At 44.1% G+C, this 71,904-nt stretch overlaps 1 protein-coding gene across 1 annotated transcript; it reads left to right on the top strand.

Moving 5' to 3' along the window:
* The first annotated feature begins 18,843 nt into the window (after positions 1 to 18,843).
* LOC138819963 (anaphase-promoting complex subunit 4-like) lies at positions 18,844 to 66,297 on the top strand. Its single transcript, XM_070011552.1, is given in 27 exon segments — positions 18,844 to 18,969; positions 19,300 to 19,616; positions 37,561 to 37,634; positions 37,749 to 37,776; positions 37,875 to 37,919; positions 38,786 to 38,870; positions 39,512 to 39,643; positions 41,176 to 41,259; positions 43,031 to 43,117; positions 43,876 to 43,940; positions 45,049 to 45,150; positions 47,337 to 47,470; positions 49,000 to 49,024; positions 49,408 to 49,463; positions 51,227 to 51,273; positions 52,977 to 53,060; positions 53,319 to 53,375; positions 55,300 to 55,393; positions 59,298 to 59,395; positions 60,221 to 60,282; positions 60,368 to 60,406; positions 60,488 to 60,592; positions 63,002 to 63,074; positions 63,516 to 63,691; positions 65,141 to 65,264; positions 66,071 to 66,137; positions 66,140 to 66,297. Coding segments are annotated over 27 exon segments (2,544 nt in total).
* Positions 66,298 to 71,904: the final 5,607 nt, after the last annotated feature.

The raw sequence follows: 71,904 nt of genomic DNA, 5'->3' as shown, positions 1-71,904 counted from the left end.
TACCACTTGAGTCACAGCAAACACGCCTAGTTTTTTTTTGGCGTAGTTTACTGAAGATCAGAATCTCTCAGACTTTCCTGCCCGGGGATGGCTTTGAACCTCGATCATTGGATCTCAGCCTCCTGAGTAGCTGGGATGGCAGGCGTGAGCCACTGCGCCCCGCCTGCTTCATCTTGTTTTGGATGCAGAATCCAGGCACTGTTGGCTGGTGGTGCATCTAAGCGAACCCTGGCTAGGTTTCTCCCTCCCTGCATTTTCTCCTTCACCTCTGTGCCAGTCCCTGGGATCTGGAATTATCCTGCCACAGAACCTCTTCATCTGTTCCTCAGTCATCTGCCTCCCCAGCCTGCCTTCAGTGCCCATTCCCTGGCTCTGCTCCACTGGAGTTTGTGGTGATATCATCTTCCTCCTCCTCCAGCTTTGGGCCCCACCACACCCCAAGCACTGAACTCCTGGATGCTGAGCTCTGCCACGAACCCTTCCTTCATCCTCCAGCCTCTGCCGACTTCATTTGATTCTTGCCACACCGTTGGTAATTCTCTATCTGAAATCGCTTCCAGTCTCGCAGATCTTTGCAAAGATCCTTCTGGAATAACATGTGGTTAAATGGCCACTTCATTTTGGTTTCATTTCTCCACTTGGCTTAACAACAACAACAACAAAGGCCAGTCCTAGGGGCTCACGCCTGTCATCCCAACCACTCAGGAGGCTGAGATCTGAGGATTGCGGTTCAAAGCCAGCCTGGGCAGCAAAGTCATGAGACTCTCATCTCCAATGGACAACCAGAAAACTGGAAATGGAGCTGTGGCTCAAGTGGTAGAGCACCCAGGTCCTGAGTTCAAGCCCCAAGATAGGTATACTGTACACACACACACACACACACACACACACACACACACACACAGATGAGATTTCAGCCCTCATGGAGTGGCAGTGTCTGCTCCTGCCAGTTAACACCATCGTTTTCCCTTTTGTCTCGGATGATGGTGTTTTGCACATGGCACCATTAGACCAGGGGTGAGCTGGAATTGTCCTCTCACCGGCCAGCCCCGGCACCTTGCAGTGGATGTTCTATGGACTCCTTCCTGTGTGTTCTGGTGCCTTCTTGAACAACTCCTTGAAAGACCTCCCACGGTATTTGTCAGCTCCGGTCAACCACCTCTGCAGGCCAGGTCAGCCAGTGGACCAAACCTTTCTCCTCCAAGGAGAGAGAAGTAAAACGTCAGAACACTACATATTGCTCACAGGGTGGGAATATTAAAAAAAAAATTAGGTTATCATAGACTGTCCTTGGAAAATTCTGTAGCCCCAATTCTGACCTGAGCCAAACCATCGGGAAAAAACACTTCTCTACACGATCTTCCTCCCTGGACATGGCCCGTATCATACATACCGTATCATACACAATATATAGTATATATTACATATACTGTGTACTATTTAATATAAGTTATTTAAGTATAACACATGTATAATGTATAGTATGTATATATTATATAATATATAAACAGTATATTTAAATAACATTTAGACTATAACATATTTAAATATATATATATATTTAAATTATATATTATTTAAATATGTATATATTTAAATATCTTATATTTACTATATTAAATATAATCATATATATGCATATATACATATATGTGTATATATATATAGACCTATATCTATATAGATATCTATATTTATGTCTATATCTAATATCTACAGATCTAGATCTATCTATCTATCCATCTATCTATCTTTCTATCTATCTATCTATCTATCTATCTATCTATCTATCTATCTATCTATCTATCTATCTTCTGTTTATCTATCTATCTATCTACAAGTCTTTGCTCACTTGGGCTTGAATCTTTGTATCCTCTGGAAGGTTCTGGAGCTTTCCAGATGTCTGAGGAGAGGCTGATGTGGGATTGGCCCCATGTGTGGATGGAGTTGGGGTGTGGAGAAGTGCAGTGGCCCCTGGTCCCACAGCAGCACACACCGGGGTCTTCTGCCTGGGAATAGCCCCTGGGTGGATGGGGATGCATGTGCATGTGCACACACACAAACACACACACACACACACACACACACACACACACACACACACACACACGGCTCCTCAGAGAGCGTTCTCCAGTTCCTGGTAGACTTTAGGAAGGCGTCCATTGGTCTCCACGTGTAGAATGTTGTTTGACTTAAAAGCGTGTGTTCTCCTTTGCATCTCTCCCGCTGTCCTCCAACCAACCAGGTGTAAGGCAGGGCACTCAGAGCAGTCAGCTGCCTGCACACGGGCCCTGGTTAAAGCCCAGCAAACTCACCATCAGGAGAATGGAGGCAAGGCAGCCTCGCCATGGCTGTGAAGCTTGTTTGTATAGTGCATGTCAAAAATGACCTGGAGGATGAGGTCTTAAATGCAAAAGCTTTATGGGTGCTTGGGGGCAAAATAACAATAAGAATAACAATAACAATAGCACAAATATAATAATACTAATAACAACAACAATAATAATTATAATAAATGAAATAACACTCCCCCAAATGAGACCGTGAGATGTTCAAATGCTACTTATATCTTTTGCTTTATGCACTCTCCAAATGTAATTTGAGAAAATATGCCATTATTCTCTTTTTTTAAATCTTTGGTTGGTTGTGGGTCTTGAACTCAAGACCCCGGATGCTGTCCCTGAGCTTTTCTGCTCAGGGATGGAGCTCTACCACTTGAGCCACAACTCTGCTTTTGGCTTTTTGAGTGGTTCATTGGAGGGATAAGAATCTCACAGACTTTTCCTGCCTGGTCTGGCTTCTAGCCATGATCCTCAGCTCTCAGCCTCCTGAGTCGCTGGGATGACAGGCGGGAGCCACCAGCGCCTGGCTGTATACCATAATTATTTAGAAGCTACTAGAATAAAAAATGCAAGGAAAGGAATTGACTATTCTAGAAATCTCAGGTTGAGGAAAAGTGCACGCTAGGGAAGTGCTGTACACACAGCTCCTTGGGCGTTTGAAACAGGCCTTTCTGGATACCTCCGGCTGTCCTTGAACTTGATATTCCCCCGGCATGCTGGGACTACAGAGGTGTACCATGACACTTGGCAAACAACATCTGTATTTAACAACCTAGTCGTCAGCCTGAGCTCTAACTAGGGCTGTTTTCTCTAGTGAAGCCGCTCTTAACTCCCTCCTTCCCTTCCTCTACTACCACCACCATCACGTGTGAGAGCCATGTTCTTCAGTAAGACAAGAATTGTGTCCTCCTAAAAAGAGTCCTTTGTTGGGGCTGCTACCATCATCACCGCAAATGGTACATATACGTCACAAAGTTCCTAGAGAGAGAGATTGGGTCACGCAGCCCATGAATGGACACAGAATTTAAGTGTCCGGCTGCCAGCCTTCAAAAAAGCCAAGTGAGGGCATTCGAGGCTCTGGGTTCAAATCCTGATACTCACTCTCGTACACACACACACACACACACACACACACACACACTAACACACACACAACTTAGAGAAGAACATAGGTTGAAGATGACCTCATATGTGACAATGATTCATTTTCTTTGCAGATTTCCATGCGCATCTATAGACTAGCAGTAGCAAAAGCAAACAAAACAACAAAACAGAACTATGGTGGCCCTCTCAAATTGAAAAAATGAAAAACAAAGCCAAATTAAGCCCATGGTTCTGTCAGCTTCAGGCCTCCCACCAGGCAGAGAAAGTCGTTAAATAACACGAGGAGAATGCTCTAGAACCAATATACACACTGTGCCGAACAATCCGGTACTTGAGACATTGAAATGATAATTGTCCATTTGGTGACAATCATACAGATTAAGGTTAATTTCTGTGATTCTCAGCCACTCAGGAGGCTGAGATGTGAGGATCGTGATTGGAAGCCAGCCTTGTCAGGAAAATTGATAAGGCTCTCATCTCCAGTGAACCACCAAAAAGCTGGAAGTAGAGCTGTGGCCCAAACGATAGAGCACCAGCCTTGAGCACAAATTGCTCAGGGACAGTGCCCAGGCCTTGTGATTAAGTCCTAGGCTTGACACACACGTGTATTTTTGTTGGTCATGGTACTTGGACTCAGGGCCTGGGCGCTGTCCCTGAGCTCTTCAGCTCAAGACTAGCGCTCTACCAGTTGAGCCACAGTGCCACTTCTGGTTTTCTTGTGGGTTATTGAAGATAAGAGTCTCAAGGACTTTCGTGCCCTGGCTGGCTTTGAACTGCGATCCTCCCTCCTCCCCCCACCCAATTATACCCCCCTCCCCCCCCACACCGACATTGTAAAGTTGGTTTTGACATGACATTTTGTACTTCTCATTGTTGCAACAGGTCCACCTGAATCCTTAAACGACTTGTTTGTCCCCATCTCCTCCACATGTTATACTGACATCAAATATAGTGAAAGTGGGGGTTACACTGTGGGGGAGGAACATACAAAGCAACAAAGAAATAATCTTATAAATGCGTTAGAAACACATGCATGAAAGAAACGAAAACATTAAAATACATATTTAAGGGTTCATTTTCCTAACATCACATTATCTGACCTTTTCTGCTTGACTCATACCTATACTAGATATTGCAAATAAGGGAAACCATAGGACCTATGCTTCTTTGGGCCTGGCTTACTTCCTTCCCTCCTCCCTGTCTTCCTTCCTTCTTCCCTCCTTTCCTTCCTTCTTCCCTCCTCCCTATCTTCTTTTCTTCCTCCCTCCCTCCTCCGTCTTCCTTCCCTCCTTCTATCTTCCTTTTCCTTCCCTCCCCCTTCCTTCTCTCCCTCCCTCCATCTTTCCTTCCTTCTTCCCTCCTCCCTGTATTCCTTTCTTCCCTCCCTTCTTCCTTCCTTCCGCCTTCCCTTTTTTCTTCACTCCTCCCTGTATTCCTTCCTTCCCCCTTCTTCCTTCCTTCCTCCCTCCCTTCTTCCTTCCCTTCCTTCTTTCCTCCTGTCTTCCCTCCTGTCTTTTCTTTCCTCCCCCCGTCTTCCTTCTTCCTTCCTCCCTATCTTCCTTTCCTCCTCCCTGTCTGCCTGCTTGCCTTCCTTCCTTCCTTCCTTCCTTCCCTCCCTCCATTGTTGTGTCCCCTGGGATGAGGAGCTAAGGTACAGAGAACTGGCACACAGACTGGGCTGAGCTGTGTAAGCCTTGGGGTTGGTTTGTGGGAGATTCTTAGGAAAGTCTGGGGGTTGGGGTGGGGCTGGGACTGCTGATGACAGGGCATGGCTGGGGGGCAGACCAGAGGGCTGGTGATGAGAGTTTTGAGGTTCACCTTTGGTGCTGACAACAGGTGGGGTAGTGCGTGGTACAGTATCTGCCCCAGAAGCATTTTCCTTGTGCCAGAGGTTGGTTATCATGTGTGTGTGTGTGTGTGTGTGTGTGTGTGTGTGTGTGTGTGTGTGTGTGTGTGCATATGGTGTTTTCTTTTTCCAGTGCTGGAGTTTGAACCTGGGGCTTCATGCTTATTAGGCAAGTGCAGTACCACTGAGCTATAGCCCAGGTACTGTTATATGTATATGATGTTGTTGACCTTTTATTTTTGATGCCAGTCCTGGGACTTGAACTCAGGGCCTGGGTGCTGTCCCTCAGCTCTTCAGCTCAAGGTTGGCACTCTACCCCTTGAGCCACAGCCCCACTTCTGCTTTTCTCATGGTTTATTGGAGATAAGAGTCTCACAGACTTTCCTGCCCAGGCTGGCTTTGAACTATGATCCTCAGATCTCAGCCTTCTGAATCTCTGGGATGTCAGGCAGATGCCTGGCTACTTCCTTGCTTTTTAAGTTCCCGATTAAGAAGACAGATGTCAGCATCTGCTTCCCACCTAGGCAGAGCCGAAGACTGATCATTAGGGAAATTTAAACTTCATTAATTACCCCATGTTCATAAGAGGCTCGGAGAGAACAGGAGTGCTGCTTAAGTAAATATGTTCTCCTCCCCAGGTGACGGCTCCCCTGCCATTCAGACACAGGCATCAGGGTTGGCTTTTTTGCCATTTAATTTTAATTTTAGTGGGTTGGGCCATTAAAAAACATTTGGGTTACCGAGCATTTGATCAGCTTCTTCCAGCAGGTTCTCTCGCAGAAACTGCTCTGTGCAATTTTGAAGCTACAAGCGATGTCTAAATCTAAAGTGGTTTATTTTATGTTACGTGTTTATTTTTACTTTAAAAAATTGTTATTATAAAGGTGATGTACAGAGGGATTACAGTTCTATAAGTCAGATAAAAAGTACATTTCTTTTTGGACAATGTTTATCTTGTGTGTGTGTGTGTGTGTGTGTGTGTGTGTGTGTGTGTGTGTGTGTGTGTGTGTGTGCTGGTCATGGGGCTTGAACTCAGGGCCTGGGTGCTGTTCCTGAGCCTTTGGATTTAAGGCTAATGCTCTACCACTTGAGCCACAGAGCCACTTGTGGCATTTTTGGTGGTTCACTGGAGGTAAGAATCTCATGGACTTTCCTGCCCAGGCTGGCTTTGAACTGAGATCCTCATATCTCAGCTTCCTGAGTAGCTAGAATGACAGGCGTGAGCCACTGGCGCCTGGCTCTAAGTTTGCTTATTTATTTTTTATTAGCACAGAGCATTCCATCTGTGAATAGCTGCAGCCGCCATCTTCTGGTTCCTTTACCCGGGAGTCCATGAATGCTTAAAGATTTTTCTTGTCAATTGTAGCCCAGGTTTAAGGGGACAGAGAAATGTCAGTTGATAAGTGAATGTTTCATGCTGAATTGTCCCATGTCAAGATTTCTTGACCTCCCATTACCCCACCCCTCACCTCCCAATCTCCGAGACGCTGAATAAAAATTGTGGTTATGTGTGTTGCTGTTTGATTGTCTCTTGCTTTAAAATTTAAATATTTTCCTTAAAATTTAAATACTTTGTTCATTCTGAGTCTCAAAAAGTGATTTCAAGCCAAGCACCAGTGGCTCACGCCTGTCATCCCAGCTACTCAGGAGGCTGAGATCTGAGGATTGTGGTTCAAAGCCAGCTCGGGCAGGAAAGTCCATGAGACTCTTATCTCCAATGAACCACCAGAAAATCGGAAGTGGAGCTGTGGCTCATGTGGTAGAGTGTCAGTCTTGAGTGAAAGGCTCAGGGACAGTGCCCAGGCCCTGAGGTCCAGCCCCAGGACTAATAAAAAATAAAAAAATAAATCTCACAGTTTTATTTCCTCTCCTTTTTCCTCCCCTCTCCTTGATAACTCAGGCTTCTCATTTGTGAGTAAGCTGAAATACAAATTCCTAAAGACTCCCTTAAAAAAACTGTCTTCCTCAAAACCTCTCCTTTGCAAGTTGTTATAACTGATTGTGACCGTCTGTTTGCACGGCTCTCACTATTTTTCCTTTTCACAAATCTGACCACCTTAGAAGCTGAGATCATTCTTGAGTTATTTTGGTCCATCAGTTGCCTGGTGAAATTTAAAAAAAAAACCCACATACAACCCAGTAAACACTCAATAAAGACTGTATAAATAAGTAAGTCTTCCCCTTGGAGATCTTTCATGGACCTTTCTCTCTTCCTCATTTGGTACCTTAATTATGTCAATTACTGTAAGTGTTCCGTTCCTGATTGCTGCAAGAATTCAACCCATTTACCCTCGAAGAATGGTTCTTATGAGAAGCAAGCAAGCCGGACATCAATGTCAGGAAAAGGACATCATATCACCACATATCTGATGCATCTGGGTCCAGGATTTCTTCGTTCTGTCACAGCAGGGGTCATGTTTTCCCTGAGGGGGTCACTGCCATGACTCTCAGGGGCTTTAAACATTGCTTGTGGTCCAGTCCCACACACACAGAAGAGTCATGAGGTCAGACTTCACTGATAAACCTTACATGACTTCCCCAAACCAAAGACAGCCAGCCTTCCATATTCACCTGGGCCACATCTATGGGTCCAACCAATGGTAGACAGAAAATCTCTGCATCACCGGCCACCAGTGACTCATGCCTGTAATCCCAGCTATGCAAGGAGGCTCATGGTTCCAGGCCAGCTTTTGCAAAAAGTTAGTGAGACTGCCTGCCCCACCCCCCACCTCAATAGAAAGAGCATGGTGGCACATGTCTATAATCTCAGCTATATGGGAGGTGTAGGTAGGAGGATCAAGGTTTGAGGCAGGCCCAGGCAAAAGCATGATGCCCTTTCTGGAAAAAAAATAGAACCTAAGGAAAAAAGTATTTGAGCTTATGTTTCAAATGGTAGTGCTTCTGCCTTGGAAGAATGAGGCTCTAGATTCAAATCTTGGTGCGAGCCCCAGAAAAATCTTTTGGTGTTCTATTTCTCTCCAATCCTCTTTCCCACATCAGCCTCTAACTGGCTCCCTGTACCCCAAGTCGTCCCATCCCACATTGCATTGCAGACCGCAAGTGAGCTGTGCATTTCCACTGTTGAACTACGGTTTCCTCAAGCACGATTGTCATCAGAAAGCTAGCACTGGAAATAGGGCTGATTCTCATTTTTTGGACTTTTTTTTTTGTCCTTGCACCCCCCCCCCACCATGGTTTTAATTCACTCGGTTCGCAGCCGGGAAGCTTAGCCCAGCAGTACGGAGCTGGTGCCACTGCCTTGCTCATATGTCATATGAGCATCAGTGGCTCATGCCTGTCTTCCCAGCTACTCAAGAGGCTGAGATCTAAGGATCACTGCCCAGGAGAACTCAGTGGACAGTTCCCATGCAGGAAAGAAACATAAAGATGAGGGTGAGCAGAACCTCCATTTTGCTGAGTTTAGAAGCTTTGTCCCTCAAGGAAGAGGAAGAGAACAGTTGAATGAATGAACCTGCCAATTACCAATGAATGAATGAATGACCAGCAACTACTAACCAACTAACCAATCACCAATGAATGAATGAATGAGCCATCAAGTACTAACTAACCAACTAAACAATCACCAGTGAGTGAATGAATGAACTATCAACTACTAACCAGCCAACCAACCAAACAATCACTAATGAATGAGCCATCAACTACTAAGCAACCAACTGACTAGATAAACATCCAACCAGCTAACCAATAACCAATGAAAGAATAAACATCCAACTAACCAACCATCAACAAATAAATGAGCATCAACTACTAACCAACCAACTGACCAGCCAAAACTAACCCAAAAAACATCCAACCAACTAACCAATAACCAATGAAAGAATAAACATCCAACTACCAACCAACCAACAACAAATGAATGAGCCATGAACTACTAACCAACCAGCCAACTAGCTAAAACTAACCAAAAACATCTAACCATCAAGCTACTTACCCACTGCCAACAAATGAGTGAATAAACCAATTACTAACCAGCTAACCAACTCACCAAACATCCAATCACCAACAAACCAATCACCAATGAATGCGTGAATGAATGAACCAACTGCCAACCAACCAATGAATTAACCAGCCAAAAAGCCAACCATCAACCAACCAAGCAGGCAGGCAAACACTGAATAAGCCAGCCAGTCCACGGCTGCCCACTCCAGTCCACGCAGCTCTCTGTGGTCCGGGATCTGCAAGGGCCACCTGGAAGCCTGGAGCATGGAAGCCAGGCTGCCCAGATGGTGTGGGAGGTAGGGGAGGCAGTGGGGAGGAAGGAGTAGGGAGCAGACAGTTGGGACAGGAGCAAAGAAGTAGCAGAGAAGCTTACTGAACCACACCCAGGCATGCTCCTGTGGCTGCTCCTGGTGTCTTGTCTGTGTCATGTGTGATCCAGGTAGAGCCCTGTGGTTCTGACTCTGCCTGCCCGTGGCTGGGTGAGATCTCCATCCAGGCCTTGGGCTGTGAAGTGGGGTAACATGACAACAGATGAAGCAGGTCCTCCGGGTTCTCAGTCCTGGGTCTCCACTTGAGGTTTCATGAGGCACCAACCATGCACGCAGAATGCTAAGGCCCAGCCACCGGTGGCTTTCTCTTATCCAGCTACCTCTACGGGTGGCATTCTCTGGCTATAGCTAACCAGAACAGAGTGAAGCAACAGGAAATATATATCATATGAGCGTCAGTGGCTCATGTCTGTCTTCCCAGCTACTCAAGAGGGTGAGATCTGAGGATCACAGTTTGAGGCTAGCCCAGGTTGGGAAAGTCCATGAGACTCTTAGCTCCACTGGACTGCAAAATGCTGGATGCAGGGTTGTGGTTCAAGTGGTAGAGCGCCAGCCTTGAGCATAAAACAAAAAGCCAAGGGACAGTGTCCCAGGCCCTGAGTTTTATTTCTTCCAAGGTGGCTGTGAACCTGGCACATTTCCACTGTTTCAAAACCATTTCCTCTTTGCACTGACCACACAGAGGAGGCAGCTCGTCCAATTGCTTGTGCCATGGGCGAAATAAAAGACCCTGGCTTGCTTTGGCTTTTAAGCACATTTTCTTTTGCACATGCTTTCTTGTCCCTCCCAAATGGAGCCATCCAATTACTCTCCTCTTTGGTCTTTTAATTTCACATTTTTTTTCCTTTTTCTTTTTTGTATACTTGGAGACTGCACTGAATTCGCAAGCAAAGCACCCAAAGAGCATTTAGATGAAAAGAAATGTATTTTACCTTGTAGCCACATCACCTGGACTAGCCCTTGTGTTAAACCAAGTGAAGAAAACAAGGTTCTTATCACTATTATTATTATTACTTGCTCATTGTGGGGCTTGAACTCAGGGCCTGGACACTGTCCCTAAGCTTTTTTTTTTCCCCTCAAGGCTAGCACCCTAGCATATTAAGTCACAGTCTTTTGGGCAGCTAACTGGAGATGAGAATCTCACAGACTTTCCTTGCCAGGTCTGGCTTTGGACTGTGATCCTCAGATCTCAGCTTCCTGAGTAGCTGGGATGACAGGCATGAGCTACCAAGCACCAGCCACCTTCAACTTTTCTTGAGACTCCTCCCCTCCAACACCACAGTCCCCTCTTCTGCAGTTTCCTCGCTTAAACCTGGGGTGCTGGCCATTCCTTGTAGGCCTTTCATCCCCTGCCTCACCATTCCACCAGAACATGCGAGTGGGTACAACCTCCCTCCCCAAATCTGGGAGACATGAGTCTCAGCTTCGCCTGCTCTGAGAATAATGATGAGGCCTTTGCTGAATTCTGAAGGTCATGGCCGGGTGGGAAGGTGGAGTTGCAGTCTCTTTCCTGTGCCATCTGTTCCCCGTGGATCTCGATGCTTCTAGGTACAGCATGTCTGAAATCCCCCATCATCTTTTCCAAGTGGGTGCTGGGCCTTGCTGGTGCGTTGGGGTCTGGGTTGGCCACAGTCGTGGTTGACACTGAGCGCTTGTGGTGCCTTGTGTGACTGGGTGATTTGTGTGTGTGTGTGTGTGTGTGTGTGTGTGATTTTTTGGAGAAGGCATGGCATGGGGTGTTAGAACAAGTGGGGGAGGGGAAGAGAGAATGCTGGACATCTTTTCTGAGCAGAGACACAACGAGGAGGGGAGTGGTTTCCTAGGAGATGGAGCTCTTCTTTATTTAAAGTTTTCCCAAAGAAAGATTTCTGTGCTGGCTTCTGTTCAGTTACTAGATGAGGGGGAGACAGCCTGGGAGGCCCCACTCAGCTCTGCTCTCCGTCAGGAGCCATTGTGGGTCAGCTGAGTCCCCCCCCCACCCCACCCCTTGTCCTCCCTGCTTCCCTTTCCTACAGCGATCCTACCGAAGGCAGTGGGGCTTGGCTTCCCAGGACTGAGAATCAGTACCTTGTTGGAGAGGGAGGAGGACTCTGTTTGCCTGAGTGCTTGTGATAAGTGTCTCGGCCAGTGGAAGGTGATAGGAGTCAAAACATGGGTGAAAGCACACGACGGCTACCACCCTGCCCCAGGCCCCTGATTTCAGCATCTTCCTCAGCTCAAGGGGCGACCAGTCTTCCTCAAGGTTGAGCGAGGTTGATGCGGACAGCACTGGGATATTGCACAGTGCTGGCTTGGGCTCCTGGTGTGGATCTGGGGAGATCTGAGGGCCTGATGCTGAGATCTGAGGATCAGGGTTCAAAGCCTGCCTGAGCAGGAAAGTCCGTGAGACTTTACTGCCAATGAGCCACCAGAAAACCAGAAGTGGCACTGTGGCTCAAGTGGTAGAGTGCCAGCCTTGAGCTGAAGAGCTCAGGGACAGTGCCTAGGCCCTGAGTTCAAGATCTATGACTGGCACACACACACACACACACACACTCACAGAGTGGAATGGCTCAAGTCTCTAGAGCTCTAAGTTCACACAGGAGTGTAGGGTCGGAACACGTCTTGTCACTTGGTCCCACAAGCATGTCAATACTGTAAGACAGCTATTCTCTCTGTTTTTTTGGTGGTCATGGGTCTTGAACTCAGGGCCTGGGCACTATCTCTGAGCTCTTTTGCTCAAAGCAGGCCCTCTACCAACTTAAGCCACAGTGCAACTTCTGGTTTTTTGGTAGTTTATTGGAGTCAAGACTCTTATGGACTTTCCTGCCCTGGCTGGCTTTGAACTGTGATCCTCAGATTTCAGCCTCCTGAGTAGCTGGGATGACAGGCGCCTGGCTTGTAGAATTCTTGCAAGGGCAGTGAAGAGCCGGGCAGCTGGCAGGGTCTGATCAGCACAGCCAATGACACCCGCAGCGATCACCCATCTTTGCTCCCATCCTCAACCAATCAGTCGCTGTAGGCCTATTTAATTAAATCTACCAGTTGATCTGATCACAGGAAGGTTTCCTTTCTTATGGACATAGACACTTTAACCACTGGGAAGATATGCCCTACATTTAACATGATGAATTGCCATTTTGATTCATATTAAGTCTCTGGTGAATCTGTGTAGTGTAGGTCAGCTCTCCTGGATTCCTCCCACTCCACAGGGATCCAAAAACTCAATTAGTTGTCTTCATTAGTTACTATCTCTTCTTCTCATTAACTAATGGCATGGGTCTCTTTCTGGGCCACCCAACATGTTATTTAACATTATTCTGTCTCAGATTCATACAAGGCTTCAAAAGGTAGACAGGAGCTGTGGACAGGAACCGTGGACAGGAGCTGTGGACAGAATACATAGCTCAGCTACTCTCAGGGTTGATTCCAAATCGTTCTATGTTGATACAAGTGTCAAAAAGGCAGATGGGCAGGGGCAGAGGGAAGATACCTGCAGTTTCGGTTATCCGTTTTCTATTGTTGCTTTAAGAAATCATCACAGCCTATTGCTGGTGGCTCCCGCCTGTCATCCTAGCTACTCTGGAGGCTCAGATCTGTGGATCAAGGTTTGAGGCCAGCCTGAGCCAGGGAAGATCATGAGACTCTTATCTGCAAGGAACCACCAAATTAAATAAATAAATAAGGGCAGATAGAGAGTTGTGGCTCAAGTGGTAGAGCGCCAGCCTTGGGCAGAAGAGCTCAGGGAAGTGCCCAGGCCCTGAGTTCAAGCCCCACAATCGACAAAGAAAAAAAAGAAAAAAGATCATACACTGGGCCTCACTCTGAGTCTGGGAAGAACATTACCATTTCATGAGATCCTGATGGTCTCCTGGGGTCAGGGGTCAAAATCATCACAAAAGCTGCCCATGTGTCCTCAGAGATTCACAGTGAACTTCCTCAGGCCAAACGAAGTATCTAGTCTTGGGTGCTGTTTAACTTGGTTTCTCAAATTTGATATTTTAACATTTTGGGGTGAGTGTGTGTGTGTGTGTGTGTGTGTGTGTGTGTGTGTGTGTGTGTGTGTGTGTGTGTGTGTAGTGAGTGCCAATCCTCTGTCTTGAACTCAGGGTCTGGGCACCGTTCTCCACTTTTGTGCTCAAGGCTGGTGCTCTATCACTTGAGCCACAGCTCCACTTCTGGCCTTTTGAAGGTTCATTGGAGATAAGGACTTTCCTGCTGAGCTTCTCACCACGATCCTCCAATCTCAGCCTCTTGAGTGGCTGGGATGAAGATACAGACTACGGGGCAGTTCTTGTTCTCACTGGGCCAGCCTGGACTGAAGAAGAGCACAGGTTAGCAAATCCATCCCTGGGGCCGGCCCGGACCACCTTGCTGTCCATCGTGTCCCCTGTGGGTTTTCTTCATGTTCTCCATGCTGGTGTACTGAGGCTGCCAGCTGTCCCCAGCTGTTCCTAGCTCTAGGCCCCCTTTCTGGGCGCAGGGCTTGGACGTGTTTGTCGAGGGCATGTGTCCTTGCTTTCTTGGCTGGTGACTTTTCTGACACAATAGCTTGGGCACACCCTGCTGCCTTCCATTCTCTGCAAACATTCCAGCAGAAGGCCTCCACAAAGGCGGCTCAGCACCTGGCCAGTCTCAGACAGCAGGACTTAACTGGGCCTTTTCAGGATCGACATGAGCTGGCCCCACCCTCAGAGACAAGAGGACAGGGGACAGACAGACCCCCCCCCAGCCCTGTGAAGGACAAGCAGCCCTTTACTAGTGGGTTCCATCAGCCCAGGGAAGGATTCTAAGAGGCCTTGTCTTGCCTTGCATTGGGGCTTATTGGCTGGTTTGTGGCTGTTTGAACTGCACTGCATCAGGGAACATCCTAGTACTTGAGACACAAAAGCCACAGGCCTTGAATGACCACAGGAGGGCCACTAAATTGTGCTCCACATCTTGGCACAATTGAACAATGCTTAGTTAGGTCAAAACTTTGTCTATCATTCTCACAAAGACCCAAGTGGATTTCCCATGTCTGTCTTTTTTTTCCCTTCCTTCCTTTTCTCTCTCTCTGTTCCCTCTCACCCCTTTCTCTTTGATGCCAGTCCTGGGGCTTGAACTCAGGGCCTGGGTGCTGTCCTTGAAGTTCTTTGGTTCAAGGCTGGTGCTCTATCACTTGAGCCACACCTCCAGTTCCAACTTTTCTTGGTGGTTCATTGGAGATCAGAGTTTCACGGACTTTCCTGCCTGAGCTGGCTTCCAACCACGATCCTCAGATCTCAGTGTCCTGAGTAGCTAGGATGACAGGTGTGAGCCACCAGCATCTGGCACTATTCAGAGCTATTTTTATTTAATGCAACAAATTAGGCAAGTTAGGTGAAATAGTTAATATTCCAGAAGGATACAAATTCTCAAAAAAAAATTCCCAAGAAGAAATAGAAGTCTAAATAGGTCTGAAATATATAGAGGTTGAATTAGTAATTAAAAATCTTCCTACAGTGCCACCCCAGTGCCAGCTGGTGTCAATAGCAAATTTTACCAGGCCTTCAGAAAATTTCAATAACACCATGCTAAATAAACATGTTCAGGAGGAAGGATGGGCTACGTTCAGCTTGACAGTGCTAGTGCAGACTCAAACCCAGATAAAGGGGGCACAGGACAAGGAGCCAAGGAAAATCTCTTCCCAGGAGTGTAGCAGCATCCTCTAAAACCAAAAACGTTCCAGAAAGTGAAATGAAAACCACAATGAAAAAAATCTCTAAAGACACACAGAAATATCCACTGTCAGAAAGCCCCACATTCTTATACACTGGGAAAATTAAAATTTTTAATTTTTTTGTGCTTGTACAGGGAATTGAACTCGGGTCCTTTTAGCCTTTTATTATGATTGAATTTTAAAAAAGTTACATACCTGTCATCCCAGAGACTCAGGAAGCTGAGATCTGAGGATCACAGTTGAAAGCCAGCCTGGGCAGGAAAAGTCCGGGAGACTCTTATCTCCAAGGAACTACCAACAAAACCCAAAGTGGAGCTGTGGCTCAAGTGGTAGAGTGGCAACCTTGAATGAAAAAAGCTCAGGCAATTTGATGTTAGTACACTAGACACATAGATGTAAATATGACAATAAAATCCCTATGTGCAATTAATTTATGCTAATCCAGAAGGAACAAAAGAAAGCGACTCAGACACAAGTAACTGTGCCTTGCCTACGGCTATCATCGGAAAAGCATTTACTAGCATTCACTGATAATTATTACACGTGAGGTTGGAAATTAGCAATTTTCTCCTGTCATTCCTTCAGCATTTATGACTTGCATGAAAAACCTTTTGTTTCCATTGTTCACTATGTGGGGCATCCCAAGGGAGTAATGATTTATATAATGAATCATGGTCAATAATGGTCATTATTGATTTTTGCTTATACATTTATGTATATTTGGTGTATATGCTGGTCCTGAGGCTTGAACTCAGGGCCTGGGTACTGTCTTTGAGCTTTTTCACCCAAGGCTGGTGCTCTACCACTTGAACCACAACTCCACTTCTGGTTTCTGGTGGTTCATTGGAGATCAGAATCTCATGGACTTTCCTGCCCGGGCTGGCTTTGAACAGCCAATCCTCAGATCTCAGCCTCCTGAGTAGTTGAGATGACAGGCATGAGACACCAGTGCCTGGCCCAAGGATATTTTAATCATGATCCTTGGTGATCTCAACCTAGTTTTCCCTGTCCCCTTCTCCACCCCCACCCTACCCCCAGCCCCTTTGGCTGGGTATTTTGAAAGTGATGCTGAGCACTCTGGAGATGAAGCTGAATGCAAGCGCAAGTTGAACTGGAAACGGGTTTAGTGAGATGTTATTTATGAAGCTCGAATCAGCTCCTTAGAGACTTAGGTTGTTGGTAGCTTGCCCCAGAGAGAGAAAGACTTTCTGGTACAAGAACAAGTCACAATTGCCCTGTTCATCTCCTTGCTCTTTCTGGATGTGAAGCTGTGGGATAGATAAATGGATTAAAGTAGATTGCTGGCAACTGTGAAAGTGGAAGGAAAAAACCTGTTGAAATTGTTCTGGGAAGGGGAGAAAGAGTGCTAGAAGGGGTGGGACTGCAATATATTGATAATCTGTGTGGAAATGTACAATGAAACACCTGTAATACTAATACAAGCTAACGTATATGCATATACATTATAGACATACAGAAAGAGGCACTCTGTATTGCATGCATGCATGCATGCATGTATGTATGTATGTATGTATGTATGTATGTATGTATGTATGTATGTATGTATGTATGTATGTATCTGGCATTGCCTCTCTCTCAGTCCTCGGTGAGAATTTGTTTTTCTCAATAAGCATTGCTGGGGAATACAGTCAGACCCCTTGTCTCATTAGAACGCACTTTCCTTTGGGGTGGTGAGGAGGTGTGCCAGGACATCATAATTTGTCACATCAAGGAATGGCGTTTCAGATTTGAAAAAGCTGCCTGGCTCCTGATATAGTTTTAATGAAAGGTCTGTGGTTCACAGAGGCCAAGTTGTTTGTAAAAATGTGTAAAAGTAGCCGGGTGTCAGTGGCTCACACCTGTCATCCTAGTTACACAGGAGGCTGAGATCTGGAGGATCATGTCTGGAGTCCTCGCTGAGATCTGGAGGCCGGAGTCTGGAGGCCCAGCAAGGGGCAGCAAAATCGGCTGGACATAGTCCCCTGTGGACAAAGCCGGGTTGCCATTCCGATTTTAAGGAGAAGTCTAGAACCAGCGGGCCGCAGTCCTGCTAGGTCCTGCACAGGAAGCCGGTGCAAAGTGGGCCGGGGCCTGGCTTGGCGACAGAGCACCCACCCGAGACAGACGGTCTGCACGCGAACGAGCGGGTGTGAACTGTGAACCGTGTGAACAGGCGTGACAGGTGTGATTCCAGCTCGAGTGTCGGGGAGGCTGGGGACTGCGGGGTGCCCTGGACCCCCCATCCTGCTTGCACTTATCTCAGTCTGCACCTTCCCAGGGATCAAACTCCGGGCCTTGAATTTTGGGCCTGCAGGCTGCACTTTCCCCTTGAGGCTGGCGCTGCACCGCTTGAACCACAGCTCCACTCCGGGTTTTGTGCTGGTTAGCTGGAACTCTGGAGAACCCCGCAGACTTCCCAGCCTGGGCTCTGATACGGGTTCCAGGGGAGATGGCGGTGGCCCTCGGCTGCGCCTAGGCTCCTAAAAGGCTGGAACCAAGCCTAGCATGCGCCTGGCCACCTGGCCAAGGCCACCGTATGCAAATTACCGCCTGTCAATCATACCTCTCAACCTATCAGAGGCCCCCACGGAGGAGTTTAGCCAATCAGAGGCACCCAGGGGCAGCCCCGCCCACGGCCTGGGCCCCTTCATCGCCTCAGCGGCCAGCAGGAGGCTCCGCCAACTGGGGTTTGGCCTCGGGTATCCCCCAGTTCGACCCAGTGCCTGGCGCTTGATGTGGGCCGCCGCCCCCAGCTAGGGTGCTCGCGATCCCGCAGGGCAGAGGCGGGGGTGCAGGCCCGCTGGTGGGGCACGCGCCTGCGTGTGCTGTGTGTGCAGCCTCGGGGGTGTGAACCCCAAATCCAGCCATGGCCCGGCCTCCTGTGCGGTCCTGGGGTGCTGCCGCGCCGCCCGGTTCCTCCCAGAGTGCTCCAGACGCCAATCAACCAACTGAGGTAAACCTGCCACGGGAGGGAGGCGGCCCGACCCTTGACCCCAACCCCCGCCCGCGCGCACGGAGCCGCGGTGAGCGCCCAGGGTCGGGCCTGCGGGGGGCGGGGCTGGGCTGCGGGGACCTCGCTGTCGATCTCTGCGGGTTTTGGGGGTCGAGGGGATCCCGGGGGGCTTGTTGTGGTTCTCTGCGGGTTTCGGGGGCGGGGCCGGGGCTGGGCCCTGGGGATCCCCCTGGGCCCTGGGGATCCCTCCCTTCTCCCGGGTCCTGCACGGGGCTGGCATGGCAGGTGAAGCCCCTGAGGACGCGTGCGTGCAGAAGGGGCGGGACAGTGCGCAAGGGGGATGGTGGTGGGGGCGTGCGCAGGGGACAGCGGGCAGTGCGCATATGCGTAAGGGCGGGGGGAATGGCAGCGGCAGCGCGCGCGGGGGGGGGGGGGCGGGAGCACGGCGGGGGCCTGCGGGGCTGAGCGTGTGTGAGCCAGCACAGGCCTGCGAGCGGAGCCCCGGTTGTGGCACGGGCACCTGCAGAGCTGTCTGCACAAGCCAGGGTAGGAGGAGGAGGAAGGAGAGGAGGAAGAAGAGGAGGAAGGAGGAAAAGGAGGAAGGAGAGGAGGAAGGAGATAAAGGAGGAATGAGAGGAGGAGGAGGAGGCCCCGCCGCCGCCACCGCCGCAGCCGCCAGCGCAGCCATGATCCGGGTGCCCCCTACCTGTCAGCCCCCACAGCCCGGGGCTTCGGCCGCATCAGCCGAAGCCAGTGTGAGTGACTGCCGGTGCTGGCCCGCGCGTGCCCGTGTGCGCGCCTCCCCCCCCCCCCGCCCCCCGACCCCCTCGGGTCGCCCGTCCCGGCGCTGCCCTGCGCCCCCCCTTACACACACACACGCACTCGGGGTGCGGTTCTCCCCCTCCACTGCTACCCACTTGGGATGTCTCCTGGAGCACGCCCCCCTCCACACTGACCCTCTTTCTCTCTCTCTTCCCCCCCCCTAGGAAGGGGCGGCGGCGCCATGCTCCACCGCCGCCAGGGGGACACAGCTGGCTCCCTGCTGCTCCACCCCAAGCTTCCACTGCTGAGCCTCTGTGAGGAAGAGGAGGGTCAGGAAGAAGAGCCAGGCGCGGAGCCCCACCGACAGTAGGAGCCCCACCCTCGGGCCACTGGAGGGGGGAACCGGGGCCACCCACCGACCGACCCACTGGACTGCCCGCCAGCCCACCGGCCCGCCACCCCGCCACCCATGCTGGGGCCGCCCCACCGTGCCCTCGGACCCCAGGGCCAGATTTCCATGCAAGCTCCCTGGCTCCCTCCCAAGTGGATATGACAGGCAGCACCCCAGGCCTGAGCCACCCACCAATGCTGGCCGCTGCCCTGACCGGCCGGGCTACAGGTTCGGCTCTTACCCATACAGGTGAGCCCCGCGCCGGCCGTGCCCCCCCCCACTCCTCACAGGGCTCAAGGGGCTCCCCGCACCCCTGTCCCCTTCCCGGACCACACACACACACACAAAAGGGGTCTCTACTATTCATTCCCTTCAAGTGATTCTTTATTCATTTATTTTTGGGTCTCTCACCCCAAAAAACGGATCTGAAAAATAATGCTTTTTTTTGGGGGGGGGGAAGACTTCTAACAAAGAAGGCGGCCTCTTTCCCCTCCATCATCAAACAGGTTTTATTGGGGGATCCTGGCAGGGGGCAGGTGGGAGGGTGGGTAGGCGTCTGGGTGAATGATGATTTTCTAGTTAAATGCCATTGTCTTCGCCAAGAGCTCCAGCTATCTATTCTTTTTTCTTTTTTTGGGGGGGGGGTCCGGTCGTGGGGCCTGAACTCTGGGCCTGGGCACTGTCCCTCAGCTTTTTAAGCTCAAGGCTAGCGCTCTACCACTTGATCCACAGCGCCACTTCCGGCTTTTTTCTTTTTGCTTATGTGGTGCTGGGGAATCGAACCCAGGGCCTCATGCATGCAAGGCAAGCGCTCTACGACTGAGCCTCCTCCCCAGCCCATGTGCTCCAGCTATCTAGATTCCAACCCCCCCCACTTCTCCCCTTCTGCCTAATGTCTCCACCCCCACCCCCACCCCCCTATCTCCTGGCTCCATCTTTCCACCCCATCCTAATGATCTGCACCCTTACATTAAAAATCAGGAGAGAGGATTACAGCAAGGGTCACTGCGGCCATCTCGAGGGCAGACTGCTGGTCCCGTGCTGCCTCCCATCCCTGGAGGCCAGGTCGCCCAGGGGTCCAGGCTGGCTGGAGAGGCAGGATTGCCAGGTTCCACCCCCCCTAGGGGGTCGCTGAGGGAGACCTTAAAATCCTGAGCTGGGCAAGGAGGGACTGTGTCTGTAATCTGCTTTTTCATTTGGATTTGTGTGTGGGGGGGGGGGGAGATTTCTTTATTTCTTTATGTTTTTCAATCATCCTCCACACCATGTGTTCTCTCTCTGAGCTGTAAATTTCTCCTGTGTCTACACATCTATTTATACCCACACATTCCTCCCACCTCCCCCTTCCCTCCCTATTTTTTGGGGGCAAACTGCTGGAGCTCCTCAGTTGCAAATGGCTCTCTCCCTGAGTTCAAAATGCAGGGTGTGTGGGAAGGGAGTCCACACGTGAGAGAGCTTTTGTGCTGAACAAAGGGATGGTACTGACCCCGCACGTACGTGCGTGTGTGGTGTGTGTGTGTGTGTGTGTGTCTTACCAGCCCTGAAAATCGCATGGATACTTCCATTTCCCCCACCTTCCCCTTTCATCCATTTTCACAATATGGCAAAATGTCGGTTAGGCAGCATCTTAATGTGTGTGTGCATGTGTGTGTGGGGGCGGGGGAGGAGAGCTGAAGAAAGACTTAGTGAAATGATTCTTCTATGAGCCACTTGGGCAAGCCAAGGTAACTCTTGAGGGAAAAACAAGATGGGATCACGACCCAGCTAGGGGTGGCAACAGCTGGAGCTTCTGATCTTCCAGGGCCCACCTTCCTGCCTCACTCAACAGACAGCTGCAAACTCAGGGAACAGGTACACACCAGCCTGAGCTTGGGATCAAGGTCTGGAAGGAATCTAGAGCAGAATCATCAATAATGCTTTCCCGATATCTCATCCCTTTCTTTATGTGTGTTACTTATTTTCCCATCTCTGGTCTTAAAAAAGTGAATCAGCAATGCTTTGGAACCATTGAGATGGAGAGTCAACGGAAGGCGCTCGTCCCTCTGCCCTGTAGTAGATGATTATTAAAAAAAAAAAAAAAGAATTGGCCAGAAAGGGCGGATGGATGTCAGCCAGATGCCCAGTCATCTCCTCTTGTTTCAGAGTGTGTGTGAGACTCCAGTCTGTGCCCGAGGTGTCTCAGAGTGAGAGGTTCGAGTCCCACCGCCTCCACACATCCTCGAGGTGCTTGCTCACTTTGGAGGTCCCTCAGCTGGCTTCTCCACCTGCTTGCTCCAGGAAGGAGGTGGGCTGGGAGAACTCTTCATCTTTCTTCAGAATAGCTCAGAGGCAGGGGTGGGGTGGGCCATGATTGCAGGTAGAGTTCGCAGGTGAGTACCTTTGGGTCTCCCAGTGATTGGCGTGGAGTGGGTTGGGGCGATGGCAGGGTCTCAGCCCCCGTCCCTCCCCACTCACCCAGTAGGACAAAGCCAGGTTTCCAGCTGTCATGTGTGGACCCCAGGACCCACCAGCAATGGGGAGGGAGGGGTGACAGAAGGTGGGTGCAGAGGAAGAGAAGAGAAAGGGCATGAGGAGAATGTGGAGGGGCAGGACCCGAGTGGGGGTGAGGGGTTCCGACTGGCCAAGGCCTTTGGGGGAGTGGCCACAGGTGGGCCTTTGTGGGGTGGGGGGGACCCCCAAGACGAGGGGTCGGGGTGAGGGGGGAGCCTTTGTTCTCCTCTCCTCCTGGCTGCATGAATTGCCAGTTGGGTTGGCTTTTTGTCTCCTCCTGCCCCCTCCCCCCTGTCATGCATGACGAGGTTGCTGGTGGGAGCAAAAGTAGTTTTAATAGCAACAGCAATGAGGAGCACGCATGGTATGCAATTAAGACAAGAAATTAATAGGAAACCAAGACTTCCCAGGAAGGGTCAGTGGTGCTGTGAAGCGAGGAGTCCCAGCCCCCCTGGGGGCCGTGTTTCTGGGTTGCCGGGCTGGGGTCCCTGCATGGAGATGGTGGCCCATGGGCTCCGGCCTGCCTCCTCTTCTCACTCATTGGCCTTGGCTCTAGGAAGCCTGTCTTGTCTGAAAGTCTGCCTCTGCTACTGGGTGATTTTTTTCTTAGGGGTGATGCAGCAGGCAGAGGAGTAAGTGAGGATAAATGGCAGGATAGGGAAGGGAGGAGAAAAATCCCTCTCGAAAAATCACCCCCTCTGCACACCAGTTGCTTTTTTTGGCTGTTGTGGGGCTTGAGCTCTGTGCCTGGGTGCTGTCACTGCGGGCTTGAGCTCAAGGTGAGTGCTCTACCACTTGAACCACAGCACCACTACCTCCAACCTTTTCCCAGTAATTTACTGGAGACAAGAGACTCACAGACTTTCCCACCCGGGCTGGCTTTGAACCTCTATCCTCAGATCTCAGTAGCTTGGATGACAGGTGTGAGCTGCTGGTGCCTGGCTTCTTTCTCCTCCTTCTTTTATTTAGTCTGGTTGAGAAGAGCGGCTCCTACTGGAGGCGGAGGGAACTGTAGGACCTTGCATCTAGAAAGATGGCAGCAGATTCTTCCCTGTCCTCTTGGCTTTTGGCCTCATGGCCCCCATGGGTAGGGCCTGGTGCAGGGGAGGCCAGGTAGGGAACAGCACCGGGGCTGAAATCAGCAGATGGAGGAAGTGATCTTCAGCAGGGAGAAGCAGGCTGAGTGGATCTGGCTCTCAGCATGTTTTTTACATCATAAGACATCTTTCCAGATCCTTCTCATCTCTGCTGGATTTGAGGATGGGGCGGGAGAGGACAGGGAAGATGATGATGGCATTTTATGTTTCGCTGTTCAAGAATCAACTGACAATGACATCTGTGCTCCCCTCTGTGGGCTGACGTCCCTTCAGTGTCTGCAGGGTGTGAGGAAGGGGCAGGGAGAACTGGCCGTTTGACTGTGTGTGGTTGGGCGTGGTGGTTCCAAGCTAGTGTGCTTCTCTTTCCTTTTTCCGTTTTGAACTTGAACTTGGTCCCTGACCCTATTGGCTGGCACTCTATCAACGGAGACACGCCTCTGTGGCTATGTGTGGTTCACGCCTCTGTGGCTATGTGTGGTTGGGCATGGTGGTTCCAAGCTAGTGTGCTTTTCTTTCCTTTTTCCGTTTTGAACTTGGTCCCTGACCCTATTGGCTGGCAATCTATCAACGGAGACACGCCTCTGTGGCTGTGTGTGGTTGGGTTTGGTGGTTCCAAGCTAGTGTGCTTCTCTTTCCTTTTTCCATTTTGAATTTGAACTTGGTCCCTGACCCTATTGGCTGGCACTCTATCAACGGAGACATGCCTCCTTCCCCCCCCTGCAGTTCCTCTTTTGAACTACAAAGATAAAGGTTGACCCAAGGGGGTGGGGTGTGGATGGTCTTGGCCAGGCAAGGCTCTTCTGTTTTGTTTTGTTTTTCAGCCCCATCCTCCAAGCTTCCCTGACAATTCTAGAAAGCTCTTCCTCACAGTTGACTCCCATTTTCCCTTCTCTGCCATTGGGTGTGCACAGCCCCATCCTCGTGGAGTCCCTCCACCCCCCTCCCCTACCCTCTCTGTAAATAGAGATCAAAAGGGGAGTTATGGGTCTAATGAGTTGTTCACATTTTATTAGAGTGGATCTCCTCTTTCAACCACAAGGGATTCTCCAGAGACAGGAGATTAGTGGTGGGATTGATGTCCTCTTCCAGGATGCCGGGGCTGGGCCAGCAGCAGGCAGTCCAGAGAGGGGTGGGCTTCAGGGCCTGCCCAGGCCCTGGCGGTGGCACAAAACCCATTGGGTGCCTCAGCCCCTGGGGGCAGGAATGGGAGAGTGGTGGTATGAGCTGGAAGGGCGTGCTCGTGGTTGGATGTCCATGCTCCTCCCAGGTTAGTGGCCTTGTGGCCTTTCTCTGGGCCTTCTCGAAGCTACCGGCACCTGCTCAGGATTTTGGGTGTACTTGGTGCCCCGAAATTCTCTTCACGCACCCTGCTGGAGAACGGGAAGTATGTGAACTTCTCCAGGGCGCGGAGAGAGATTTCAATTCAGCACTTGTATTTAACATTGTTGAGTGACTAGTAGCACCTAATGAAATACACACGTGTGGACTAAGTGAAGGAATGAATGAGTTAATGAAGCTGGGGGCAGGGGTTGTCTGGTCTGGTGGATTAGAGGAAACCGGAAACGTCCAGCTCTGACCTGCTAGAAAGATGTCCACTGCCGGCTTCTCATTTAAGAGATGGGGGAAAGTGAGGCCCAGGGTCTCCAGGTTGATTTGCCTCAGGGCTGGCGGCTCCTCAGTACCCATGTCCAGTGGGTCTTCTTTTAATGGGTGATTTGCTTTCTTATTCTTTCTTTGGGTCCCCCCCTTTGTAATTGATCTTATCTGATATCTTGGCATCTCTTCTCTTTCACATTGTCTTCTTTTAGTTAATTAGATTTTTTTTTTTTGGTGCCAGTTGTGGGGCTTGAGCGCTGCCCCTGAGTTTTTTTTAATTTTTAATTAATTAATTAATTTTGATTTTGCTCAATGCTGGCGGCTCTGCCTCTTGAGTCACACCTCCACCTCTTGCTTTTTGGTCTCACAGACCTTCCTGGCCTAGGCTGGCTTTGAATATTGACCCTCAGATCTCAGCCTCCTGAGTGGCTGGTATTGCAGGTGTGAGCCACTGGTGCCCAACTTCTGTCTTTTCTAAGTGTGTGTGTGTGTGTGTGTGTGTGTGTGTGTGTGATTTCTCTATTCAACTATTCAATAAATACCTGCTACAGACAGATTTGCCAAACATGGGGTGACCACTGGGGCTGGACTCTGTTCTCTGCCTTCTAGCACTGTGGGAACAGAGTGCTTGGAGACCATCTCAGGGCCGGGTGAGATATCTCAGGAAGAGTGTGTGGGGAGAGAGGGATAGTCCATATTACAATTAATTTTTTTTTTTTTTTGCTGGTTGGGGCCTGAATTCTGGGCCTGGGCACTGTCCCTCAGTTCTTCAGCTCAAGGTTAGCACTCTACCACTTGAGCCACAGCGCCACTTCCAGCTTTTTTGCTTATGTGGTGCTGAGGAATTGAACCTAGGGCCTCAGGCATGCAAGGCAAGAACTCTACCACTGAGCCTCCTTCCCAGCCCACAATTGATTTTTTATTGTGATGATAAAGATGACGTGCAGAAGGGTGACAGTTACATCAGTTGGGTTGTGAGCTCGTTTTTCTGTGGACCATGTCTTCTCTTCCCTCGCTCTCTCCCCCAGTTTCTTCCTCCCGTCCCCATCCAGGAGTGGTAGAGTTCATTCTCCACGTGGTGTCCACTGAGGACCACGGCTGCCTTTGTTCACCCTCTGTCGCCTCATTTCTGTGCCTCCCCTTCCTTTGTTGTTGTTGGTTGTTTTCTGATGCAGATCCTGGGGCTTGAACTCAGGACCTGGATACTGTCTTTTGCTCAAGGCTAGTGCTTTATCATTTGAGCCACAGCCTCACTTCTGGCTTTTTGCTGGTGCCTTGGAGATAAGAGTCTCACAGAGTTTTTCTATCTAGGCTGGCTTTGACCCACGATCCTCCTGTCTCAGCCTTCTGAGCTCCTCAGGTGACAGGCCAGAGCCACATGTTCCCCACCCATATTTCAGTTTCCCCCTGAAGGATGAATTGCAGGAAAGGAGGAGAGAGTGGTTTCAGGAGGAGGAGGAAGGACACAGGGAGAAGGAGCTGGTGGAGGGCCCAGCCCTCCGTGTTCTGCACCCCCACTCAGGGAGACACATAACGAGGGGCACGTGCATGCATTCTCTGGCCAGCGGGAAGGGGGCCGGCTCCCTGATCTAGCCGCACCAGAGCTGTCCAGCTGAGGGGCTAGTGAAGGACACACGAAGCAAGCTTCCTCCCTGGCCACTGGCTTTCTTGCTGGCCAGGAGGAAGAAAGGGAAGCTGCTGGTTGACTCTCGGCCAAGACAGAGTTGGATGGGGGCCCAGGCCTGGCTGTTCACAGCGAGGGGCTGGCCTGGGCCCCTGTGTTTCTGGAGTGGTGAAGGCCGTGCCGTGCACACACTGGCCACTTTCACTGGGGGTGCAGAGCAGGCCGGGTGAGGGGTGTGGGGGGGATTGGACAGAAGGGGGGTGCCCAGGACAACCTCTGGGCGTGTCCCAATCCTGTAGCACTTCCTTCCTCAATGTGGACAGAGGAAGGGGCGGGGGCAGACCCCACGCACGGAAGCACCCAGCCCCTGGGGTTGTGGTTTGGACAGATGCCGCCCCCAAATTGATTTTTCACCTTCGAATCTCCACGCTGTGGTTTGCATTCGGAAAGACAATTCACAAACACGAAGCGAGGCTCAGCTGAAGATGTGCTCACTTGCTCTCCCCCCCCTCTCTAGCTCTCTCTTTCTCTCACTCACTCAATGGGTGGGTGCTTTCCTCCACTAGCTGGGCACCCAGCCCTTTTCACTTTAGCTGCTTTTATTCAGGTAGGGGACCTCAGATGGTGATCTTCCCATGCATACCTTTGGCATAGCTGGGATTACAGGTGCAAGCTCTCATACCTGGCCTTTAGCCTGAAGGCCAGATGTGGTACTCTGGGGCTGGAACTGTTGGGGATGAATTTTTAGGGGTCTCTGAAGGGCAGCGCCTGGAGGTAGAGGCACAAGACTATGCCTTTGAGGCCAGAGCAAGAGGGGAACTGAGGAGAGGCCAAGGTGGATCTATAGATGTCAGGCCTGGCTGGGGGTGGGAGGTGGACATGGTGGTCAGAATCCTTCACTGGACTTCCGGGTGTTGTAGGGGGGTGGGAGAGAGTTGTAGGTGAGAGCTTCCTTGGCCTTGAACTAGAGCCACAGCTCTACTTCCCACCTCTCTGCCGGCTCATTGGAGATAAAAGCACTTCCCTCCTCCCGTCTTCTGGGGCCCCATCAGGTCATGCGGATGTCAAAATAGAGGTTGGTGGAAGAGTAAAGAGGGGAAGGAGGAAGAGTGAGGAGGAAGAATAAGGAGCAGGAGAGGAAGAGGAGGAGAAAAAGAAAAAGAGAAGGAGGAATGAGGAGGAGGAAGAGCAAGGAGGAGGAGGAGGAAGCCTTAAGAGACACCTTTGCTCACCTGACTGTGGCTATAATCACTGATGGTTAGCCTGGCTGGCTTCGTCGTTTTTGCACAACCACCTTTTTTGGCTTCCTCCTTTCTGTGTTTTAAAATAAATGGGAACCCAGATGTACAGAGGTAGGAAAAAGAAAAAAAAGCCAATCAAGATCAAGATTTATGGATCTGTGTTCCTGAACAAAGCCCAGTGCATTCATTTATTTACCTATTTCTTTTCTGCTATTTTTCTTCTGGATGCCTGTTGGTGGAGGTGGGTTGGGGAGGAGTGGTAGTGAGTGTAATCTGGGTTTTCGGGTGTGTGTGGTAGGTTCTACAATATTCAGGGAAATCAAGTCACGCCTCATGGATCTGTGTTTTCAGACCTTGGCTGGTGGGCTCCACCTAGGCAGGGGCAGTGATCACAGACAGACTGAGTGACCATGGCTGGGAGTTCCTACCAGGCAGGCCAGGTGTGCCTCTGGAGTGTCAGAATGGGAGCCTTGCTTGTGTGTGTGTGTTTCTCCTTGTTAGAAACTCCAGGAATTGTTGATGAAACTCAAGGGTCATTATTTGTTTGATTTGCACCCACCTCTGCTGGAAATGACTTGAGAACAATTCCACTTTGGCCTACCTAGGGTTCTGGGCCGCAGGTGCCCTATCATAGGGAGGGGCACGTAGAATCTACTGGAGTGAGACGGAGACTAGACTTGAAGGGAGGGAAGGCCTTGCCGGTCTAGCTGTAGTCATGTAGGAGGAGGGCTGAACCAATTGCACCTGTGTTGGTCATTCGGTCTTCATCTAGCTTCATCCTTCTGTGTGGATGCTGTTTCCCCAAATTCCTCCAACTCCATTTCAAAGCTCTTCTCTCCTCTAGTTGCATCCCAAAGGGGGTGTCCGCTGCAATTCTTGATTGTTCTCCTCAGCTAGAAATAAGCTCTGAGCATGTCTGTCCTCGAACTCCTGTCCTCATCTCTGTTCCTAGCATTTTTCCTAAGTGGTTTTGGGGTCAGGTCTTATGAGGGTTTTTCACCCCTTCGTCATCCCAGGTCCTCTCTCTGTCCTTCCGTTTTCTGGAACAAACACGATCTTACTTCCTTAATCTTCCCGACCTCTTATTTATTTAGTTGGTCATGGGACTTGAACTCAGGGCCTGGGCGCTGTCCCTGAGCCTCCTTGTGCTCAAGGCTAGCACTCTACCACTTGAGCCACAGCGCCACTTCTGGTTTTCGAGTGGTTCATTGGAGATAAGAGTCTCACAGGGACTTTCTTGCTCATGCTGGCTTCGAACGATGATCCTCAGACCTCAGCCTTCTGAGTAGCTAGGATCACAGGCATGAGCCATTGGCGCCCAGCTGTTTTCTTTTAAAATTTATTCTGTGCCTATTTACAAAGGTGCTTTGGTTTCAAGAAGAAAAACCCAAGAAGGTTACTTCTGAAATACACACGATCCTTTCAAGAACCTTCTCCTGGAGTCTGTTTTGCCGGTGAATCCACATTTATTTACAGAAAGCAAGATGAGAGCACTTAAGGGAAAACACAAGTAGGTTTCTAGACATAGGGAACTTGAGATCATTAATGTTTTTGAAAAAATAAAAAAATAAAGGGTGGGGTGAAAGCTCTACAGGCCTTTGGTGTGAATCTGACTAGGATAGTCTCCCATTGGTACTTGTGACTGGTCTCTGCTGGTGGTGACTTCCGGCAGCTACGGTGCTGATGGGATAGATGTCCTTGGAGGCTCGTGGCTGGCCCTTGGCATTCTGTGTCAGGTTCATACGTGGAGGCCTCAGGAGACTGGCCTTGTGTGATTCTCGCTGCCCTTCAGAGGCACAGAGACAGGGGCTGCAGAACTTGGGGTGGCACTGATACCAGCCAGGTTTCCGAGTAGGTCTCCTGAGAGTTGAGCTCCTGGTGTGTGGCCTGCTGGGGGTGTAAGGCACGGTTTACATTGTAAGTGAAGGAACTCCTTATCCGCACTGGCTTTGGGACGTCCCCCAAAGTGCCCTTCTAGAGCCTTGTCTCTTCGCACATCACACAAGGCTGATTTGGTTCGAATGAATGACTAGAATTCCTGCAAAATAGCCCATTTCCAGGTTTTGATGTACTTTGTGGAGGACAAGAGGGCGGGAAATTGCCCCGCACGTGGTGATCCTGTTTCCCACAAGGCTGAGTTCTGGCCGCTGTCCTCTCCACCTTCCCCTTTCCTGCTGTACATATGTCCCCAGCGCCCCCCTGTGCATCTGGGAGACCGTCTACTCTCCTGCGCCTGTCTCTGCCTGCATTCTGTCTGTGTATTCGGACTCTATGTGGAGATTGACTGTGATTCTCCCTACTCAAGAATGGCCGGCGGGAGTGCTGTTTCAGTGATGGGTTTTTTAATCATTGTTGTTTTTAAAGGAGCTTTCCAGAAAGGATGTGAAGCCAGGTGTTGTCACTTTCTCCTATCATTCTAGCTACACCTGAGGCAGAGATTGGGAGGATGGAGTTTCTAGATCAGCTAGGGTAAAAAATTCAGGAGAATCCAGGTGCCTATTGCTCATGCCTGGAACCCCAGTTTCTCTGAAATTTGAGGATTGAGGTTCAAAACCAGCAGAGGCATAAAAATCCTCGAGACTCTTATTTCCAATGAACCACTAGAAAATCAGAAATGGAGCTGGGCTCAAGTGGTACAGCACTAGGTCTCTAGCAAAAGAGCTAAGGGACAGGTTTATGATCATTGTCTGAAAATCCATGGGATGGAATGGCTTCCTTGCTCACCCATGATCATAATAGGCTGAGGTCTCCCAAGTGTGTAGGTGGCAGTACAGAATTGTGTGGTGAGTTCAAGGCTGGTGCTGTACCACTTGAGCCACAGCACCACTTCTGGTTTTCTAGTGGTTCATTGGAGATCAGAGTTGCACAGACTTTCCTTCCCAGGCTGGCTTTGAGCCATGATCCTCAGATCTCAGCCTCCTGAGTCACTGGGATGACAGGTGTGAGCCACTAGTACCTGATGTATTATACCTGGTGTATATAATACACCTGCTGTATTATGAATGTATTTTGTTTTGAGATTTCTCCGATGCAGCCAGCAGCTTTGGCGGCATCTTGGATACATTTCATGTCTTGTCTCTCCCGATGTCTCTTAGAAGCATGTGGGTTCTTTGGCCAGTGGATGAGCTCAATACTTCTTGAGAACCTGTGGGACCCCTGGGTGTCTGTTTATTTAGAGGATGTGGCCCCTCCGTCCGCAGCCTCCCCTGCCAGCCGGGTTGGGGGGTCAGTGGCTGGCATCCAAAGAGAGCAGGATCTACGGGGTCATGCGTGTGGGGCAGTGCTATTTGGGTGTGGTGGGGGACTGGGACTGCCCTGCAAATGCAGAGCACAATCAGCCTGGGCGCCGTGTAGCAACCCCTCCCCCCCAGCCTGCCCCCCATCCAGACTGAACAAGACTCTGTTCTTTTGCTGGGAACATTTTTGAATTTCAACCTAGAGGAAGGGGCAGATGGGTCCCTGATAGTATGTCATCATCCCCTCCCCTCCGCTCCCCTCCCCTTCCTTTTCCTCTCCCCTCTTCCCCTTCCCTTCCTTTCCCTCCTTTTCCCTCCCCTTCTGTTCCCCTTCCCTCTCCCCTTCCCCCTCTCCCTCTCTCCTCTCTTCCCTCCCCTTCTTCTTTTCCTTCCTTGGAGACAGTGTGCCTGTATTTGCCCCAGAATATCATTCTTTATTCCTTTGCATTCAACACAGTTTGACATTTTGCATGATTGTCTGGGTACTAGTATTAGATGTCATCTTATCCTTCTCTAATAATAATTTTAACAACCAAAAGTCAATTGGTGTGTGTGTGTGTGTGTGTGTGTGTGTGTGTGTGTGTGTGTGTGTGTGTGTGTGTGTGAGTGTGAGTGTGTGTGTGTGTGTGTGTGATAGTACTGGGGCTTGAACTCAGGACCTCCTTTGCTCATGCTCAGATTTTTCTCTCCTGGCTGACACTCTACTACTTGAGCTATGCTTCCTGTCTCTAAAAAGTCAGTTTATTAAAGTGATACTTTAATAAATTAGTAATTAATTAAGTGGAGTAAAGGTACTCTACCATTTGAGCCATGTATCAAGTTCATTGTCGCATTTTTAAATTTATTGTGCTTGTCCTGGGCTTTGAACTCAGGGTCTGGGTGCTTTCCCTGCACTATTTTTGCTGAAGGCTGGTGCTCTACCACTTGAGCCACAATTCTACTTCTGGCCTTTGGTGGTTCACTGGAGATCAGAGTCTCATGGACTTTCCTGCCCAGGCTGGTTTCAAACCTCGATCCTCAGCTCTCAGCCTCCTGAGTAGCTGGAATGACAGGTGTGAGCTGCCAGGTGCCTCCATTTTAATGGGGGGGGGTAATCTATTCTGAGATCTTGGCAGAACATGTAAGTCAGGGAGTCGCAGATGCTCATCTGGAACGTTCTCCATGTCCTCAGACTTCCTCCAAGGAAGTTTGTCTGCTGGTTCTCCATGGAGGTGACCTTTGGGCTGGCTCTTGGTTGGAGCTCTCTCCCTAGTGTCTGACTGGTTCAGCCACCCTCCCGTGAGGCTCCCCACTCCTGAGTATCGCCTCTGTGGCTACACGTGTTACTCTGGTATCTTTGCAATCGCTGGCCTAGTGCTCTTCAGGGAGGTCAGCCATGAGTCATATGCAGACGAGGCCCCAGGACCCCTCTGACTAGTGTCAGCGTGTCCATCGGGAGCTGAAGTAGAGTCGGCTTTCTCGTGCCTAAATAAATGCCGTACTTCCTGGGGGTAAAACTCATGTTATCTTGTGTCAAGTCCTGAACAGAGGATTTGGCCTGGGCTGAAGTGTGTGTGTGTGTGTGTGTGTGTGTGTGTGTGTGTGTGTGTGTGTCTGTGTCTGTGTCTGTGTGTGTGTCTGTGTGTCTGTGTGTGTGTCTCGGTGTGTGTGTGTCTGTGTGTGTGCTGGTCCTGGGGCTTGAACTCAGAGCCTAGGTGCTTTTCTGAGCTTTTTTACTAAAGACTAGTGCTCTACCACTTGAACCACTGCTCCACTTCTGACTTTTTGCTGGTTCATTGGAACTAAAGACTCCCATCAGACTTTCCTGCCCAGGCTGGCTTTGAACCACGGTCCTCAGATCTCAATCTTCTGAATGGCTAGAATTGATAGGTATGAGCCACTGGAGCCTGCCTCAGAACCCCACCTTTTATTTCAGTGTTCTCTCTGCTTCTCTGCCAAGGTGTACATTCTCCACAGGCATGGTCTAATGCTGTGTCCTTGTTCATAGGGATTTTGTTTAACATCACTTATGTGTTTATGTGTTGCAAGCTAGCTGGTATTCAAAGGACATTTAATGCCCACCTTTGCCTGCTTAGTGTTGGGAGAGCAGCAGGAGAAGGGGATGGAGCAGAGGTCCCAGCTGGGACTTTGGATGAGACCAAAATGTGGGTTGTGTTGGACTTTATCCCATGAGAAGATAGAAGCTGGGGTGGGGTCCTCAAATTGGGTAAAAATCTCTGACTGGGGGAAGACTCTCTTGATTTTTCAATTTGTTTTCCAATTTTTATTTTTATGTAGGTCATGGGGCTTGAACTCAGGGCCTGGGTGCTGCCCTTGAGCTCTGATTTGCTCAAGAGTAATGCTCTACCATTTGAGCCACAGCTCTACTTCTAGCTTTTTGTGGTTCATTGGGGATAAGAGTCTCACGGACTTCCCTGCCTGGGCTGGTTTCGAGCCACAATCCTCAGATCTCAGCCTCCTGAGTAGGTAGGAAGACAGGCGTGAGCTACCAGTGTGGAAAAGGAGAGGATGGGAGAGACCGTTGGGAAGACAAGCTAGAGCAGGGCCATGGGGATGGTGCCATCTGCCCAGGCCATGGGCAGCTTTGCCCTGGCTGCGGTGGGGGAAATGTCTGCCTGTGTCTGCTCTCTCAGGTCCCCAGTCCTCAGGGAGGTGAAGGCCTGCTTGTCTAGTGGAGCCTGGCTCACAGGTTTTCTGCTGGCTGGGCCAAGCTGTCAGCTCCCTCCTATTGGGAGATAAAGAGGAGAGGAAAGTCGTGCGGCCCACATTGGCATCACCCCGGGGCGAGGTTCGCATAGGGCACCACAGCCTCTCCTTGCTCAGGGAATGGCAAAGAGCCGTCTGCAGCCACTGCCGCCGCCTCCAGTGTAGAGAGCAGAGGACATGCAGGGACCCCCAGCTCTGCAAGGAGTGTGAAGGTGTGGGTGATCGGAAGGTTCTAGTTTCCAGATCTTTCCTTCCCGCCTGCCTGTCTTCCATTGCCAGAGACAGTGCCAGCCCTCCCCTCTCCCCTTTGTGGCTTTTTCTTACATGTCAAAAGAAGAGGGTGTCTCTCATTTACCTAGAATTTCACTACCTAGCTAGTCCCAAGGTGTTAATGCTCCTAAGGTCATAGAAAATGATAATAAGAAATACTGGTGTTAGAGGAAGCATGGTGTATGTGTGTGTATGTGTGTGTGTGTGTGTGCGTGCACGCATGCGTGTGTACACACATATGCACCAGTCTTGGGGCTTGAACTCAGGGCCTTGGCACTGTCCCTGAGCTTTTGTGGTGGTACTCTACCCCTTTGGGTCACAGGCCCCTTGACTGGACCCAAAAAACAAACAAACAAAAACCAAAGATTATCTGTGTATATTCTGGTTGTAAACAAGTGTCACATAATCCAATATTGGGCAAAATTAGATTTCTTTTTTTGGGGGGAGGGTTCCAATTGTGAGGCCTGAACTCTGGGCCTGGGTGCTGTCCCTCAGCTCTTCAGCTCAAGGCTAGCACTCTACCACTTGAGCCACAGTGCCACTTCTGGCTTTTTTTCTTTTTTGCTTATGTGGTGCTGAGGAATCGAACCCAGGGCCTCAGGCATGCAAGGCAAGCACTCTACCACCGAGCCACCTTCCCAGCCCCGTCCTTTGGAATTTTTTTAAATGGTTAAACATTTTTCATAGCTCGAATTCTATCTGTTGGAGATACCTCTTTGGAAAAATGTGGCTTCTTGGCAAAGATAAGTGCAGTAAACTCTAACTTTGTTCTTTCTATACTCCTGTCCTCTACCCTTTGGTCAAGCACCAGCTGCCGTTTGCCAGTCTAATCAATGCCATCATGGCCTTTTACCCAGAAAATATTTCAGCAGTAGTTGTACAGGCTCGGAAGCATTCTTATGAATATGTATGAATAAGTGTGAATAAGATATGCATAATGTAAATAAGTAGGTCACACATGAGGACCCCCTGCTTTGACTCCAGTTCTTTCATTTCTGTGTGGTCTTTTGCCTCTTGCTACCTCTTCTATCGTGGCTGGTAGGGCTATGATGACTGAACTTCTCTGCCAGGTGTTTCACAGTGACAGTCCTTTTCTGAGCTGTGGTACACATCCAGTCAGCTCTGTAAACTACTAAATCCTAGTGTCAACTTTGTCTGCATCATTAGTACTCTAAGAAAAAAGCAAATTGCTTTTGTAAAGTGAATATATATTCTTCATTGCTTAATTTTTATCTAGGTAAATGTAAGGACTTAAAATTCTTTGACGGGCTGGGAAGGTGGCTCAGTGGCAGAGCACTTGCCTTGCAAGCATGAGGCCCTGGGTTCGATTCCTCAGCACCACATAAGCAAAAAGAAAAAAGCCCGAAGTGGTGCTGTGGCTCAAGTGGTAGAGTGCTAGCCTTGAGCTGAAGAGCTAAGGGACAGCGCCCAGGCCTAGAGTTCAGGCCCCACTACTGAACCCAAAATAAATAAATAAATAAACAAACAAATAAATAATATTCTTTGAAAGCTTATCACTGAAAAGTAGCAACTGCTTTTATTTTGGTGAACAGTTTTCCACGTTGCTTGATATGTTCAAATAGAGATCTATGTGTGTACTTTTATTAAGTCAGTGAGCTGTAAACCCTCTGTACATCACCTTTATAATAACAATACAATTTTTTAAAGTTAATGATGCTTCCTATTTTCATACATAATTTTTTTCTTTTTGGCTCAATAGAGATAGATTTATCACATTAATGTTAAATGCCTGCATAGCAATTCACTCTTTCATATATTCTAATTTACTAAATATGACTCCTATGGTGGTTTTAGGTAATTGTCAGTTTTGGGTTTTTATAAGCAATGTTGTATAAACATTCTGAGTACTTGAAATAACTCTGTGTAATTACTCCTTAGATTAATTACTAGAAGTAAAATTTCCAAAAATGCTTTCAAAATAGTATAGACAAGTAAAGCTTGCAGTAAAGGTAGACTGAGGGGCTAGTGAATCTGGGTGATGTTGAATTTGGGGAAGGGAGGATTAAAAAATTTACTTTTCTGCAGGGAGCCTGTGGCTCACGCCTGTAATCCTAGCTATTCAAGAGGCTAAGATCAAAGCCAGCCTGAGCAGGAAAGTCCATGAGACTCTTATCTCCAATTCACTACCACAAAACCAGAATTGGCCCTGTGGCTCAAGTGGTAGAGCACTCACCTTGAGGTGAAGAGCTGAGGGACAGCACCCCGGCTAGAGTTCAAGGCCCAGAGTTCAAACCCCACTACCGACCACCCCCCCCTAAAAAAATAATTTTTTCCCTCACCTCCTCCTCACTGATTAAATTTTACTAACTTGATATCAAATAAATTTGTAAATCCTGAATGTTAACTGACAACTTGATGAAGGGCCTGAAAGAAATAGATAACAAGGTGGTAGCCTGGCATTTGAAATATACATGAATCCACAGTGATTAATCCGTTATCAGATAATCAGTGAATCTTCTAGAAAGTGAGAGAAGCAGACCATATTTGTACTTCCTATCCCAGCTCACTTACTTGCTAACTGTGTTCTCAATACTTGGTACTCATGGTTTAGAATTGTTTCCTGTTAAGTCTAGAAACTCAGGATAGCTACTTTGTGTAAAAGTGTGAAAAATACTTCTAAATTCCCATTCTTTCATTTGCTAGCTTATCTGTTTCCAGTCTTATCTGAAAATGACAAGGGGAAATAAACCTATTTATAAGCCAAGTGCAGTAGTACATGCCTATAAACCCACATGCTGTTATCCCAGCTACTGAGACTGTTGCAAAGTTTATGATATAGTCTCTTGTACCTGCTGTTTTGTCAGATGGCAAATGTATGTAAGCCATAGAACCAGTAATTAAATGATATATTAATTGCACTGTTCTGTAAAGTTACTTTTAGTAGCAAAATTTCTTAGATTTGAGTTAAAAAATCATATATTTTCAGTATCCCAATACTGAGTATATATGAAAGGTGGATTTTGTGTGTGTGTTTTTGTTTTTGTTTTTATCTGGCATAAGAGCTTGAACTCAGGGCCTAAGTGCTGTTCCTAAGCTTTCATGCTGAAGGCTAGTGCTCTATTACTTTGAGGCACAGCTCCACTTCCTGTTTTCTTGTGGTTAATGGGAGATAAGAGTCCCACAGACTTTCCTGCCGAGGCTGGCTTTGAACCATGGTCCTCAGATCTCAGCCTCTTGAGCAGCTAGGATTACAGGCACCTGGCCGAAGGTATTTTATGCTAAGAAAGCTGTTTTTGTTTTTGCTTTGGGTCTGGTTGTGGGGCCTGAACTCTGGGCCTGGGCACTGTCCCTCAGCTCTTCAGCTCAAGGCAAGTGCTCTACCACTCCAGCCACTGCGCCACTTCTGACCTTTTTTTTTCTGCTTATGTGGTGCTGAGGAAGCGAACACAGGGCCTCATGTATGCAAGGCAAGCGCTCTACCACTGAGCCACCTTCCCAGCCCAAGAAAACTGTTGAATAACAGTAGGTCCATTTGTTTTTACAAACAAAAGAAATTTCTGCTTTTATCATTTCTTATTTGTGATTATTAGACAGGTAAACTATCTGTGCCATATCTTTACTTTTTGTTGTTGTTGGTTGTGGGGCTTCAACTCTGGGCCTGGGCTCTGTTCCTGAGCTCTTTAGCTCAAGGATAGCCCTCTACCACTTGAGCCACAGCACCACTTCTCATTTTCTGGTGGTTTATTGGAGATAAGAGTCTCACTGAGTTTCCTGCCCCGGCTTGCTTTGAACGGTGACACTCATGTTTCAGCCTCCTGAGTAGCTAGGATTATAGGCATGAGCCATGAGCCAGGGTGTCTTGTATATCTTTACTTCTTAAAGTTATGGAATGAGTCTTTAAAAAATATATTTTTAATAGAAAGAGAAGTAACTTATTACTGTTTGTGTAATGCCTGTTTCCCTTCCTTTTAGTGTTCTAATATCGTTCTATAATGCTGAAGATGAGTCAAACATTCTCTTACCCAAGCTGCCCACATTACCAAAAAAGTAAGTATCAGAGTTGTATTTCTTTGGACTTAATCTTGCAGGTTAATCTGCTTTAAATATTGGTACATACTTCTCTCATGAGTATCATTTTACCTTTGTCTCTCCTTTCTCTCATTATAGCAGCACCTCAAAAATATTTAGGTAAAATATACTTTTTTGTTGTTTTCAAATAAAATAATGTTTTTTTTTAGTTGAAAGAACATGGTTGAAAGATGACTCAATTTATTTTTATATTGTAGTGAGGAGAATTCTGATGAAATTATTAAACGCTTGGGAGATGTCAGGTAAATCTAATTTAAATAAGTCACTTTTCATATTGGAGGAACATTTCCAAATTTTCAGGAGCAAATCTTTTGTTATGTTATCTCATTGTAGACACGCTGTGTCTTCAAATAATAGATGTCACCGTCTTGCTGTTTTTACTGTGTGCTCGTTCTTTGTTTCGTGTGTTAGCAGTAATGCAGTATACTTGTTTTTAATAAGTAAAAGGGGATAGTACTAGAATTTTTAAAATTTCAATTTTAATTATCCAAGTTCTTCATTGTGTCATATCCATAATAAAACTGTTTTGTTATTGGCTGTATGTGAATACAATTATTAGTATGTTATGTTACTATAAATGCTTAATGTTAGCTATAAGAAATATATATTGTTCTTTGGAAACAAAAGAAATGGCCTGCTGTGATTGAATATTGAGAGTTGCTGTGTTTGCTTAGTGTATCAGTTTTCCCCACAGAGGAATTTTAGCACTCAGATTAGATTAAAGCAGTAACAATTGATATTTTGGCTAAAAAAACCACAGTCATCTAAAAGAGAGAAGAGGAACCAGCAGGAGGGAGAAAGGAAAAAGAGATGGTGAGGGAAGGTGAATATATATGTATGACAATACCAGCATGAAGCCCTACAGAAACTTAGGAAGGAATAGATAGGGAGGAAGGATAGTTAAGAAAGAGTAATATAGATTAGGAGTAAATTTGATCAAAGTGTATTATATTCATGTTGTAAATATCACAGTGTAACACTTTTGTACTATAAGTTCATGCTAATTATTTTTTAAAGATAGTGTAGAAATAAAATCCACAAATATAAAAAACACCCACAATCATCTGTGTTGTTCACTGGTTCTCTGCTTGTTACATTTTTTTATTAGATTAAATATTCTTGTCCTTGGAGGAAGCTCTGGATTTATTGAGCTTTATGCTTATGGGATGTTCAAAATTGCTCGAGTCACAGGAGTGAGTTTTTCTTTTAGGTTTCCTGTATTATTTCTCTTAAAATATAGTGGCTAGTTTACTTATGGAATAAGAATAACATAGTAAGTTTTATTTTTATTTTTTCAGTTTCAATTTGTTTTTAAATAATTAGAGGATTTTTTAAGCTAAAATAATGATATTACTATAGAGATGAGAAACTTTTGGTGGAATTACTCATGCTTTTTCCTTTAATGAAAAGATTGATCTGATCCACTTGACTGTGATTTAACTGGAGCCTAATGAAAGCTATCGGAAGCCACTCTTTGTTGAGTACTGAGTCTCCTACTACTGCTAAATCAGTCTTCTCCAGAGCCTTTTTCATCTCGCTCTCACAATTCCCCAAGGTGTAGAAAATATCATAGCCTTCAGGGAATTTGTTCATCAACCTTTGATGTGCAACTGTTGATGGGATTGGGATCAGAAGTTTTAATGTTTATAGGTCTTTGTGACTAGGAGGAGCCCTTTACCTGCTTTACCTACCTTTACCTGCTACATGAGTATAGCTGAAACCAGAAGTGTGTGTCACAGCTTTCTAAAGTTGTGTATAAATTGTTGCTTCCAGTATTACAAAGTGCACCCTAGCAGTGATACCACATGTATGAGGGTGTGTGATTATTTTGCAGATTGCTGGCACTTGTCTTGCATTGTGTCTATCAAGTGATTTGAAATCATTATCAGTGGTCGCAGAGGTTTCCACTGGTGATGCTTCAAAGGTTTCATACTTTCAGCTATGTAATTGTAGAGATTAAGAATATGTTTTAGTTTTTCAGTTGTTTTTTAGGGTGGTTGGTGCTGAGAGTTGACAGGACGTACGAGCATGCTGTCCACCACTGAGCTGGGTCCCCACCTCTGTGGGTTTGTATCTATATCTCACTGTATTCTAATGGGCAGCAAAATAAAACATCTCCGTGGAGTTTCTAAATTGTACATATTGAATGCTGTTGTAGTACTATTATTTTCCACATAAAAACAATGTTTTGATGATCTACAAATTGGTTCCTATAACAGAATTACTTGGTTTTGAGCATTTTCTTGGGACTCAGTTATTAGTAATAATAAGGGCTGATATTCATCATTTATTATATGCCAAACCCTTAGTGCCTTAAACACAACAACATATGGATAGGCACTGTTATTATACCTGAAGAAAGTACTGGACACATACAAAAGCTCATAATTGGAAAGTGATACTAGGCAGTCTGCATTCAGGTTCTGTGCCTTTTTTCTCCTTCTAATGAGAGGAAGGCTTGCTTTGTAATCCAGACTGGCCTAGAACTTCAGGTTCTCCTGCTTTAGCCTCCCAAGTGTTGGGATTACAGGTGTGCACCATTAGGCTCTAAACATGCTTTTTGTGTAAAACATTTAAGTATTGGTGAGGGCTCTTTTATTGTGTGTAGCATACATAATAAGATTAGGAAACTGTTTGGGCTCCTGTTATTTAGATTGTACCTTTGCTTTGCCAAGAAAACTTCCCCAGTGTTTCCTCTGAAAATCCTATATGTTTATCCTAAGTATGTGTGAATTTTCAAACAAAGTAGAACAAAAGGATAGAAGATGTGAGGACTGCTTAGTGTCTTCAATAGCATGCTGTTCAGTGTTCCAGAGCACCCTAGACATAGAATTCACAACAATGGTAGTACACATTTGTGTCTTAAGGCTGAGCAACTGTGATCACCAGGCTGTATTTGTGCTATAATAGAGCAGCTCTTTTTTTTCTGTGAAATTTGTAAAAGTTTTTTTTTTTGTTTTTTTTTTTTTTTTTTTTTTTTGTCCTGGGGCTTGAACTCAGGGCTTGGGCACTGTCCCTGAGCTTCTTTTGCTCAAGGCTGACATTCTACTACTTGAGCTACAGTGCCATTTTTGGCTTTTTCTGTTTATGTGGTACTGAGGAATCAAATCTAGGGCTTCATGCATGCTAAGCAAGCACTCTACAACTAAGCAACATTCCCAGCTAGTAATAGATTTTTTTTTAATGACAACTTCTGTGCGATACAACTGGTAAGGGATATTTTCTTTGTTTTTACCAGTAGTATTTTAATGCCTTTTGATGCCTTCCCTTGGTTCTGATGCCTCCAACTTGGTTATGTTTCAAAGGGGACAGAATTATGATTTGGTCTTCCTGATACTTAGTTACATCTTTGCTCCTCTTTAAGTTAGAGGATGCACACGTGTGCGCATGCACATGTGTGTGTATGTGTGTGTGTGTGTGTGTGTGTTTTACAGGAACAATTTATCTTTAAAAAAGTAAATACATCTGATTATGACTCAATTTATTCTTGTTTTTCAGCTTGAAACCAATCTGCTCTACTCCTTCTTACATGAAGTAACTCAGATGGCCAGGAAGTTTATTCACATTTCAGCTCTGTTGCAGGTATTTATTCATCACTTGCTTTCTAGTAGTATCTACTGTAACATTTGTAATTTTATTTTTTAAAACTGACGTCAGTTGGATGTCTATTCTGCTAATCTTACAATATTTATTAAAGCCAGAAAAAGTAATTTAATTAATCTACTCATCCAATCCTATCACCTCCAAATGAAAGGGAAAAAATAGTCAATCTTTTAAATGTTCCTGTTAATGTTACTTATACTTTATTGCAAATAAAATAGTCTTTTTATGATTTTAGGTTTTGATCATAACAAAGATACCCCAAATTAGTAGATAATTTTGTAGGTTAGCAGTTTGGACTAAACTCAGCCAGAAAGTTGTGGTGATCTGTACCTGGTATGGCTCATATCACCCAGCTTGATCATGCAAGCTGATATGTGTCCCTGGCTGAAGTGGCTTTGCCTCTGCCCTGCATCCCTCATCTTCTAGCCAGCTAGTCCTGTGCTGTTTCTAGGGTAGTGGCAGCAAAGGTTTCAAGAGTACACATTGAGGGATGGGAATGTGTCTCAGTGGTAGAATGCTTGCCTCACATGCATGAAACCCTGGGTTCGATTCCTCAGTACCATGTACACAAAAAAGGCTAGAACTGGAGCAGTGGCTTAAGTGGCAGAGTGATAGTCTTGAACAAAAGAAGCTCAGGGACAGTTGCCCAGGCCAAGTTCAAGCTCAGGACTAGCAAAAAATTAAATAAATAAGAGTGTAAGTTGAACTGTGGTTGGTGGGACACTTCTATAATCCAGCAATTGGGAGGCTCAGGCAAGAGTATTATAATATCAACTTGAGTTATATAGCAAGCTTGGGCTATATAACAAGATCCTGTCTCCCTCTCCGTCCCCTCAAAAAAAAGTGCAAGTCAAGATGTATAAACAACTTGAAAGCCCTGGCCTCAGCAGTGTTTTTTCTGCTATGTTCAGTTAGAGCAAGTTATAGGGCAGCCAGGTGCAAGGTGAGGAGAATAAGTCAGGATAGAAGAACTGTAAAGAATTCAGGCCATTTTTTTCATTATTGTTCTACCACAGCCATTAATTTACTTGATGGCAAATGTAACTAGGTGTCGAAATCTTTTAAGGGTCCTCTGACAGTTTAATAGTTGAACAAATTAACATTTTGACAGTGTAATAAAACACAGCTTAAATAATAAAATGTAAAAGATGTTTGTTTTACTAGGTATAGAAATGTTCTTTTGAAATGAAGGAAGGGGTAACACTGTGCAAAAAAGAAATGTACTCATTACCTTTCTTATGTAACTGTAACCCCTCTGTATATTACCTTTACAATAAAATTTAAGTATAAAAAAAGTTCCTTTCTAAAGTTCTAAGAATCATTGATTCTTTGGTAAAAATAGTTGTTACCAAACAGTTAGACCCTGGTGGCTTACACCTGTAATCCTAGCTACTTAAGAGGCTCAGATCTTAGGATCATGGTTCAAGGCCAGCCCAGGCAGTAAAGTCTATGAGACTTTTAGCTCCATTTAACCACCAGAAAATAGGAGGTAGCACTGTGGTTCAAGGTGGTAAGGAGCTAGCCTTGAGCAAAAGAGCTCAGGGACAGTCCCCAGACCACAAGTTCAAGCCCCACAATTGGAAAAAAAAAAAAAAGAAGTTACCAAAGGTTAGCTATGGTCTTCTCTTTTCCTTTGGCTTAACTAAGTTAATTAGGGTGGTTGAAAGTAAGTTCTGGATTTTTTGTGACCTTAAATAGCACATATTAGGTAGAATGTGGGTTTAAAATATTTTTTTCTTTTTGCTAATAGTATATAAATTTGTCACTGACATGTATGTGTGAAGTATGGGAAGAAATACTGATGCAGATGGATTCTCGTCTCACTAAGTTTGTGCAGGTAATGTAACTGATATTTCCTGTGGAAAGAGTTTAAAAGTCTATTTGCTTTATATGCTATATGAGAAAGGTCAGTTTAATTTATGAAATATTAAGACCATAATTTCTTCAGACAGCTTGGCCTAATGACTATTTTCACAGAAAATATTTGCAAAAAGGAGTCTATATTAGGTTTTGTTACTATAACAAAGTACCTGAACTTGGGTAATGTATACAGAAAAGAGGTTTATGTATCTTCCAGTTTTGTAGACTAGAAGTCCCAGATTGTGTGGCTCTGTTATTTTCTTCCTCTGGGAGATGGCATCTTGGCAGAGGGATCACTTTGTGATGCAGGAACCAGAAAGTGGAGAAGGGTGGTCTTGCTCTTTTAGAATAACTCACTCTGCAGGATCTAACCAGGTTCCTATGAGAACTACATTTTCTTCACATAGCAGCACCCTCAGTGACCTAACCACCTCCCAGTATGCCTTACCTCTTAAAGATTCCACTACCTCAGCAGCATCATAATACATGAACCGTTGGGGGACAAACCATATCAGATCCATAGCTGACTCTTCCACCATTGAAACAACTTAATGCAGTGGGTGTGCTTTGGGAATGAGGAAGCTATTGAAACAGCTGACTGGTTGTCTCCAGTCACTGAACCTCAGATATTTCCTGTATATAAGGGCTTGAGAGAAGACAGAGGAAAGAACAGTGAGTAGATGTACTTTATAAGCTGCAAAACATGTACCACATATTTCTTTTTATTTTATCTAGGAAAAGAACATAACCACATCAGTACAGGATGAATTTATGCACTTGCTGTTGTGGGGGAAGGCAAGGTAATAAACTCTTCCTTTTCCTCCCTTCTCCCCCGATTGGTTGTAGGGCTTGAACTCAGGGCCTATGTGCTGTCCTTAAGATCTTTTCGCTCTACCACTTTGAGCCACATCCCTGCTTCCAGTTTTTTGAGTGGTTAACTGGAAATAAGACTCTCACAGAGACTTCTCTGTTTGGGCTGTCTTTTTTTTTCTGTACTGGAGCCTGAACTCTGGGCCTAGGCTCTGTCCCTGAGCTCTTCAGCTCAAGGCTAGCACTCTACCACTTGAGCCACAGCGACACTTCAGGCCTTTTCTGCTTATGTAATGCTGAGGAATCCAACCCAGGGCCTCATGCATGCAAGGCAAGCACTCTACCACTGAGCCCAGCCCTGTCTGGGCTGTCTTTGAATCACAATCCTTAGATATCAACCTCCTGAGTAGCTAGGATTATAGGCATGAGCCACTGATGCCCTGTTTCACCTCTCTCTCCCCTTTTTAAATCAATTGATTTTAAAAGTAAATAAAAATGAATAATTCATTTGTCCAAATGAAATAGAAAATTCTGGTATAAAAAGAGTATTAGGAGTATAGATCTCCAGGTTTTTTGATACACCCTTTTGGGTTAATGTGATCATTTTGTACAGAAATTTTAGTTTTTATGTTGCCAAACTAAACTTTTTCTTTTTGGTATCTTAGAACTTTCCCCATCTTAAGCGCATGAAAAGGTTAATCTGTATTTACTTCTGGAATTATTTTTTATGGTTTTCATTTATTCCCTCCCGTGTTTCAGATGTGATTTCCATGGTGCTTTGTGGAAACCTCTGCCATCCTTTTCCTAAATGCTTACATTGGTACAATATGGCTTAGTGAGCATTGCCCTTTGCCTTACTAAGCCAAGTCCTTTTTAATATGCAGTGTATCCTCATGTGTACTTAAGTGTGTTAGGGTTATTTTTTTGTTTCTTTTTGTATACAAAAGAAAGTTGTATTTTTTTAAGAAAGTTTTATTTTTGTTGGGAGTAGTTTTACTTTGTTCCAAAATCTTGTTTTTTTCTTTGAAATCTATGATTTTAAGCAATGTGTACAGATTTTAGATGGAGAAATGACTAAAACATCCTTTTACATTGTAGTGCTGAACTTCAGCCCCTTTTGGTGAACCAGCTAACTGTAAAGGTGCTGTTAAAGTCATCATATTCCAGTATTCAGAAGTTGGTTATAAGTCATTTGCAGAGGTATAAAGATGATGGACATTGCTTTGGTCTTTCTGAAAATTTACCTTTATTGTCTGGCATTTTCTTCTGGAATCTTTCCTAGCTGAATTTTTTTTTTTTTTGTCAGTCATGGGGCTTGAACTTTGGGCCTGGGCACTGTCCCTCAGCTCTTCAGCTCAAGGAGAGTTTTCTACCACTTGAGCTACAGTGCCACTACCCTGAAAATTTTTTAATAATAATTTTTAGTGAGATTAAGTGATTATATAAATGTCACAAATTTCATAGTACTGTAGGATAGTGATATTTTGTTAAAATCACAAACACATTTTAACCTTTGCAAGGCAAATTGTCATTATCTTGGTCTATAAAGTTTGTGAATTCTATGAGCTTTGACAATATTTCTTCTGCTTTGGGTGATAAATATATTTCTTTCCTTTTGCTTAGTGTTAGCTGTTCCCTCTTTCCCTCTCATCCCTCCCTCCCTTGAGTTCTTTAGTTCATTTTCATCAATGCCCAGTGTAGCTGATGGGTTCCTCTGTTGTATTTTTTCACCTGTTTCCCTCTGATTCCATGCCCTCCTCCTAGCTTCCCTTAGATGTGTGCACATATATACCCCATATGAGGTCAAGAACATGGAGTCATTTAGAAATTATATGGCAGATTAAGTAGATGTCCTTTGTTTCTTGAGTCCTGTTTACTTTGTCGTATTTCCTTGCGTTTTGGATTTTAACATCCTCATATCAGGAAGAACATGTGCTATTTGTCTTTCTGCTCTTGTCTTACCTCACTCACACTGATTCATTTTAGTTCCATCCATTTCTCTGCATCTGGGTTGTTTCTATATCTTGGCTATTGATTGTGAATAGTGCCTAGCTGAAATTTTTGCATTGGCATTTGAAGGGGAATCTTGGCACACTCAAGGGTAAAGATTATTTCTGCTTCATGAAATAATTTTTCACTATCTTTTCACCAAGCAAGTCTCCCATCTGGATCCCCCCACTATACTATAAGGTATATTTTGAAATAGGGCATATATTCCTTTTTTTGTTCCACAGAGAAAATTGAGTATGTTGTATATTTTATCTTGTAAAACATATTGTGTATTTTTCATTCAACACCCTAGAATTTTGTTCTGAGTCTCATTTTACCAGGATGAAACTGAATTAGTTATATGGATGGCCCAAAGATAGTACATGGCAGAGCCACAATTCCTTTTAGTGTTCCAGGTCTCGTGTTGTTCCTATCCGTAGCTGCTTGAGTGACAGTTTTACAAGCGGATGCTGAATGTTCAGTTTAAATTTGTATACAGCCCGTTATGTAATGCCTTCTGCACTGGTCTTTCTATACTTTGTTCCACAAATGTCTGGTCTTTTTACTCTTCTTTTTCCTTTTCTTGCAATGCTCTGGGTCAAAACCAGGGTCTTGTATATGCTGGGCAAGGATTCTACTAGTGAGCTATATCCTCATCCCTGTAGAATGTGTATTCCTCAGTAAATCCAATAGAATACCTCTCACAGATGCTCCTGTTCCCTTCTTTTTGATCAGTCCCCATATTTTTTCACCAGTCCCCATATTAACTCATATTACACTTATACCCTTGTCCTATGCATTCCCCTCAAGGTATTTATGGCCATTGGGAAGATTACACTGTATGATTGTGTGGTTGAGACCTGTCTCCCCTGTTATGCTGTAATTTCTGTGGTCACAAGGACCTGATTCTTGTCAGCTTTCTGTCCCTAGCATCTAGCACAATGTCTGACACAAAGTTGGATCTCAAAAACTATTTGTTTAGTATCGGATAGATATGGGTGAACAAGATTGCCTACTGGCTCTCTTTAAAGTGCCAAGATTGGGGCTAAGGGGTAGCTTAGTGGTTGAGCACTTGCTAGCTTATGCAAGGCCCTAGCTTCATCCCTAGCATTGCGCCTCCCCTCAGATAGTGCCAGGACTGTGAAACACAATTTGTTCATATAAAATTTAATCGTATTGTCATGTATATTCATTTCAGTAGATGATAGCCAGATGATTGTGCTTATGTTTATAGAACTAGAGATACAATTTTTTTAATGGCAAGAAAATTAAATAGTTACCTTAAATTTTTATTTCTGAAAAATTGGAACTGTCTACCACTGCCTACCACCCTGACTAAGTAATGATACTATGTCTCCTGTGACTAAGTAATGATACTATGTCTCCTGTTGTGCTAGTGGCTCAGAGTCTTTATTGTATTATTTGAGTGAACTGAAAGGAATGGCTTCATGGAAGCAAAAATACAAACCCCTTGGACTGGATGCTATGGGAATTGAAGGTAGTGATTTAATTTCTCAACAGAATATATTAGGTATAGTTTACTTATTTAACAAGGACTATTTCTTTATATTTTTTATTTCCTTTTAGATGCTATTGATTGTGAATATTTACATTTGAAATTAATAAGAACCTTACACACATACCTGTAATCCCAGTGCTTGGTATGCTAAGGCAAAAGGATTGTAAGTTTATTTAATCATACAAAGAGTTTCAAGTCTATGAAATTTAACTTTGATTCAGTTTTTAATCTATTTATATTTGGCTAGTATGTCCAGTACAGTAAGATACAGTTTAGGAATACATTTTACTTTCTCTTTCTGTTGAGCTGTTTTTCTTTACTTTTCTTTCTTTCTTTTTTTTTTTTGGTGCCAGTCTCAGAACTTAAACTCAATTCCTGAGTGCTGTCCCTGAGCTTTTTTTCTCAAGGCTAGCATTCTACCATTTGCTCCATTTCTGGCTTTTGGTGATTAGTTGGAGTTTATGAATCTCCTGGATTTTCCTGTGTGGGCTGTCTTTGAACTGCAGGCCTCAGATCTCAGCCACCTGAGTGTCTAGGATGAGGCGTGAACCGCCACAGCACCAAGCTTCTCAGACTCTCTTGTCATTCCTGGCTGTTGGCTCTTTGAGCTTTCTGCACTTGGCTTCTCCTGGAGAACTTTGTCACTCACCAGTATTCAGTACTTCTGAAACTAGTTTTAAGTTGTTCTTTACTCTTTATTTTTCTAAGTTTATAATACATATGCTTCCTCCTGTTCACTGTCATTATGATTGGGCTCTAGAAAGTGAAAACCCCAGCACTTGCTCAGAAGACAAAGTGAGAGGAGAAATGACATTGCTTTTCCTGTGTTTTGGAATATTTTTGGAATTTACATTTGCTGAGAGCAAATATGATATACTAAGTTTTCTAGGATTACCTCTCACGATGAATAGAAAGTATTTAACTTCTTGATCCTCTTAAGTAGAAAAAATGTCACTACGAAGGGTTACAGATGGAGGAACAGAGCAGTGGGGGAGGGCTTTAGTGTGGTCTGGTTGTGTTAGGTAGGGGTGAAGGTATTAGTTAGGTAGAACACAGAAAACTTTGTTTTTCACTGGTGCTGCAAGAGAATGTTAGTTACCTTACTTGATAACATAGGAGTGCTGCAATCTTTGATTTCCTAGTAGGGTGATTGATACTGATCCACCTCTCAGTGATATTATGAAACATAAAAAAAAATACTTGTACTGCTGGGAATGTAGCTCACTGGCACACTGTTGTCTAGTATGCACAGGCTCCCGGTTCAGGTCTTAGGACCTCAAGGAAAATCAGTACAGGTATTATTTGCTTACTGTAATTATCACATAGAAGTAAACTTAAAGAGTTTATAAAAATTGAACTCATCTCTGTATTCAGAAAGTTCACCAAAATGAAAATGAGTTTGATTTATAATACTTAACGTTTTTTCATTTGTGTCAAATCCAAGAGAGTTCAATTTTTGAGACCTCATTTATTTGTTGGACTAAAAGATTAGTTTCATAAAATGATGTCCAGTGGTATCAGACATTGTGACATAACATAAGTTTATAGTAGTAACTTCCTCTTGGAGTCAGTTTTTTTTTTTTTTTTTACTGATTAGTAATTTTTTAACAAAAAATGTGGGAAAATTTTTTCCTCACTTACTTGCAGAGTTAGGAAAAGAATTCATATGTCACAGAATGCTGGGAAAGATTCAGTTTTTTGGAAACACAGTTACAACCAGATAGTATCATTTATTTGCTTAATTTTTGAAAGAATCGAGATGTGTTTTGTTTTTGATTGCCTTAATTTTAGGAATGTAATAATGTTTGGCTTGTAAAATCTGCTCTTCTAAGGGCTTAAATCCTGACAAGACAAAGAAGAACAGTAAGGTTTATTTTACTCTGTGACAGTTGAACAGTACTACATGAACTGCACATGACTTTTTTTTTCTGATTTGTTTATCTTTTCAGAGTTATAGACATTAGTATAAAGAATTTCAAGGCATTTTTCCAGTGGCTTTCTGTGGGTAAGTTAACTTTAACATTGTTGTTTTAACACTTTTGAAAACTGTGGAAATACATCTTAGATTTGAATTAGTCTGTTAAAATTTCAAATACTTATAAAATAGTATAATGAGCCTCCTTGTTTCCTTCTTTCACCCAGCTTCAACTGTTGTCCATCTATGGCAGTCCTATTTCACCTACTCCATGATTCCCCCATAGAAGTATTAAAGCTAATTTGTAACACCTGTGCCCCTTACACTCACTAGTACAGTGATCCCTTACCTATCTTGGGAGTTAAGTTCCAGACAACCCCGTGATAAGTGAAAATCCCATGCTCTATTGTGGTTCATTTATTGCTCTGGAAAGTAACTACCTGATAGGTGAGGGATCACTATTTCTGGTTTGTTTCGTTTTGTTTTTTAACCCTGGGATGCAATGAAGCTACAATACAGCGAGGGACAACTGCATTTCCTTAGGTTAAAATTTAATGTTTGAGCCCTTGCTATATATTGGGCACGGGTATAAGATTTTCAAAAAGCCCTTCAGTAGCTTGTGTTACATTTTACACTCTGTTCTTCAGTCTCTAGAGCTGTGTGGTCCATGGTGGTAACCACTAACTAGCCTGTGGCTGTTGAATTGATGGAAATCATCTAAAATTACACATTTAGTTATGTAGTCAGGCTAGCCTCTTTGAAGTTCCTAGGACTCACAGATGATCACTGACAGCACAGAACTGGGATCTTGCTATTACATTTTCATGGGCAGTGGTGCCCTTGCTAAGTGGTACACAGACTTCTTTAGGACTTTCTTTGTAATGCCACTACGTCTTTGCCATTGGGTAGGCAGTTTAATTAACAAATACCTGTTGACTTCACATGAGATGGTTTGATCACCACTCTGAGGTACTTGCATTTTTTTAGGCCCATTTATACTGCTATTTTTGTGAAGTATATTCTTTAAATAATGAAACAAACATTTCTCTCCAACATATGCAACATTTAGTTTTATGTCTCATATTTGTTAAAATTTAGAGTGAAATACAAGATAAATTCCTTTTGATATGCTAATACTGCAAAGTGTCCAAATGTTCAGTTCTAATATTACAAAAGCAGACTTTATGCTTATCACTCTACTATAGTTACTTTTGTTTAAAACCTGAATGTGATCTTAAGTTACTTGAATTCTTGGTTGGATATTTTTGTTTGTTTCCTTTTTTTCAACTATATGATTGATAGTTGGAATAGGGAACTGGAGTTTTTTCAGGCTAGCTTGTTGCAGATCTGAGTTTTAATTAGAATAAATTGCAATATTAAAAGTAGGACTTTAGAAATCCTTTCTCTGATGGGATTAGTGGTTTAGTTTTACTTATAATTATTGCGTGCTCTAACTAAGCATCAGCAGTAGAAGAGCAGTGAGTAACGGCTCAGTTCTTATCTCCAGAATGTGACACTGTTGTCACCCTGGCTTTGTCACTGACACAAGGTTATAACTTTGTTGTCTTTTTTTTTGTAAAATGTAATTTCCATGAAGGCATTTTTACTGCTCTGTCCCCAGCAGCATAATCAATAAGGTTTTGTTTGGGGTGAGGACCAACAATCCTGAATATATTTTAGATCCTGATTAAGTCAGATTTTAGTTCATACTAAATTGTTCAAAGAGAAAGTTTTTTGTAGTAAAAAGAAACTGTTCAAATGGAAAATTTAGTTCAGTAAACCTCATTTGGTCTTTGAGGTATATCTGTAATAAAAATTACATTTCAAGATAATTTTTAACTTTGTATTTCCAGCCATGTTGAGAATGACCGAAGACCATGTGCTTCCTGAGCTGAATAAGGTATGCACAGAAGTACTTATGGCCAGCCCTGTGTGTCAGCAGGTTCCATCTCAGTAGATTCAACCAACCACCAATGAAAAATATTCTGAAAATAATGCATCTGTTCCAAACATATGTACTTGTTTTTCTCTTTACTATTCCTTACACAATACAACAATAGTTATTTACATCGTATTAGGTGTTACAAGCACTCTAAATGGGATTTAAAGTGTACAGGAGGATGTGTTTTCTTATATAAAGATCTTGAGCACCTGAGGATTGTGTTATCTGTGGGGGTCTTAGAACCAATCTCTCAGATAACAGGGGACACCTGTGTAATTTCCTTACCTATTGTCCTGATTGAGCTCAGCCTTGCTCATGGTTTTGGTACTCTTACAGAGTTAGATAACAGGACGTTGGTCTTGTTATCTAAATAAATTTGAGTGGTTGCATAATATTTTCATCTCGCGGAATACTGTTACGGATATTTGAATTTACAATTTTCATGTTTGAATGAGGTTGTATAATTCTTACAACATAGCATCCTTATACTCTTTAACTGCCTTAAGTCTTTTTATTATTGTGAAAATATTGTACAGAGGGGGTTACAATTACATGGGCAAGATAATGAGTACACTTCTTATCAAGCATTGTAGCCTCCTCCTTTGTTTCCCCTTCCCATCCCCGCTCCCCCACTTAACCCTCCTCCCCCCCCCACCAAAGTTGTAAAGTTCGTTTTCGACATATGACTTGTACATCTCATTTTTTTTAGTCCAGTCGTGGGGCCTGAACTCTGGGCCTGGGCGCTGTCACTCAGCTCTTCAGCTCACGGCTAGCGCTCTACCACTTGAGCCACAGCGCCACTTCCAGCTTTTTTTTTTGCTTATGTGGTGCTGAGGAATCGAACCCAGGGCCTCATGCATGCAAGGCAAGCGCTCTACCACTGAGCCACTTTCCCAGCCCTTGTACATCTCATTGTAGCAATGGGTCCACCTGTATCCCTACTTAAATGATTTGTTTTTTTCCCTTCCCCTCCACAAATTATAACAACATCAAATACAGTGATAGCAGGGGTTATTCCGTGGGGGGGGGGGACATACAAATGAACAAAGAAATAATCTTATAAATGTGATAGGAACAATCGCATGAAAGAAAAAAAAAACATTTGAATACATATCTTAGGGTTCATTTCCCTAACATCAACTTATCTGACCTTTTTGGCTTGACTCAGACATATACTAAGTATTGAAAACAAGGGAAACCATGGGACCTATGTTTCTTTGGGCCTGGCTTCCTTCACTTAATATAATTTTTTCCAAACCTTTCCATTTCCTAACAAATGGGGAAATGTCATTCTTTCTGATGGAGGCATAGAATTCCATTGTGTATATATACCACATTTTCTTGATCCACTCCATCTACTAAGGGGCATTTGGGTTGGTTCTATATCTTATGCCTTAAGTCTTAAATGCATTTTTATTTTCCTTGAAATATAAGTACTTAAATGTTGTACCTAAGTTGAAGCCTGGAAATGAGCAGTTTCTTTCTGTGAGGATGTGGAAAGAAGCATTCCCTGAAAGCGAGCTTAGAGAACAGCCAGCCTCCTCCTTGCTCTCCACAGCCCACTCACCTGCACCCAGGCCCAAACTGTGGATTCAGGCAAATTATTGGGAAGCTTTCTTTTTACCGTGATTTGTTTTCTTTTTGCCCCTTTTTGTTAATAGATAACTCAGAAAGATATCACATTTGTTACTGAATTTCTTACTGAACATTTCAATGAGGAAAGAAATAGCTATTTTTACAATTAAGTCACTTTGAAAATAATCACAGCAAAGATGGTTCATGGTTAAAAAGTAATGAGCAATTACTTTTATAAAAAGACTAATTTTAAAAAGACTAAACATAAAGTCTATAAGTAGACTTCTGTCTGTATGTATCTTACAATCTGCAAAAAACTAAATGCAATGGATAGCTGTTTTATAAAATACATATTGAGTTTGTTAATTTTAAGATTATTTTCTTAATATTTTGAGCTTTTAGAAATAAACTATGTTTGTTCTTTCTAGGCTCCAGACTTTTCTAATCGAAAAAGAAAATACTTTAATGTTGAAAAAGTTGGTCAGGTATGGGCTTTCTATTGAACTTGGTTTGATTTTTAAGAACGAATTTTAAGACTTTGTACTGTTAATTCATATTATCTAAATTTTATGGAAAATAATACAATGCCAGTATAACTGGCATTGTTGTTTATTTTCTCAGCTGTCTTTGATGTACAGCTTAATAGAAGACAGCTAATTTTAATGTCTACCTATGTGTTTATTCTGTTTTAATATGCTAATTTGCTTAATGTATATAAGGAAAATCTAACTTCAAGCAGGTGTGTGTCCTTGGAAAGGAGAAAGTACTGAACTAGTTTTGTCCTTTAACTGAGGATATTCTTTAATATTATACAAAATCCTTCCAAGTGTTGGTCTCTTGGAAGTTTTTAATGTGGAATCTAAAATTGTGTTTAGTAGACACTTCATACTCAGTTTCATTAAAAATCTCTCCATCTTCCTTGCACTTTGAAAGGCACTTTTACTCATGCTTGTTTTCATAGCATCATAACTTGGTCTTTTTAGAAATATTGGTTCTGTGGCTTTTACAGATCTTTTTAAGTACTGACGCCTTCCATTATACATTATAAATATGTGACTTCAGTCTACTCTAATCAGTCTTTAGTTACTGTGAAGCTGTCAGGCACTCAGTAACAGATGCAGGTGCCAACATTTTGAGTTTTGCTTAAAAGTTGCTTTTTTTTTTTGAGACAGGGTCTTGCTCTATAGGCCTTAAACTTGTGATATTCCTGCCTCATCCTCTTCTAAGTGCTGGAATTACAGGCCTTTAGAACCAAGTTTAGCTGAAATGTTATTTGCAATAAATATTTTAGGTTGTTTTGTTCAAAGTCACTTTATTTTCAAAAAAATACCTGCCAAAAGTAAGAGTTTGAGGGGGTAGAGGGATGGATGAGTATGCATGTTCAAAGGGGTAACATTGACCAAGACATATTTGTCCATAAGCTGAACCATGGCAACTCCTTGTACATCTATTTAATAAAATAAATAAAAATTTTAAAATTAAAAAATACCTCACAAACATCTAAGTATGAAGAACCAGTTTGTCCCCTAGTCTTTTGTTTCTAAGTAAAAATGGAATGTCATTTTTAAAATATTTATTTATTTATTATTGTGAAAATACTGTACAGAGAGGTTACAATTACATGGGCAAGATAATGAGTACGTTTCTTATCAAGCATTGTAGCCTCCTCCTTAGTTTCCCCTTCCCATCCCTTCCCATCCTCCCCCTTGGAATGTCATTTTTTATAAAATGTCTGCCTTTACAACTGAAACAAGACAGTTTCAGTTTTTCTTCAAGACAACTTTGCATGCTTTGATGTGTTGTAAAATCACCCGTGTGCCTCCTAACTCTGACTCAAAAAACGTTAAAAGATCTGCCATCAAGACTTGAGAATTAACAATTTAATAGTTCTATCAGGATAAATGAAACTGAATATGTGACAAAGAACACAAGAATTTGGTCTACTAGGTGAGGGGTGCAGGTACTGGCTGTTCTTTCTTCCACACCTTCAGTGCAAATGTTGACACCGTGAAAGGGCAAGTGACACCTTGGCACTAAAGCTGGCATTAACCTTGTAGTCAATGGAAGCATGCTGAGCACTCTCAGGGATGGGGCTACACTGTGAGAACTGCCCTTGTGGAGCATACTGTCAGTTGGTACTTGTAAAACTAAAATATAGCCCTGATAGGTAAGGTTAAAATATATCTTGAAAATGAACCACAAAATGTAAACTCTGGTTTCTACATTTACTATACTCTGACCATTTAAGTCATTTTCATGTTGTCTAGAATTTGTCACCTCACTTAGAAAAATAATGTACCTTCAGAGAACCTGGCAGTACAACAAGATAACTTAGTAACTAGAATAATGTTAAATACATATTAGAGCCTGAATCATTGCTTAACTGAAAAAAATTTAAACTATTTTTAGTATTTGAAAGATGAAGATGATGGCCTTGTGTCACCCCCTAACACGGAAGGAAACCAGTGGTATGACTTCCTCCAAAACAGCAGCCATCTTAAAGGTACTTTATGAACCAAGCAGATGTTGGCCATGTTTATACATATTTGAGATTAAAGAGTAACCTCAAAATTTGTCTAATTTCTTCAGGCTTACTTGGCATGTCCATTTTATTTGATTAGAGAACAGCATTTTAACAAGTAGAGTATGATGTCACCATGATAGATAGAAAACACCCTGAAATTAACTGTGCTGTGGTACATTAACTATGCTGACACTAAAATTATTTTTTCCCTCCTGACACCAGCCAGTTATGATACCAGCTGAAGGTCCTGCAATGCAATTCATTGCAATTATGACACTGAGCACCCACAATGATCATTAGCCTCCAGAGGGAGGAAGGCTCAGTCTGCTAGACTCCTCACATCACATCAGTCCCAAGAGCTAGGTTCCCTTACCCACACCTCTGTGGGACTTGACTATGGGACATATGTCCCAACTTTCTCCCTTAAGTTGGCATAGCTTCCAGACTGGTGTACAATGCTCAGGAACACATTCAGCTTTCCTTTCCAGACTGTTTGTAATAAAAATTTAACTTGGGCATAGCCCAGTGGAAAACATCATTCAGGGTTTGATATGGAGGAAGAGGCCACAGCTTTTAGATCCTCCCAGCACTCAACATGTTCATCAACCAGGGAGCCATCCAAACCTCCCCAGTGTCTTTTTTTTTAATTATTAAGAAGGTTAGTAAAGAAGGGTTATGGTGGGCTGGGAAGTTGGCTCAGTGGTAGAGGGCTTGCCTTGCATGCATCAAGTCCTGGGTTTCATTCCTCAGGACCACATAAGCAGAAAAAGCTGGAAGTGGCTCTGTGGCTCAAGTGGTAGGGTGCTAGCCTTGAGCTGAAGAGCTGAGGGACAGCTCCTAGGCACAGAGTTCAGGCCCCAGGACCAGAAAAAAAGAAAAAGAAAAAGAAAAGAAAAGTTATGGTTACGTAAGGCAGGTAAAGATTACATTTCTTTTTTTGACAATGTCACCCTTTCCCTTGCTCTCTCCCAGTTTGTCTTGGGTTTTTGATGGAGGCTTCATTATAATGATTTAGTCACTGGGGTAGAATTCAACCCCAAGCCCCGATTCCTTTCCTGCAGTCTGGCAGATGGAGCTGAAACTTATAAGCTTCTGGTTAAGGCATAGACTTTCCACGCCACCCAACCCTGAGGCTTTGCAGGAACCTGCCAGAGTGGCCACATTAAAATTGGCCATCATGGGCTGGGAAGATGGCTCAGTGGTAGAGCGCTTGCCTTGCATGCCTGAGGCCCTGGGTTCGATTCCTCAGTACCACATAAGCAAAATGAAAAAAGCCGGAAGTGGAGCTGTGACTCAAGTGGTAGAGCTCTAGCCTTGAGCTGAAGAGCTGAGGGACAGCGCTCAGGCCCAGAGTTCAGGCCCCACAACCGGACCCCCCCCAAAAAAATTAAAATTGGCCATCACATTTACTACTCAGGATATCTGGGTTTCAGGAGCTGAGTTTTGGGAACTGGCGACAAAGGCAACATGTTTTTCTGTAATTACCTAGTATGTCACCTCTTGAACCTTAAAGTGCTGAAATGATTATTTTTTTTTACCTAACACAGCTGGTAAGGGAAGTGCTGAGTGTGGGAGAGACAGTCTCAGAGCCATTTGAGCTGGTGGGCCTGAGTCACAGCTTGATTCACAGCTCTTTTCATCCCAGGCAGTTCCAGAGGCCCAGTAGGCCTCTTTGTTTTTTTTCCTTTTAAGTTGGAGAATAAGATGAGTTCTTATGGATATTGTAATACTGTATAAAAAAGCCATTTTAAAATAAAAAGCATACTGAATACAACAGCAAAAAAGAAACAAAGCTAGCAGTGGCAGAGTATCCTGGACTGCTGCTGCTATCACATTGTGGCAGAGTTGAGAAGAAAGAACAGGTTTCAGTACATAGCTTATGGTTTCCAATGCCTTCCATTTTTCTAATAGCCAATAGCATTTTACTGTTGGGCTTTGGTGTAGGACTAAGCATGAGAAGGACCAAGCGAATGTAGTTGTATTAAGTGGACTGGATTGAAGGGAGATTCTGGTCATTTATTTTAACAAGGTATGTCGAAAGTATAATGAGAATTCCACCATGAAAAAGTATGGACTATAGTAATCAAAACAGCTTGGTATTGGCATAAGAACAGACCTCAGGACCAATGGAATAGAATTGAAAACCCAGAAATGAACCTACAGACCTATAGCCATCTAATCTTCAATAAGGGAGCTAAAACAATAGAATGGAAGAAAGACAGCCTCTTCAGTAAATGGTGCTGGCAAAATTGGTTAACTACATGCAGAAAACTAAAGCTAGATCCTTATATATCACCCTGCACCAGAATCAACTCCAAATGGATCAAAGACCTTGAACTCAAAGCAGACACTCTGAAAACATTACAGGATGGAATAGGAGAAACCCTAGGTCTCCTTGGCTCAGGCCGAAATTTTCTGAATAGAGACCCGGAAGCACAACAAATCAAAGAAAGGTTGGACAAATGGGATTGCATAAGGTTGCAGAGCTTCTGCAGGGCAAATGACATAGCTAGCAAGATCAATAGAAAGCCCACGGATTGGGAGAAGATCTTTACTAGCCATACAACGGACAAGGGTCTCATATCTAAAATATACTTGGAACTCAAAAAATTAAACCACCCAACAACAAATTCCTCAAAGAAACAACTGCCCAATAAATAAGTGGGCGAAAGACTTAAAGAGAAGCTTCTCTGAAGAAGAAAGAAGGATGGCCAATAGACACATGAAGAAATGTTCAACATCCCTAGCCATAAAAGAAATGCAAATCAAAACAACATTGAGATATCACCTCACTCCAGTTAGAACAGCAAAAATCAAGAACTCTAACAACAACAGATGCTGGAGGGGATGGGGACAGAAAGGAACCTTACTTCATTGTTGGTGGAAATGTAAACTTGTTCAACCACTTTGGAAAGCAGTATGGAGGTTCCTCAAAAGACTTCACATAGATCTCCCCTATGATCCAGCAATCCCACTTTTGGGCATTTACCCAAATGTTTACAAACAAGACCACACTAAAGCTACCAGCACAACTATGTTTATTGCAGCATTATTTACCATAGCTAAGATATGGAACCAACCCAGATGCCCCTCAGTAGATGAATGGATCAAGAAAATGTGGTATATATACACAATGGAATTCTATGCCTCCATCAGAAAGAATGACATTTCCCCATTTGTTAGGAAATGGAAAGGTTTGGAAAAAATTATATTAAGTGAAGTAAGCCAGGCCCAAAGAAACATAGGTCCCATGGTTTCCCTTATTTGCAATATCTAGTATAGGTATGAGTCAAGCGGAAAAGGTCAGATAATATGATGTTAGGAAAATGAACCCTTAAATATGTATTTTAATGTTTTCGTTTCTTTCATGCATGTGTTTCTAATGCATTTATAAGATTATTTCTTTGTTGCTTTGTATGTTCCTCCCCCACAGTGTAACCCCCGCTTTCACTATATTTGATGTCAGTATAACATGTGGAGGAGATGGGGACAAACAAGTCGTTTAAGGATTCAGGTGGACCTGTTGCAACAATGAGAAGTACAAAATGTCATGTCAAAACCAGCTTTACAATGTCGGTGTGGGGGGGGAGGGGGTATGATTGGGTCGGGGGGAGGGGGTGGCTGGGAAGGGAGGTGAAGGGTAAACAAAGGAGGAGGCTGCAATGCTTGGTAAGAAATGTATGCATTATCCTGCCCATGTAATTGTAAACCTTCTGTACAGTATGTTCTCAAATAAAATAAAATAAAATTTTAAATTTAAAAATAAAAAATAAAAAAAAATAAAAAAAGAAAAAGTATGGACTGCCTCTGACAATGGATTATTTTCTCCTAATCATTGGTTTGCTATAGTTTTTGTTTTGTTTCTGTTTTTGTCTGAAACCAGAAAGCCCTTTGCTGTTTCCTTATTATGCTCGAAAATCATTGCATTTTGTGAAAAGGCAAATGGAAACCATTATTGATCAGTGTTTGCAAATGACAGCAGTAAGTTGGGAAGAAATGCATGTCTTCGTGTGGGAACAAGAGTATAGTATGTCTCGTCTATGTAAATGAACATATATATTAGGATAAATTGTAAAAATGCTGATATTCAACTCGTTTTGATTGTCAAAATTGGCAGTTTCTTATGGCTTGGTTATATCCATAGTTAATTCCTTATATAAATTTATTTTACTTTATGTATTTTTAAAATTATTATAAGGTAGGCACTTATGGCTCATGCCTGTAATCCTAGCTTCTCAGGAGACTGAGATCTGAGGATCGAGTTCAAAGCCAGCTAGGGCAGGAAAGGCCATGAGGCTTATCTCCAATAAACCACTTAGAAAACCAGAAGTGGCACTGTGGCTCAAGTGGTAGAGCACTAGTCTTGAGCTGAAGAGTTGAGGGACAGAGTGCCCAGTCTTGAGCTGAAGAGCTGAGGGACAGAGTGCCCAGGCCCAGAGTTCAAGCCCCTCCACCGACAAAAAAAAAAAAAAAATTATTGTAAAGGTGATGTACAGAGAGGTTACAATTACATAGGTCAGGTACTGAATACTGTACATTTCTTTTTCAACAATGTAACCCCCTCCCTCATTTTCTGCTCACATAAATTTAAAAATTATCGTCTTAGTAAAGTATCTTTAGTGTTTTATTTGCCCCCCCAGATCAATCTCAATACAGTCTTAGTCCCAGAGCTGGTGTGTCTTGTCAGTGACTGATGTCATGAGACCAGAGGGAGGGAGTGGTCTTTTAGCACAGGCCAAGCAGGCTCCTCACCACTAGCTGCTCCCCTTCTCTCTAATGATGTTTCCAAATCTTGCTTTTCTGTAGGATGAAATTGGAAAATCAATGAATCAAGCCATCTGTATTCCATTATATAGAGATGCTAGAAGGTTATCTTCTTTACCTGTTAGGTAGTATAATTTAGCAGCAAGTTTGAATTTTTCTCTTTTTTTTTTTTTTTTGCTTTTGTTTTAGTGAGGACTCTGCGCGCAGATTGTTCACATTTCCTTTTCTGTGTGTGTCTCCTCGTCTTGTGTAAACAGTAGTTTTTGTTCTAAACTTAAATAGCTAAATACATTACTTTTCTTTCCTTAGGTGGAATAATAAAAGTTCAAATCTACAGTACCTTCTTTTTACTATTTTAGAAGACTCACTGTATAAAATGTGTATCTTAAGATTAAGGCATACTGATATTTCCCAGTGAGTATTCCTTTGAAGTTTGAACCGAAGAGATGAGAGCTTAATATTTGTAATAATAATAAGCCATTCAGCTTCCCTCCAGCATTTCGGGTTTCAGCGAAGCTGCCTCATGACTTTAGGTTTGCATTCAGTATTCTCAGTTCTCACATCTGGGAGATGGTAATGCTGAATTGAGAAGCTATTTGATCCCTTCTTGTTCTAGAGTTTTAACTTTTATATTAGTATATAGCCTCGTATATAAGTTTTTTTTTAAAAATAGGTTTAGGAAAATGACAGCAGACCTGTGTTATATCTAAGAACACTTAGTGATTCAAAACTGTGTTAGTAAGTACTTTATAGAAAGGCTTTTTTAAATTTTAGGTTAATTATCTTTCATCAAATAAGAGCTCTTGCCCACAGAGACTTTTTGAGATTCCAAAGTAAACATTCTGAAAATCAAATGATATTCAGGGTTCCATTAGCATTTTAAATCGTTTTAAGTCTCACTATGAAGGTACTAGTTTATTTTTGTGTGCCACTCTGGGGTATGAATTTAGGCTCTGGGCATTGTCCCTCAGCTTTTGTGCTCAAGGCTATTGTTTTCCCACTTGAACCACAATTCCACTTTTGACTTTTTGGTGGTTAATTGAAGATAGGAGTCTCCTGGATCCCTGCCCAGGCTAGCTTCAAATGATGATCTTCAGATCTCAGCGCTGAGTAGCTGGGATTACTGACATGAGCCACCAGCACATAGCTAAAGGGATTTCTTTTTTCATTGTCAAGAGGGGTTACAGTTAATAAGTAAGATAATAGGTACATTTCTTGTCTAACTTGTTACCCCCTGCCTCATTTTTGTCCTTTCCCTCCCCTCCCTAATCCTCCCACTTGCCAAATTGTACAGATCATTTCCAACATATTGACTTGTGAATATGGCTATTGTATTGGATCCCCCTTGTCCTTTGTCTCACGATTCTGTTCTCCTTTCCCTTCCCTAATTCAGATAAATGTATGTATAATACCAGGGTACCAAAATCAAATACAGTGACAATAGGGGATAAACCGCAGGGGGAAGAACACACCAAAGAAACAAAAAGTACATAGTACATTAAAAACAACAGGGCTGGGAAGGTGGCTCAGTGGTAGAGTGCTTGCGTTTCATGCCTGAGGCCCTGGGTTCGATTCCTCAGCACCACATAAGCAAAAAGAAAAAAGCCAGAAGTGGCGTTGTGCCTCAAGTGGTAGAGCACTAGCCTTGAGCTGAAGAGGTGAGGGACAGCGCCCAAGCCTAGAGTTCAGGCCCCATGAACGGAACCAAAAAACAAAACAAAACAAAAACAACAATAACAAAGAAAAACCTCATGTTTCCATGTCTTGGAGTTCATTTCACTTAGCATCATCTTATATGGTCATATGTACATAGCTCTTGAGCTATTTTTCTCATCTGTTAAAATTATCCTAGAAGTATACTAATTATTGAAAATAAGGGAAACAATGGGACCTATTTTGGGGGGGTGTCTGGCTTCACTTGATAGGATTTTTTCCCAGTCTTTCCATTTCCTTACAAATGGGGCAGTGTCATTCTTTCTGATGGAAGAATAGAATTCCATATATGTATATATATATATATATATATATATATATATATATATATATATACACACACACACACATGTGTGTATGTATGTATACATATGTGTGTATGTATGTATACATATGTGTATCACATTTTCTTTTTTGTTGGTCATGGGACTTGAACTCTGTGCCTGGGCACTGTCCCTCAGCTCTTCAGCTCAAGGCAAGTGCTCTACCACTTGAGCCACAGTGCCACTTCCAGTTTTCTGGTGGTTTATTGAGGATAAGAGTCTCACAGACTTTCCTGTCTGGACTGGCTTTGAACTGCATTCCTCAGATCTCAACCTCGTGAGTAGCTTGGGTTACACGCGTGAGCCACTGGCCCCCAGCTTTACCACATTTTCTTGATCTATTGATCTACTGAAGGGCGTGTGGGTTGGTTCCATATGTTAGCTATGGTGAATAATGCGGCAATAAACCTAGTTGTGCTGGTAGCTTTAGTATGGCCTTGTTTGTGGTCATTAGGGTAAATGCCCAGCAGGTGATTGCTGGGTCATAGGGGAGCTCTATGTGCCTTTTGAGAACCTTCACTAAAGGGAATTTTTGAATTCAAGATGTTAGTTTTCCTTAGTTATGGCCTTTAGCTGCTTAGTGATTAAGATTTTAAACCAAGCTGGTTTGCCTGACTAAGTGTTTAAATTATAGTATTCTGGAGTGGAAGTGGTAGTGTTGGTCTGGGATTTGGGAAGTAGATATGTGTGCTAACATTGCCAGTCATGTTTGTTCAGGCATTTAGATTTATTGGCTATGTAGTTGTTCCATAGGGTCTCATTCCCCTCTCTCCTTTCTTTCTTCAAGATCTGTAAGTAATGGACTAATTGCTGTGAAATTTGGGAGCTTCACCTATGCTACAACTGAAAAAGTCAGAAGAAAATAACGCCCAAGCCTGATTTGGGACAGAAGCATGTGTGATGTATGTGTAGTCAGTGCTATGTCAGATGTGCTGTCAATAAAGGGGCTCTGTCATTTGTAGGGGGGCAGATTTTCTTTTACTTTGATTCTTGTTAGCTCTGTTCACTCAGTTATATATAAGGTATAACTCATGAAATTTTCACAGGCTTAAGGCCTAGCCATTTATGTTCAGAGTTTTCTAGAACAGTGATAAAATGTCACAGATCATTTTGTTTGATCTGATGATTACTTATTTTGTTATAACTAGTTATATTTGTGAAAATTGATATAAAAGTATAAACTGATAAGGTGTTTTGTCATTGCAGGGAATATCACCTATGGTTTTATTTTGTTTTTGCTTAGTGTCAGCATGTTATGTGGTTATGATCATTTCTGATATAACAAAATGCATCTCACTTCCAGCAACTACAGCTGTTTAGATGCCCAGTTTTATGATGATGAAACTGTAACAGTCATTCTTAAAGACACCATGGGACGTGAAGGAAGAGACAGACTCTTGGTCCAGTTGCCATTGTCGTTTGTGTATAACAGTGAAGATGCTGCAGAGTATCAATTCACTAGAACTTATGCCACAAGGTAACTAACTACCTTAGTGGTATAGGGTCTGTGTGGTTAAAGTTAGCTTTAGTTTTTTAAAGGTAGGATCTCAAAAAGAGCTGAAGTGTGGCTCAAGTGGTACAGTACCAGGTGCTGAATTCAAAACCCAGAACCACCAAAAATTTAAAAAAGAAGTGTCCCATTGTGTATCTCAGGTTGCCTCGCCTTGAAATAACCAGGCTTGTCTCAAATTCATGAAGTTCTTGCATGGTCTCCAAGGTGTTGAGTTGTCAGTCATATGGTACCAGGCTTAGCTTATATTTAGCTATATTTACCATATGCCAAGAATTCCAGTTTCTTACATATGCTAGGCAATGTTTTTTTAGTTACTGGTCTACCCATACAGACAGCTGAGCAGAAAACCTCCTGCTTTGTTTTTTTTTTCTTTGTCCATCATGGGGTTTGAACTCTGGGCCTGAGTGCTGTCCCTCAGTTCTTCAGGTCAAGCCTAGCACTCTGCCACTTGAGCCACAGTGCCACTTTGGGTTTTGTGGTGGTTTATTGGAGAGAAGAGTTTCACAGTCTTTCCGGCATGGACTGGCTTTGAACCATGATCCTCCTGAGTAGCTAGGATTACAGGAATGAGCCACCAGTGCCTGCCTGGCTTCCTACTTTGTATTTTTAAAATCCGAACTTCATACAACACACTGAAACCCACCAAACACTGTTAGGAAAGATGAGGAGGAGACTAATTGCTATTAAATTTAGGAGGATCATCTACCCCACAACTGAAAAAAATCAGAAGGTAAGTCTTCCTTCATGCTACAAAGTCTTCCCAAATGTTACAAATTTCCTAATGTTACAATTGTATGTTACCTCAAAAATTAAAAAACGGGAAAAAATGTGCCGACTTTAATCATTGTCTTGTCCCTTGCTTTAATATTAAACTAGGATTTTTTGCTAGAATAAGATGAGGAATTATTTGGAATGGAGAAGAGGACTTCATTTGAGTTATGTTTTAAAGGATAGCATTAACTTTAGTTTGTTGTCACTAATAATTATAAACTTGCCTTTAGTGTTTTCCAGAATTGGGACCCCAGTTCCATTGCAGAGTCTATAGTCAGTTCTAGGAGATAGTTTTAGTTGCTTGAGGATTTAAAGTAATGAGATTCCTTCTCTAATTTAAAAACATGAGCATCTGCTCTCCTTGAAAGGGAATTGAGGACTGGGTGCATAGCTCAGTTGTGCAAGGCTTGAATTTAATCTCTAGTACTGTATCCTCCCTCCCCATCACCCAAAAAACAAAGGGCACCAAGACCTTACTAAAATGAAGCCAAGGCTCTGTGGAATGTAGTATTTTTACAGACTGTCTTGTCACCTGGGAATGGAGTGTGGGTGGGAGTAGGACCCCAGTTGCCCCAAACCCCTCCTCTAGTGAATGTGGGAGGTGGAGGTCCTGTTTGATTCCTGGGCTGGTTTTTCCTCCAGGCTAGATGAACAAAGCAGTGTTATTCCCACATGCACCCTGCACTTTGAGAAGCACTGGCGGTTACTGGAGAGCATGAAAGCTCAGTACGTTGCTGGGAATGTTTTTCACAAAGTGTCCTGTGTGGTGAGTATGGCTTTGTTTCTATGCAGCATCCTATGAGTACTCAAGCATGTCATCTCCAAGGCTCATTCTCTGCTTGTCATTCTGTCCCTTGGTTTCAGTTAACTGAGCAAGCAGCAGGCTAGTTATTTTGTTTTCTTGTTTGGAGAAACTTTGAGTAATTAAGAGCAATTTCAGAGCGAGGTGCTGGTGGCTCACGCCTGTAATCGTAGTTACTGAGGAGGTTGAGATCTGAGGATCTTAGTTTGAAGCCAGCCCAGGCAGGAAAGTTCAAGAGGCTCTTATCTCCAATGAATTACAGAAAAAGCCAGAAGTGGCTCTGTGGCTCAAGTGGTAGAGTGCTCACCTTGAACAAAAGGATAGCACCCAGGCCCAGAATTCAAGCCCCAGGACTGGCAAAAATAGTTTGGCTTCTAAGTTACATAAATTCACCATGTGCTGTGTGGAGATCCTTTTATGTAAAATGAAGGTGGAATTGGGTGATTTTATAGTAAATTGTTAAAAATATAACTTTCCTATAAATCTATACTTTGCTTAAAGCTTCTGATTTCTGCTTCGTTTTATAAAATTTGTTTGCAAAGCCATTAGTTAGAAAATTGTTAATGTAACTCCTGACACCAGTGGCTCATACCTATAATTCTAGCTGCTCAGGAGCTGTGGCTCCACTAGAACGCTATGAGCAAAAGATGCTCAGGCCCCATGTTCAAGTCCCAGTTCCAGGTGCATGTGCGCTTTCACACACACACACACACACACACACACACACACACACACACACACACACACACATTAATGTGCCTTTTCTTTAGTTAAGTTCAAGTCTCCATCATGTAAGAGTATTTGAAATGGACATCGATGATGAATGGGAGCTGGATGAGTCTCAGATGAAGAGAAGGAAGCCAGTGGTAAGCCTGTGAAGATCAAGGAGGAAGTGCTGTCCGAGTCAGAGACAGAGGCCCACCACGCCTCTGCTGATGCTCCAGCCCCAGAGATAGTCGTCAAAGTGGAGAAGCTTGACCCTGAACTGGACTCATAATCCAACTTGCCATTGTTTATTACATGTTACTGTGGCAGCCTTTGGATCACTTGGACCTGACATGAGCCGATGAATCATTGCTCAGTGCAACGTGAATGATTGTTGGCAAGTTCATGATAAGATAAAATTGTTGGAAAGAAGTTGGTGATCATAGCACAGGTGTGGTCCTAGAATGCTCTAAATGGAACTGTGACAAATGTTCTGCTTTCCCATCCCTTTTCTCTCTGTCTCTCAAGTGTCACCAGTCACCACTCCATCTGAGAGTACTCTAGTGCTAGATTGCATAATGTTCAGGTAGATAACCGCCACACAGTTAAAATAAGGGCCTACTTGTTTCTCACACCTAATAGGAACCATGATCAAAACATGAATTCTGTGATTGTTGCAGTTGATCAATGTCTACTCCCTGACAAATGGAGAATAGTTTTCAGCTTGTGGAATACTTGGGATTCAAATATCCAGCCATCTCTCTGCGTTTTCCTTTATTCCCTCACACCATGTCCCTCCATGAATATAGGACTACTAACTTTATTTTAAAAATCCTAGGTGACATCTCATAGGTTTTGACCTCTGTTAAGAGACTTAGCTGGATCTAGAACCAAAGGATTCAGAGATATGGAATCATTCTGTGATGATGGCAGAGCACGGGAGTGGCCCCTATCACCAAGCAGCTGGTATAGAAAGCAATCAGCTTACTCTGACAGTGGAGGGGGCAGGTATGTGACTGGAGATTTTCAGCTCAAAATGCTTGCTTTAGGGCAAGCAGTGGGGTGTCAGGACTTCAAACCTGATCTTCTTATCTTCCCTGATCCGTGGGGGACTTGGATTACTTATTCTGACATTTAAAGGTAACTTCTACCATGAGCTTTCAAGACAGGAGCTTTCAGAAGGTGGTAGTGGTGTCTGTAAGTGCATATTTTGGGCAGACCCCTTGTTAGTATGCCTGGGCTTTGGGAAGGTAGGGTATTAATGCACTTGAAGTACATCTGACTGCAGTCTGGATTCAAATAATCCTTACCTGAGCTCTGCAGTGAGTTAGCGATCACATGTTTATGATGGGATTTGTCTTGTGAACCAGACAATGGCCTGTTGAATGTGAGGGGTGATGGACTTGGACTCTGTACTCCCCAGGAGAGACCTCTGTGCTTTTACATGTGCATCATGACTGGTTTTGCGCTTCAGACACTGGTTCCTTTTCTATATCTTCATGGCCAGTATAGCTTGAGCTCTATTTCCAACAGCTATGTGGCTCTTGGTGGGCTTGTGTGTAGGGTAGACTTGAGGTGTACGCAGGTGATTCTGAACCCCAGGACAAAGATCAGTTATATATAACTCCAAGGAGGCATTGAGACTGCCCTTCAGAGTAGAAGATACTTGCAGGAGATATGTATCTCAGTTCCCATAGTGAGGTCCTGGGGACCTCATCTAGCATAAAAACATTGCAGGCCTGAACTTGGGGGGAAAGAGAGCATGATGGACATAGATAAGATACCACTCTGTGGTCACCATCATCAGCATGCCTAGCGGGAAATGGAAAACACAACATGTTTAGTATACCTCAGTCTGTACCCAGATTCTCCAGGTTATAGGCCATGGCAGAGAGGAAACAGTGAATAGCAGGTGCTTCTCTCTAGACGAAGGCTTCTACAGGGGCTCTCTTGTGAATTGCTTTACTGTGCAGAGTTGTTAGAAATATTCAAGCACTAACTTTTGCCCCTGTATGATGCCAGAGTCTTGAAGTGAGCATGCTTATCTGTGTCAAAACTGCAAACTAGCTCACAAGTATTTAAGTTCTTGAATGACTTTGAGCTGGAAGATTCTTCATTGTTACAGATGTCCCTGGCATGATGGGAAGTTCCAAAGTCCCCCTTCACTACGGCACTGTGTTTGTCGGAATCCCCCGCCTCCCCAGCATGAAGAGGGAAATTTTCTTCTCACGTGGTTACATTTTTACTGGCTTGCAAATTATAGCCAGGCAGATAATACTACCTATAGTTTTTCCAAGGAATACCTGTTTGGTATTTTTATCTCATGGAGCCTTCAATAAATGGGTGCTTGAAACGTGTGCAACTTTCCCCCCATGATCTGTAACTTTTGGAAATGTCCCCTAAATTTGGGCACTGGGAGTTTACTTTGTGTTCCCCTTCAGACCAATATTGCTCATGGCTGATGTGATGAAAATGTACTCATGTCTCCACTGTATGTGTCACACATTCTGGATGTCTTACAGCAAGGGGAAAGATGGTATCCCACAGGAAATGATCTAGGTAATTCTCATTCTGCTTGTATTGTCAGGTGCATGCTGAGTGAGACAAGTGTATCCCCATGATACCTTGCTATGTCTGAATCTATGTCTGAATCTTTGGTGGGTGACCAAAGGAAATTGACTTGCTACAGGCCTCACATGGCCAAATTATAAGCCCTAGTATCCTCATGGGGATTTGGGCTGGGAGCTCATTCAAAATTTCTTGATGGGGTTTCAGGGGTACTTGGGAAGGCATGGGCTGGGACTCTTTGGAGGTAAATGTGGAATCTCTCCACCAGCATTACAGGCAGGTCTTCAGGAAGACTTGTCTCTGCTTTTCAGGCCCCTCAACTGATTGAATTGGGCCCCTCAATGCTAAAATGATCTTTCCAAAAAATCAACTGATTGATGACACTGATCACTTCTCCAGGTACTAATCCACCTTAGACCAGTGTTTGGTTAGAGTTTGGGAACTGTATCCACAACCAACAAATAAAATTGGTCATCATGGAAATACAGTGATCTGTTTTCTGGAGAACCTAGTCTCTGAAGAGAAGACAGATCTGTTTTACGGTGTGACTCTTCTGTATAGCTGCATTTCGAACTCTCCAGTTACTTAGTTACCAGGACACTGTGACCAGAGCAGAAGTTAAAAATCCCAGTAGGTCTCCGACCTCTCGAGCAGCATCTCAGAATACTTGCACAGAATGAACTAGCTTCTGGTATCTAGGTGTGTGTACAGTGTATTTCCAGTTGTCCTGTGAATTATCCCGTATTGCTATAGCCAATGCCATTTCTAGAGGCATCTATGGATCTAGACCTATAGATGATACAGTAAAGTTTCAGTGGTAGATATTTAACTTATCTAGCATACGGTTGGGCATCTTTATTTTTTTATATGATTAGTAGTTGTCTAGCTCTTAGGTGGTTAATGTTATATGGCCTTGGTAATTACCATGTGAGTAATTTCAGAACCAAGGAAGTAAGTTCTGTGCCTCCCTAGTGATCATATCTGGTTTGTATACTTCAGTCAGTCTTCTGTACCTTGCACATGTCTCTGGTCTACAGAAGTTAGCTGTTGACTGTAGGCAGACCATTAAGAGTTCTGGAATCATCACTTCAAAGATGAAGACTGACCAGGGGTGAGCCCTTGGAATGTGTGAAGATAGATCCAAGCACCAGCTTGGCCCAGGGATGAATCTTTCCTTCCCATTGCAATTATTTTTGGAGTACTGGTGAAATGCAATGGGTTTAAACATTCTGCTCAACTAATGTGGGGTTTCTTGCTGGTCTCCTGTACCTGTGCCTGACCTCTTGCCAGAGTGGGAAGTTCTCTAGTCATTTCCCTCTGGGAGATACTGCTAGTCATTCTCAGTGCAAAACCTAAGTGAGCTGTGTTAGGCCTTGGTGACATGGACTTCTTTCTGGGCGAATCCTATTCTTCTGTGTGTCTCCAGGAAATGTTGGCTTGAAAAGTATTTTTGTAATCTTACCCATGGCCATTCTGTGTCCTGCTGGTTCCACTCCTGAGATAGAAACAGAGTGAGGCTTGCTGGATCTATTTCCTATCCTTTTAGGAAGGTCTATAAGGTGAATTGCAGTTTCCTGGCAAAATATGAAGCAGTAATTGCAGGCTAGCTTTGATAAGTACTGATTGATGTTGCTGATTATTAGGGCATACTGTTCAATTTGTTGTGCTCCCAGTAGGCAGAGGAAACAACTTGAACTATCCAAGAATGGACTAGTGACCTTCTCTTCGGTATCAAAAGACAGGAGTAGGCCCAGAGAGGCCGGTCTGTATTCAGGCAGTCTGTAGACATATGTGGTGTCTATAGATGGTCTCATATCTGATTTTACTTAAGGTGTGGTCTTGCTGTTATCGGCATCATAGAACCTTCTCTCTGTCTAAAAATACCTTCTAGATGAAATTCTTATCCTATGACTGAAGAATAGACCACTGTAGCTGGAGGAAGTGTGTGCGTGGGGGGGGGGTAGATGCATGCCTAAGCTGGCTGTGATGTCAGCTTCTAGGGATAGGTCATGTAGATGTTAAAATGTGGGCCATTTGATACATTTCTTTTCAGTGGTAGGGCTGGGGAGGCCCAGTGCCTGCTAGGGTGACATAGCCTGGGTGGGATCTGTGTCTTAAGTGCTTGTAGATCTCTCTGAAAGAATGAAGATCTCTTGTGTCTCAGGATGGTTGGTATACTCTACTCTGTCCCTGGAATGGGTGACTTGTATGGTGGTTTAGTCTTCTAAATGCCTAGATTATACATAAACAGTGTACACCATAAGCTATGAGGGAGGAGATGTCTACTAAGAATAAATATCTACCACAGCATTGTAAAACACTTCTCCTGGTTTAAAGGTCAGATGCAATTGCCATTCCAGTGAGAGGCAGTTGAATGATCTCAGTGTGGTACCTTATGGAGAGTTTGGAGTCTGTGTCATTTGCTGACAGAACCAGAGTGGGAAGTCTGAGTATGGACTCATTGGGTGCCCAAATGCAAAGCTGTCTGAGTGCTAGGCAAGTCACCCTGTCTACTTGACAGTAAGTACATCCCAGGTTCTGGCCTTGGCAGACCCTACTTTAAGTTACGATAATCCCGTAATTCCCTCTGTCTCTTCAGACTTACTTGTGTTTCATCTTCTGGGCTCTGACAAGCCAGCCAATCCAATGGCTATTAGTATACATGATTGACTATCCTTATGTTAGACTGTTTCTCTTAACAAAAGATGAAGTATATCTTTGCTCATTGGGTGGACTTTGAATAACTGTTTTGGGTGCCTTCTAAGAAGCCACAATATCATAGCAGCTCATTTTTGGTTTTATTTTACACTGAGCCAATCTATTTAACAGGACTCTTCCTCCTTGTCATAGAAATATCATCATGAGTCCAAAGGTGAAGACTGAGATCTGATATCCGGGTCATTGGGAATCTGAGCTGCCTGTTCTTGAAATTTAAATGACAGATTTGCTACTTATAGTAGTTGTATTCATTGGAGCTCCCAATAGTCAGGAAAAGAGAGAATGGTTTGTCAGGTATACCTTTCCTACTGATTCCTGCATGGACCTCCTTCCAGTATTGTCCCCTTTACTCTGTCAAACCCCATGAGAGTTAGGGCAGAAAGTAAAGGTAAAAGACCAGTTATCTTTTGCTCCTTCAGACTGACCCCTAGTTTCTGAGCTCACTCGAAGATGTCTTCGAGCAGTATTCCAAAATGTCATGTGTGCTATAAATATCTTCAAAACTGGAGGGTCCTTTGACTTTGTGGTAAAGGAAGAAAATGCATCCTTGTTACTTAGGTGGAAGTCAGAAGTGATATTTCTGTGTACTTTAGGCATCTAAAACCATCACTAA

The sequence above is a fragment of the Dipodomys merriami genome, unplaced genomic scaffold (assembly GCF_024711535.1).
Source record: "Dipodomys merriami isolate MVZ:Mamm:240054 unplaced genomic scaffold, mDipMer1.0.p SCAF_839, whole genome shotgun sequence".
Taxonomy (NCBI): domain Eukaryota; kingdom Metazoa; phylum Chordata; class Mammalia; order Rodentia; family Heteromyidae; genus Dipodomys; species Dipodomys merriami.
Note: the sequence above shows the minus strand (reverse complement) of the source record. Positions and strands in the feature narration are given on the sequence as shown.